The sequence below is a fragment of the Bidens hawaiensis genome, unplaced genomic scaffold, assembly GCF_021521415.1.
Source record: "Bidens hawaiensis isolate Kalapana, Puna unplaced genomic scaffold, B.hawaiensis_p1.1 tig00035120_1, whole genome shotgun sequence".
Classification (NCBI taxonomy): domain Eukaryota; kingdom Viridiplantae; phylum Streptophyta; class Magnoliopsida; order Asterales; family Asteraceae; genus Bidens; species Bidens hawaiensis.
In genome coordinates, this window is record NW_027496117.1 from 1 (window position 1) to 72,089 (window position 72,089).

Consider the following 72,089-nt stretch of genomic DNA (forward strand, 5'->3'; position numbering starts at 1 on the left):
GAGTACTTCTTCTAAGATGGTAACATACTGAGTTGGTTATTATTCAATATGGTTCGTTACAATATATAAACATTATAAAAAAAAACCTTAATTAGCCTAATAAGCTTGTGGGTCTTAATCTGACTATCTAATTATGCATTCCAAATTCCAATACTTCTTTTGTTGTATCGTAGAGACGATCAAAACATGTCCATTTTGCAAGATCTATTACCCGCATTTAGTGAGTGTTTATCTATATAAACGGAAATATATTGTTTTCTTTGTCTGCTTGGATTAATGACAGGTCACTTACCTACATCATCTCCATACCCTGAATACCAGTAACCACCGTTAGAAAAAAAAAAAAAAAAAAAAAAAAACCCACCACCACCACCATAGCCTATAAGTGAGAAAACTCCATATAGCCCAACCTAGAACTTCAATTTTGTCACAAGCGGGTTTTAAACCTAAGATTTTTCATTTAGATGAATTCTTTGGTATTTCACCTCAACCGCCTAAGTTGAAAATCATTGACACAGAATTATACTTATTTTGCTTGTGATACCAATAATTACAATTATATTGGAACTAGCATTCGCGTCGGGACAGATCGAAAAAACCCGGGTGGTGATAAACCCGAGCGTTATCGGGCCTAAACATTAAGGCGTTAAGTTAATGCGAATTCGGCCGTTTCAGTTACGTGTGATGATACCGGAACTAAAACCAGAAATTAAACTAAAAACATATAAAATGAAGTGGACTAATGAGGTGGCGTCAGTCAGGGGCGTTGGGAAGCCTAAACGTTGTCGATCCCTCGCGTTGAGACGGCGAGTCTAGGCAAATTCAGCCGGTATCCGTCACGTTCTTTACGGTACCGGAACTAATATATATATATATATATATATATATATATATATTATATATATATATATATATTTATATATAGGGGATGGATCTTGTGAGAAGTGATATTACAGCGAGAAGTGAATGTGTAACTCCATTAATCCCTAATTTTTCACTCCCTTGCTTATGATGTTACCTACATGTATGTAGGTTGGTTGTATTTATGTCTTAATACACATTCAAACCTACCTATACACATGCAAATGTACCGAGCCACATTGAAACCTACGTACCTACACACATACAAACATACATACACATATATAAACATACGTACCTACACAACACACCTACACATAAGAAATTGAGTGAAACTAGGAATTAATGGAGTTACACATTCACTTCTCGCTGTAAAAAAAAATTCTGAAATGATCCAATACATATATATATATATATATATATATATATATAAACAACATTGACATTCGGTCGGTTTTTGTTACATTTGTTACGTTACCGGAATTAAAACAAAATTCGATGAGTATACATAAATTCGGTTGAATTCCATCACGTTCGGTCAAAAACCATAACTAAAACTAAAGAAAAAAACCATAATAGGCATTAGGTCGGCTTAAACCATAATTGGCATTAGGTCGGCTTTCAGAAAATAAAGCAAAAGGAAATACCAAAATGTCGTGGACAAATATGGTGTCTCCAAGGGCACCAGCTGGTCTTAGCGCCACCAAAAGTCCTTATTTTTTATATATAATAATAATTTATCTGGTATAAAAGCATTCACAACCTATTCCCTACAATATCCATATAATTACATTAAAAATTACTACAATTTCTTCCTGATTTTTAATTAAATAATATTTTTTATGCATTTATTATTATCTTTTCTCTCATATCCATTCACAACAAGTTTCAGAAAATATTAAAATTTTATAGGGATTGAACAATAGAACCTCAAATTTAACTTTCTTACGTAATATTTTCCATCTTTTTTACTCACAACCACTTATAGTCATAGCATGTAATTTACAAAAGAACAAATATCATAAAAAACCAACATACTCTATGTTTTATCTCATTAAAGTCCCTCAACAATTTTTTGAGTGACGTTAAAGTCCTTCTACATGTTAACTTTTAACAAAAATGTACATCAATTATTTAAAAAAACTGATTTTTTTAATCCTGTATATATTTTTTCATTTACTTATTGTATAAAATACTCAATTTATATTTTTACTTTTCCTAAAATGTTATATATGTAGAGATTCTTAGCAATTGTAATGTCAATATTCATAATGTTAAGCTGACAAAATATGATGAGTGTATTTGTTTGAGTCTTCTTATCTTTGTTTTGAAAATGAGGCATTCAAGTATACGAAAAACAAAATGGTTGAATCCGAGCACACGAAACTGGATATTGATATGAGCCAACCTATCTGAGGATCTAAAAGACACTGGTGTCATCCATAAAATGCTTTATACGATACTTAAATACAAATAAATGTGTGTCAAGATTTTATTTTTAAACGTTTTTAAAACTTTTCATGTTGAACTCACAAATATGTATTGCTAAACATGTCATATTGAGGTTACATAAGTTTGTCTGTTTAATTGTTTGGTGTACTTTTTATTTTTTGTTGTGAATATAATTTTAGATTATTAAATTATAAATGCATGTGTTTGTATATATATAAAGGAAAAAACAAACACATAAGTAAAAAATTGTTGATGGATTTTAACGTGTAAATTTAGCATGTTAAAAGACTTTAACATGTAAAAATTTATTGAAGTACTTCAATTAGACAAAACATAAAATATTTCTGAGAATGTTAGATTGATAACTTTCTTTTAGAAATTTTATATTTTTTTTCTTCATTTATATCATGTTTTTATATGTTATGTATAAATACATTTTTAAAACAACTCTTTTACTTTAATTATGGTTTTGGGGAAGGTGGAGCCACAATCTTTGCATTGTATCTCAATCATACCTATATAGATTTGTGAAAGTAAGTTTGGTCCACATAATTTTGAGACCCTTAACCGCCTTACATCCTTTATAGCAATATCCATATTTTAAAATACACAAAAGGCTTTTGTTTTGAATTTCATCCAAAATATTTTCAGTCTTTTATTTATCATATTTATCATTCATCTATTCATCTCAATTTCAAACTAATTACACTTTTATAATTTACCAACCTTTTCATTAATCTCAAAATCATAGCAATCTAAAGGTAAGCTATTAACAAGTGTTTTTTTTTACGAAAGGGCGCGATTAAAATATAAGTTCTTTTATCATGGATTATATTTTGCTGTAAACTGTAATCTAAAGGTAAGTTATCAACGACAATTTATTATGTAAAGTCTTTTGCCCCTATGATATATAAAAACCAGGACCCTTGATTTATTTTAATCACTGAAACTAGCATTTTATTTGAATGCGGATGAAAAGGTTCTTGATTTAAAATTATTTATTCGTTAGTTGGGGTGGTAAAAAGGTTGTATTTGCGGGTTGTGGATTGAACACGATACGAACTTGGAAATTTGACATAAAGTGACATCACAAGTTTTCATATATTGACATGAACACAACCGTTAAAATTAAATGTTATTTATTTTTCTTGCATAACAACACTATGAAACTGCAAATTTATAAAGTAAGTGCGATTAAACTATCACTACGAGAAAACTTAGTATCACTTACATAACATCACAAACGGGCGCAATTTGTTAGCATGTTCCAACAAATTAGCTACATAGCCCACAAAGAAAAAATTATATTATATATTCTTAATAAAGCAAAAGCTACAATAAGATTTCAGATAAGATTTATGTCCTTAGTTTACAGTCATTTGTTGGTGGAAAAAGTAGTTCGATGGCACGCATTTCATATTTCTTTATTGTTCTTAGAAACCAAGATTTTCTTTGTTTAATATCTGAAAATGTGATAATAGTACAAAATACTTGTAACTTACAAATGTAAATAAAATTTGCAATTGGATCAACCAATTAAAAACACGAAGTCGTGTGAAGTCCATAGAAAAAAAATGGAATTAAATTAAAACAGAAAAAGGGAAACCACAAAAAAGAATTATATTTGAAGTAACCATTCTTAGTTTCTTACAACCACAACACACACACACACAGAGACAATTAGCTAGCAAGCAAGCAAGCAGAATAAAAATGGCTATGGAGAGTTGCTTCCAAATGTATAGGGGTGTCGTTCATCGTCCTTCTGTCACCTGCATATTCAACACTCCCACCAAACCTTCCTTTCTTAAGTCTTCCATTACTTTGTCTTTCAACACAAGATCTCGCATCATCTGCAAAGCTTCTACAAATGAAGGTATCTTATCTATATATAATTCTTCCATTATTACTTACTATAAACTTGTAGAAACGTGAAATGAATCTGACCTGATCCATGACGATGTTTCCACGGATTTCGAGATGAACGAACCACATCTGCTTGCTTCTGCTCCGACCGCTGCTGTGACCTGCAATGGCCTTTTTGGGGGTGTGGAGGTGACCGCTAAGAGCATCTTGAAGATCTCTTGTTCACAGACACCAAAATATGGTGGTGGCTCTTACTGAGAATGACCAACCATTGATAAGGAGGTGGAGACCTCCTTATATAGGGAGCCTCATGGCCACCATCATGGTACCCTAATGGGCCTAGCCCAGTTAGGGTTACCTCCACAAAACCCCCTCAGCCCAAAAACAAATGTATTAGCCCATGTAATAAAATAAGCCCAAAACACAATAAATTAGGGTTCTTGGTACCATACCCCGACAAGCCCCCCAAGTCCAGTGTTGCTCCTAGGCGTGCAAGCGTTTAGGTGGAGCACTGGACTTTATAAGGTGTGCTAGATCGTGAGGCGGTTTCTTCCCTTTTCTTCGGCCTTGTCTTTGAGTTTTGGGAGGTTTTCTCCATGATGGTCACATGTTGTGATCCTTATGATGATGATGGTGCACTAGTATGAATAAGATATAGCACGCATCATAATAATAGTGGCGCGGGGCCTGATAATAAAGCTTGCGCGCGAGGCGACTTATGAGCTATAATAATAACAAAAGCCTGCGCGCGAAGCGACTTACGAGCTGAGAATAATAAAAGCCTGCGCGCGAGGCGACTTACGAGCTGAGAGTAATAAAGCTGGCGCGTGCGGCGACTTACGAGCTAAGAATAATAAAGCTGGCGCGCAAGGCGGCTTACGAGCTGTAGAATAATAAAGCTGGCGCGTGAGGCGGCTTACGAACTTGTAGAATAATGAGAGCCTGCGCGCATGGCGACTTACGAGCTGTAAAGTAATAAAGCTGGCGCGTGAGGCGGCTTACGAGCTTGTAGAATAATGAGAGCCTGCGCGCATGGCGACTTACGAGCTGTAATAATAAAGAAGCTGGCGCGCGAGGCGACTTACGAGCTTGTAGAATAATGAAGCTGGCGCGCAAGGCGACTTACGAGCTTGTAGAATAATGAAGCTGGCGCGCAAGGCGGCTTACGAGCTGTAAAATAATAAAGCTGGCGCGTGAGGCGACCTACGAGCTGTAAAATAATAAAGCTGGCGCGTGAGGCGACTTACGAGCTTGTAGAATAATGAAGCTGGCGCACAAGGCGACTTACGAGCTTGTAGAATAATGAAGCTGGCGCGCAAGGCGGCTTACGAGCTGTAAAATAATAAAGCTGGCGCGTGAGGCGACTTACGAGCTTGCAGAATAATGAGAGCCTGCGCGCATTGCGACTTACGAGCTGTAATAATAAAGAAGCTGGCGCGCGAGGCGACTTACGAGCTTGTAGAATAATGAGAGCCTGCCCCCTTGTAGAATAACCCAAGGGGGGCTTGTGGGTTTATGAGTATTCCACCCTTGGCGCGAGGCCTGTGGGTCTGAGTATTCCACCCTTGGCGCGAGGCCTGTGGGTCTATGTATTCCACCCTTGGCGCGAGGCCTGTGGGTTTATGAGTATTCCACCCTTGGCGCGAGGCCTGTGGGTCTGATTATTCCACCCTTGGCGCGAGGCTTGTGGGTTTATGTGTATTCCACCCTTGGCGCGAGTCCTGTGGGTCTGAGTATTCCACCCTTGGCGCGAGGCCTGTGGGTTTAAGAGGATTCCCAACTTTTAAGTTTGAGCTAAGGCTCATATTTTTGGGCTAAGGCCCTGACGTTTTAGAGTTAAGACTCGTCAACGCGTTTGAGCTTGAAGCTCGCGCATGTATGTTTTACTTCGTTTTATTTTTAGTTTGATGTCAATATAATGTTGTCATATTGCTCAAATTAATAAAAGGAAGTGTGAAACATGTATGCAAAAACATGTATGCGGTGGCGCGAATGCAAACCGCTGTGGCGAAGAGTGATCGCCGGGAGCTCGCATGCGGAATCCGAAGTTGATCCGCGGTGGCGCGCATGATCTAGAGATTTTGAATGCGTGAGCATCTGTGATGTGTGAGCATGCGTGATGCGTGAGCATGCTTGATGTTTGAGCATGCTTGATGCTCGAGCATGCTTGATGTTTGAGCATGCTTGATGCGTGAGCATGCTTGATGCTTGAGCATCGATGCGTGAGCATGCAAATGTTTGAGCATGCTTGATGCTTGAGCATGCTTGAGCATGTGCTATGCGCCATGAGCATAGGTTTTGGCTGTCTTCATGACATCTTGATTTTAAGCCTCGGTCTGTATCTTGTGGGTTGACCTTTCGCGCGCTCGGTGCCTGCGCGCATGTTTAAGCATGCTTGATGTTTGAGCATGCTTGATGCGTGAGCATACTTGATGCTTGAGCACGCTTGATGCTTGAGCACGCTTGATGCTTGAGCACGCTTGATGCTTGAGCATCGGTGCGTGAGCATACTTGATGTTTGAGCATGCTTGATGCGTGAGCATCGATGCGTGAGCATACTTGAGGCTTGAGCATGCTTGATGCTTGAGCATCGATGCGTGAGCATACTTGATGTTTGAGCATGCTTGATGCGTGAGCATACTTGATGCTTGAGCACGCTTGATGCTTGAGCACGCTTGATGCTTGAGCATGCTTGATGCTTGAGCATCGATGCGTGAGCATACTTGATGTTTGAGCATGCTTGATGCGTGAGCATCGATGCGTGAGCATACTTGAGGCTTGAGCATGCTTGATGCTTGAGCATCGATGCGTGAGCATACTTGATGTTTGAGCATGCTTGATGCTTGAGCACGCTTGATGCTTGAGCACGCTTGATGCTTGAGCATGCTTGATGCTTGAGCATGCTTGATGCGTGAGCATCGATGCGTGAGCGAACCCAGATCTGATTCAGCACAGATATGAGGGTTTTCCCCAAAATATCGGGTATTTCTTCCTGTGTATTTCCAGATCATTGTTCAGATCCGATAGTATTTCTTCCTGTGTATTTCTTCCAACAGATCTGATAGTATTTCCAGATCTGGAAATATTTTTTAGATCTACGGAAGAACATATCTGAGAGAAGAAATCGTAGATCTGAGATATCGATGAACAGATCTGGAATATTGATAAACAGATCTGAGATATTGATGAACAGATCTGGAATATTGATCCATATATCTGAGATCTTGATGAACAGATCCGTAGATCTTGATGAACAGATCCGTAGATCTGATGAACAGATCCGTAGATCTGAGATGCTGATGGACAGATCGGAGGGCCGAAACGAGAAGCGAAGTGTGGTCCATTGCCGTCCCACGGATGGCGCCAAATGTAGAAACGTGAAATGAATCTGACCTGATCCATGACGATGTTTCCACGGATTTCGAGATGAACGAACCACATCTGCTTGCTTCTGCTCCGACCGCTGCTGTGACCTGCAATGGCCTTTTTGGGGGTGTGGAGGTGACCGCTAAGATGATCTTGAAGATCTCTTGTTCACAGACACCAAAATATGGTGGTGGCTCTTACTAAGAATGACCAACCATTGATAAGGAGGTGGAGACCTCCTTATATAGGGAGCCTCATGGCCACCATCATGGTACCCTAATGGGCCTAGCCCAGTTAGGGTTACCTCCACAAAACCCCCTCAGCCCAAAAACAAATGTATTAGCCCATGTAATAAAATAAGCCCAAAACACAATAAATTAGGGTTCTTGGTACCATACCCCGACAAAACTCTTGCCCAATTTTAGTGGTTTCGTATATTTACTTTAATTAACTATTTAAATACAAGTTAACGATAATATTAAACTACATAAGTTTTAAGTAAGAATTAAGTCTTAGCTACCAATACATCAAGAATTTAGTTCATATATACTATATGAGCCAATGACGCGTTACTCGAGCTAAATCATTATAAGTTTGTATACGAGTAAACTATCTTGAGGTCAAACTTGACTCACATACTTAGTGACATTTATACCAGTCAAAACAGCTCAGATTTTTAATGAAATAACTTATATGAGTCGAAGAGCGAACCATGAGACAAGAGCTGCTTAAATAATGGTTACCATTAAATAGTATAATGTAGCAAGAAATTAGAAACTACAAAGCACATGAAAAATAAAAACAAAACGCATAAACCTTTATCACAGCTCACAGGTTTAAGCAATCCAATCTTGACTGGGTGGTAAATTCACCGGCCTTTTAAGCAGAAGACCGGTGTTTAAATCGTGGTATGGGTGTACTTTATTTTCTTGAAGTAGTTTAAGAGGGAATGTACAAGATGAGTGTATAAGTTACCGTTAAAAAAAAACATGAGAAGCGAGTATATTAATTTGTCCCTTTTCTTAAAGTATCAGTGAAGGGGTCTTATTTTACGGTTATATTACATTAATAAGTTATAACTAGACTTTTAAAGATATTGTGGGGTTGGATATCCGAGTTATATTACTATTTTAACTAACTCTTATTAACGCGTGAATGAATGGTGATTGAGACAGCCAATTCCAAGAGATTTTGCATCTTCCGTTTGCAAGTAGAATATATAAAAAAAAGTTGGTGGTTTATAAGCAACTAATTCATCTTTGTATACTATAGTCACGTGTCATATACTGTTTACATGTGTAGCTTAATTTTGTAATAACAAGTACATACCTTTCTGCTTTTACATTTTCAATTCTAAAATGTTTTATGTATAACTTTATATAACTCCTTAAACTAATAAGATTATTTATTTAAATATTTATAGGTTACTTATATCTATATGATGATAACTAAAATGATATAGAATTGGTGAAATAGTAAATTACCAATTTTTAGACTAAAAGATTCATATTAAATTAATCTAATATTTTTATTTTTATTTCTTGTAGCTACTTATTTACTTATTTGTAACGTTATTACTAACTAAATGGAGTTGTGTTTTTTGGATTTCGTAGTTAAAGTAGTAACAGATGGTACATGGAATGAACTGGTAAAAGTAGCAGAGCTTCCAGTGTTGGTGGAGTTTTGGGCACCATGGTGTGGACCATGCCGGATGATAGCCCCGGTGGTCGATGAACTTGCAAAAGAGTACGCCGGCAAAGCAGTGTGCTATAAGATCAACACCGACGATTGCCCAAACATCGCGTCAAAATACGGTATTAGAAGCATCCCAACGGTGCTCTTTTTCAAGAATGGAGAAAAGAAAGAGAGTGTCATTGGGGCTGTCCCAAAGTCCACTCTTTGTGCCACTTTAGACAAGTATGTTAATTAATAGTGGCTGGCTTATGCATCAAAGCTTCTTTGCTTTATAAATTCGAAACATGTGATTAAATTTTTATGTTGCATTACAAAATATTGTAAAAATGTTTTTCATGTTAATAATTACCAACAATTCATGAGTTACATAAACTATGAGACTAGTTTACGGTACCTAATAGATAGAAGGTGACCCGGAGCTTTCGTGAGCTTGGGTCCTAGTTGCAACATGCATGTAAAGAATACGTTAGAAGGTGACTTAGAACATGTTTGTGACTAAGTTTGAAAAATGCTTATTGGGACTTAGAGCACGTTAGAAGGATTGAGTTGTTCCTCTTGGACGAGAGAAAAAATTGTCCATACTTTTCAGAAATCTTTGTAGTAACAATGTAGCATATGAAATGGAAATCATAAATATAGTGTTTGGCCTAGCTTTTTTATTTTGGCTTATGTTTATATTTTAAAGTAGCTTATAGCTTATTTTCTATTATTTGATAAGCTATTATTAAGTGTTTGGATTAGCTTATATTCTACAAGTTAATTATGTGTCTTAATAAGTTGTTAAATCCACCATTCTTTAATTTGTTAGAGTAATTAGTTGCTTCAATAATTACTAATCCATCACCAGTTGAGGAAAAATGAGTAACATACAACTTTAAACAAATAAGTTTCTTCAAATAAACTAAAAAACCATCTTTACATAAGCTTCTCTAAATGAGCTTATATAAGCTCATAAACATAAGCTTAAAAAGCTAAACCAAACACTAAACTAAGCTTATTTTGTAAAAAAAAAAAAAAAAAAAAAAGATATAAACTCTGTTAAAAAGCTAGGCCGAACACCCCCTGAAATGTTTTAACAGTTTTTATTAAGTTTTGGAAATCATTGTGATCATCTTCAACGGATTAATAAACAAAATTCATTAATCAAAATTGTAACTTGGGCCAGGCTATTCATCTTGGAATATTGGATTTTAATAATCCCTATTGAATGGTATTGGCCGATAATAATCCTTATTCATTTTATCGCCACTGGCGGTCCCAAATTCAAAAAAGTTGGCCCCCAATGGCCCCCCGTTGAAAAGGACTTAACGACGTTATACTTTTTTCCGAATTTCAAACTAACTTTTTAGGGCTATTAATCGTAAGGAAGATACGAGCCGAATGATATAAAACTTAGCTCCAAACAATGATCTAAACGACTTGATTTTGGTTAATTGTAAGTTCAAACACCCGAATTGAAGCATTGCTTCGTCATTTTGAAGCACTGTTTCAAACTAAGTTTTACACTAATCGACTCATATCCTCCTAACGATCAAAAGCCCTAAAACATTGGTTTGAAATTCAGAAAAAACTAAAACGCCGTTAAGTCATATTTAACAAGGGACCATTGAGGGCCAACTTTTTTTAATTTGGGACCGTCACTGGCGATAAAATGAATAGGGATTATTATCGGCCAATACCATTCAATAGCGATTATTAAAATCCAATATTCCATTCATCTTTGAGTGAATCAATGATTAGGCTCATTCAGCCATTAAACATGACGACGAGGATGAAGACTGTTGACGCAGACGAAGACCAGTTCAACTAGAACATAACAGACCCATTTCATGACGTTTTGTGCAGCCGATACAAAGAAGGGAAATCAACATGTTCATTAAAAGGTGACGAGTGATCTAGATGGAAAAACGATCACTAGTTCCAACGAATATATTTTACTTCCTTTTGAAGCAAGAGTTTGAAACTTCATTCCATAACCATTGATACAAATTATATTTTTTTTAATGACACCTAAACCACACCCATTCAAATCAACCTAATACCTCGTTGTGAAGATCAAACCCTCGATAGTGGCGAGGTGGCATGAGCTTTAGACACTCGTTTGAATTCTTTTAACAATTTGAATGCCGGAAAAATGCATTTGTTGCTTTCAAATTTTCAAATCCAAGTTTAGCCATCCCATTCCCAACCCATCTCAAAACACTATGAACCAAGGAGGGGAAAAAAAACTAACTAAATTCTACATTAAACATATTCCATAGATATATACACTCACTTCTGGTGTAGAGATTAATATACCAGTTCCTGAGCAATAGCATCCCCACCTGCCATCTTCCAATCATAACCAACAAAATCAAGCACAACATACCAAAGATCAATTTCATAAAAATAAAAATCAAAAATTAAAAACTGGCATGCTATATCTTTCCTTTCATCTAATACAATCCAAAGCAAGGGGTCACCAACACGAAACGGATTTGTTTAGTTTTTTCCCATATCATACACCTCTCTTTCTTTCTTCTTTCGCTCTGTTCATCTTCTTTGCGACACTTTTGGATATAACTTTACACCACCTTCTAAGGAGACGGTTTCCAGTCAAATGGCATATTATTAAAGCCATTATTAACCGCTCCAAGACCATTAAGTAATTGGCTCCCTAAATCCTGCTGCATCATATTCATCTGCATTGCAACCCTTCCATTCATACTCAAAGAATTATTACTACTATTATGTTGACCCATTGCACCTCGCATACCCATATGACCATTTCCCACAACACCCGAAGAACCATTATTCCCCACCTGAACTAAATCATTAGAACTTTTCATGTCAGTCCCCATTGACCCAACACCACCACCACCGTTGCCGCCATGGGATGACATCATTTCCTGAATAATCTTCTGCACGGAGCTTTGAGAGTCAATGGCATCAGCATCAGTCATGGGAATATTTGGTGATGTGACGGGTAAAGGAGATGGGCTATTTGTATTACTGAGTGGGTTTTGATGTCTAGAATTCATGGAATTCTGGTGAAGTAGACTGGCGATGGTGGTGTTGGAAGAAGTCGGAAGTGAGGAGTTAATGTTATTTACACATGGCAGCGCGCCATTGGTGGATGTGATTTGCATAGCAGAGGTTGGTTGCGGGTGCTTTTGTTGTTCTTCAGGTTGTTGGGATTGATTATGAAAGCTAGATGTTGAAGATGTCCTTCGCGGAAATTTGGCCAAACTCTCTGTCAACGCAATAAGTGAACATAAATAAACAAATAAATTTTTTTTAACAAAAGCAATTAACATAATGGAGAAGCTGCTGAAGTAATAGATTTCTAATTTTACTTGAACCAATTAATATTTGATCCGGTTATAACTGATGTAAAATATGTTTTTTATCATAGAAGTTAATATATCAGGTTGTGCAAATATATTACTATAAATATACAACAAAAAAGAAATCATTTCCGATTTTAGAAGTACGTTATTAAATTCTAATTTCCGCAAAAAATCGAGTATTAACTATCATTAAATCCACCAGAAGTGATTAATATCAATCATGGCATTAAGGAATTCAGAGATAACTAGTTTCTGCTTATTTTAAAAAACTTAAAAGATCATATTGGTCCATTTAATACAAAGCATATGCATCCGTTATCAGCACATTATCTGAAATCTAGTTTTTGTTCTTAGGTTATTAGTCAAGATTTATCAGTAGTCAGTAGATAAACTTGCATAGCATTAATTTGTGGGGCAACGAATACATAAACAGAAACACAAAATTATATTGCTATTTGATTTTTTATAATAGCAAAAGTTAAATGTAATGATATTAGTTATGCAGCTGAGAGAACATATATTTTGTTAACGGAGGACATATAAAAAAATTATAATTTGTTGGTATGTCAGTTGTAACTTGTAACTGAAGGCTTGAAGCATGACATTTAATAAAGAAATTTTTTATAACTTGATGACTTATAAGTATATATACTTAGATATTAATCATGTAATAGCAATTTGGCTACACGTATTAGCTTCTATACTGCATAGAATCTTAATTCCTTTAATTTCTTTCCACCCATTTCAGAAGGCAGAGAAGATACCAAAAACAATGGTTTCTAGATACGGCATACACACTAATAAAAGGTAGGTTTAATTGATATTATTCTATAAATTTACTATAAATCTATCATATATAAAAACTAGGATATATACATGCTATTTAAAGTTTGAACAAAAAAGTTTCAGTTATTAACTAGCATTTTTGTGGAGGTAATCATCACGGTCGGACGACAAGGTACAAATTAACTCTAATTATAATTAAGAGATAAAAATACATCATGCCGGCAATTCTTGATTATTTTTTATCATATATTAATGTGGTTTTTAATAATAAAAAACTATTTTTCTGTTTTAAAAATGCAAAAGAAATATGCAATACGTTACATCATAGTTATTAAAAGCCCTCGCTTCTTGCACCTAGGCGTATTTTCTAGACAAGTCTCAATAAATTAAATGCGCATCTACCTAGGGGAGCCCTTCGTTATTGTCTAGTTTGTTAGGCAGAAAAGGAAAAAAGGATCGATCTTCAAAATTGATTATGAGTCCTATATTAGAAAATTTAACAATTGGGCTTGAAGAATTAAACTGATTTCAACAAACACCGGAGCCTGGAATTAGGGCTGCAGCATCAAGGCCGTGTGATTGTAGAAGAGATTTGCAAAAGGGTGTCATCTGATTCTTCTATATGAGCAAATTAGTAAAGCCAAATATTGGGGTTGTGTGGAACCAAGAAGGCGACAAGAACATGAGAAGATAAAATCCAAGCAAAAGAAACACAAGGAGTGTGACTGAAACTTAGATCTAGGAGAGGTCAAAGTTATTGCATTGCACATTTTGTTATTCAAGTTTTGAAATTAGATTTTAATCTTGACTATTTTAGAACTTTTGTTGCTAGTTAGATGATATCAGATGTTATATAATAGCTTTGTTTATTTTATTTGAAAAATAGTATTCTTTTTCCTATACATAGTATAATATTATTAACTATTTATTTAAGTATCTTTTTAATTACTCAGGCCCTCACTTTTTTCTGAGACTTGCACTACTTGCCTTGAGTACGCTTAGTGCATTTGATAACTATGCTTTATGTATACCTAAAATCATGTTTTGTTTAGTCTTATAATGTTCTAAATACAAAAGTTTGCTTCCATTGCATTTTATATAACTTTTTAATAAAGTGAATTTCACATACAATACAAATCCACATTTTGTTTATTAAAGTTTAAATATCAATATAGTAATTTACATTATATTAGTTATTTGTTAAAACTATATGTATTTTTATAATATATGCACAATTGTTGTACGTTATTAACTTATTAAAGTTTATATCTATATTATAAAATAGACCATTGTAAAATAGACCTTTTAACTTAGTTACTAATGTTTTAGTGTCTAATATTATAATACATTATTTTTATTTTTTTTGTTTCTTATTTTGTAATATAAAGGTATAAACTATGAATTTAACTTGTGGTGAATCAAGAAGAGAATAAGTAACCTAAAGCAAATATAAATATTTCATTGGACTTTATAAAGGCTTACATGCGCAAAGAACATACATATATACAAGCACACGGCAAATATTTAACATATTACCATCTTTAAAGTTTAAACTACAACTTTATGTCCTGTATTATGAGATTGTGTGTGTAAATATGGTGCATTAGTGCATATGCGTGGTTGATTTATCCTATGAAAAATGAAATATTAATAAAATAAAAAAATAGAAACATATTTCTAAATATCCTGATCAAGATAGATTTCTATACCTAAACGAACAAAATATGATGCCTACAAAATATTCATAATCGTGTGAATCAAATCTAGATCATAATATTCATAATCGCGTGAATCAAATCTAGATCATAATTTATTCTTTAACAAAACTGTTTTCAGTTTGTATTTTCCTTCTTTTGTACCTAAGACCTATCCGTTAATATCTCACACAATGATTGTTCAAAGAATGTAACATAGATTACTAGTGCCATATACATGCTTCATAGTGCCAACATATAGACTTCTAGAATAAACCAAGTGAATACTAGCACTCTGTAACATGGTATTTAAAAGAAAACAAAGTTCAAAACACTTACCCATGGGCCCCGTCCTAGTTTCTCGGCTGAAATCAATCAAATCCTTCATGCTATTGACCACTTCTGATATCTAGTTCCAAGCAAATAGGAAACTTAAAACATGTGTGAGCAAAATAGAATTAAGCGTGTAAACTGATAAGTAATTACTAAAGAAGATTACCTGAAGACACCGGACATATCTCTTTGTGTATCCTAAATCATTAACTAACGGCACTTCCAATGCTTTTGTCAACTGACGAGCTGAAGCAACAAACCTGAAACATTAATTAAGATTTGTATAAGCATGTGCTAAAAGCATAACAGATCGCCCCCTGACACAATGATTAATTAGAATATATTATACTGTCCCCATTAATTCATAGGAATCATAGTTATTAGACTCAACTAACAAACTAAGCAACTCGGTGGAGATTATGATGATATATTAACACCAATTCTGCACCCACTTATAAGGTCTTAAATGACTATGCTTTTGCTTTCTGCCTTTAAAATTACATTTCAAGCCTAAACAGAAATATTTGGCAACTTAATGGGAAAACAATATTGGTTTATAAAACTAAATTTTGTATATGAAGCTATAAAATACAAGCTATTTGATGCTTTCATTGTTTAAAACATTGATTTAGAAAGAGAGGAAAACATATGTTGACTGTTTGCCTTTAACGAGGTTTAGCTTCATAGCAAAAGAAGAAAAAACACAATGTCTCATTTTGATTCTTATGTATTCCGTGTTATGTGTCTTAAGACAAAGTTTTCCAAATACGTTACAATTATTCTGCATTTAGAGACAACTGAAATAGCATTAGTAAACGTGTTGCATTAAAACCTACATGTTACAATTGTTCTGCAATTCTGGTTGGGATACACTTGATGAAGCATTTTGAGTTGAAGCCTGGTATTTCTGAGCTGCATTAGCTAGTTGACTAACCTGTAAAAGAAAACCAGCATCCTGGTTACACTAAAAGTCTAAGACCATCAAAACACCTTTTGCTTTTCCTATATTGAACTTTATACATATAAAGCATTTGAATATTATTACAAAATTATATCTTTACAATAACACTATTAACTTATTTTGATACAAAAAAGATAATAAAACAGTTATTATTGACAATAACCTGGGGTATGAGCAATCTCCTAGGAATAAGCTCTTCATGACGCCGAGCACAGAATTCCCACGAGCATATCTGTGAAAAAGGATTTGGTAAATACATGCATACAAAAACTAATATTTCAACCTTTTAGGACCACATGAAATGGAAACAGACCTTCAAATCTGCAGAGAAGACTATTCGCAGTTGACCATCACGAACAACCCTAAGTTGTTCAAAAACACTTTCTTGTATGGCTTTTGCATAGTCAAGCACTATTTGACCAGATGAATTCTGATACTCTCTCGGCATATCAACATATAAAAGCTCCTCCAAAGTACCACTTTCGTACTTTATTTTGAATAGCCTTGGTAGAACTTCTGCAGTCGCCTCTGATGTCACATTTACATACATATATTATGTCAGAACACAAACAAACGCCTCAAAAAAAAAACTTGAAAAAAGACTAAGTCATTTTTTGAATGAAATTATTGGTCTGCAAAAAAGAAAAGACATACCAAAGCCACGGCCTGGCTTCTTATTGCATATCTCACAGTGCCATACATCCTGCACAAACATAGCAGTAAGCCAGTAATACATAACCTCCATTAACAAGCAACAATGAAACCACTGTTTCTCCAAAACAAAAGATTGTTAAAGTAGGGGTGTGCATGAAACCCAAATCCAACCCGTAACAAAAGAAAGAACCCAAACAAAAACCAACGATTTGGTTTCATGTTTTCATAAAAACCAAATTTTTGGTTCAGTTTCGATTTTGCATGTAATTAAAACCAAAAGAATTGAACCAAACCAAGTTTATAAATTTTCATTTTAGATTTTGAATTAAGTCATTTATAACAATTTAATAAATGGTGTAACCCAAATGTATAATGATCAGTAAACATTAATTAACAAAAAGATTTATCCCCTAATTCATAATGTTGCGCCATTTTTCCAGCCAAAATTCAATCTCAATTGTTAAAACAAAACCGAATCCAAGCCAAAATAGAACAGTTCAACTCAAAATCGACCCATGCACACCTCTAGTAAAAAGTTAGCAAGTCTGCCTTAGTTGCATAATATCTCACCTGAGGAAAAACTCCAGTAGTATGGCGTCCATTACCGTACAAAGAAACACACCATTTTTTCCTGGCATTAGGAGCAAAGTACTCGGCCACAAATTTTCTCCAAAACTCAATGTTGTTGTCCTGCAAAACATATAAAATCATATAATGTGTTGTTGCTGATAAATATAATGTGTCAATAGACAGAGACTTTGTGCAAATCTTACTTCAGGCCTATGTTGTTGCTGATACATATAATGTGTAAGCCGTCTTGCACACATCCCCGGTTCATGCACAGGCTTTGCAGGAGATCTCGTTGCTTGTTGGAACTGTGGCTGAAGTGAAGAACGTTGCTGAGGAATATTTTTCAACAGTTGCTGTTGCTGCTGCTGCTGCTGTTGTTGCTGATGTTGTAACTGTAAGAATCTCTGTTGATGCAGAAGATTAATTTGTGCAGCAGAAGATTGAGGAGATTGTCTGGACATTTGAAGCAACTGTTGTTGCTGCTGCTGTTGTTGCAGAAATAATGATTGATCAGAATGTTGTGGCTCCATTTTTACAGTTGGAAAGTTTCTAATGGTCTGCTGAACCGCTTGTGGTTCCATTTTCACCTGACCAAGGTTTCTCAAAGCTTGCATCTGTTGAGAATTTGACTCGTTTGTCACTGCCTGTTGCTCCATTTTCACTTGGCTAGTTTGATACTGCTGCTGCTGCTGAATGTTATTATTAGTGACAGAATACTGCTGACTCTGCTGCAAGTTTGGTGATGAGTTTGAAAAATGTTGACCCGGGGCATTTGAGTTAACCATATTTGACGGACCAAGAGAAGACGAAGGAGCGTTAAACCCCATCCCATTTCCTATGCTGGATAACGGATCAGAATCAGGCCCGTTATCAATCATACCCCTTATAGAACTCCCAGAATTCGTCCCGCCATTACCATAAGACTGATGAAGAAGTGAAGACACATTTCCAAGCACGTTCATGTTATTAAACTGAGTTCGTGGTGACACGAGAGACGGAAAGCCAGATTGATTCCCCCCTTGATCACCCAATAAACCCGAGTTTGACCTTAACATGGAAGACGGAACAGACTGTGCACCGTTAAGTGAAGTCGGTGGCCCCGGTGGCACCATCTTCCCAAAAATGTAACCAGAATAATATTAACTTCTCTAAATTACAAGTACAACCTAGAACGACATAAACTAACAAAAAAAAACGTCCCAAAAGATCTACAACACTAAAACTGTGTGACACAGGAGTAGTCCAGTATCACTTAAACCAGCTGGAAAGTACCGATATCCATCCACTTCATTCATTAATCAATATCTGCATAGTTTATCATCACTCTTATAAATTAGTTAACCTAAATACATTTTTTTTTCAAAAACATAATAAGCATTAAATAATAATAATAATATCTCACCTTCAACAACACAAACTAGAAGCTAACTCCTCCAATGCCGATGTTCGAATCCTGAAAGCAGAAAATGAAAACCTAGGTTATAAAACAAACGATTTAAAGGTAGAATTCAGTTATGACAAATCAAATGCAGCTAAAGTAATGAATCACGGTGTTGATAGAGCTAGGGTTACAAAGAATAAACAGCACGATAAATAGTGAATCAGAACAAGACGTCAACTGAATAACTAACGAATCAACAGTGAACGCACCAGAGGAATAAACTGAATTGAATGGTGATGCAAATCGCTGTGCAGAAGAAGACAGTTGTGGAGTTGTTATTGCACATACATGTATAATAATATGTAAGAAGAATCGAGTGTATGTATGTGAAGTATTGTATTAGGGTTCAATCTGACTGTAAGTTTAGAGAGAGAAAGAGGAGACCTTGCGGACGTCAAAGTAGAATTGTATCGGATTGAATTTTCTTCATTCTCTTTCTCTCTCTTCAATGGAAGCAAGTCAAATCCACTTCTTCATATCATATCATATATGATATATGTATGTATGTATGTATGTTATGTGTGTATGAATGTATCTATGGGAATGTGAATTTTTAATATCTATCATCATAATTGCATCATCCACCTTTTTAGATTTTTTTTCTAAACACAAACGGGTGTCTTTAAACTCAACTAATACAAGCGTCAAATGTTTTTTTGCCATCGATCGAAATATTTTTTAAGACGGCCATGCTTCAGTGAAAATTTACAACATCTTAATGTAGTTATGCTAATGACTTTTAGATGTTGACTACTTTCTCATAACAAATTCCCTGTGTGACTAAATTATATTTTAGACCATGAGGTATATAACAATAAATATCATTTTTTATACTTAAACTAAAAAGTAACAAAAATATTTTTTATATACAAAATAACCAACGTTTATAATACTAGCATAAATTCTAAAGAGTTTCTCAACATAAATGAGTAATGAGTATGAGAGTTTAAAGTATTGGACAGATACAAATGTTACTTTTATCTATCTCTATGAGCTCATCTTCTCTTTTTAAGAAGAAAACCCAAAAAAAAACTTTCATGTACCAGTAAAACGAACGCCAAGACAAGAACTATGTTATGTTATTATAAGTCATGTGTATTACTTGGTTTCAAGTGTATGTGTGTTTATTATTTATTGAGCCTTGGGTGGTGGTGCCCTTTAAGCGTATGTTTGGACCCTTTTTTTACATGAGGGGATTAATGTGGTTTTCTAGCCGTTTTTGTGTTTAGATAACTTGTAATGGCATGAGTGTTTAAAGCTGATTATAAATATGTGTTTTAAAATAGTAGCTTAGAACTGACAGCGTAACTCTACTTATTTAAGCGTGTCTCGTCTAGCAAGGGTAAGGGACATGACCAATGACATGAGTTCGGTTATGGCATCGGATGAAAACTTTGCTTACGATTACATCGAGCTATATGAATTATGTTTTGTTTATAAATTGGTTTGATTTGGAATCTTTGTTATGTATAAGATTTTTATGCCTTTTAAGAATTATGTTGTGCATGCGTTAATGAGCTAAGGGTTTTTTTTTTCGTTTTTTCCTTTTTCTAATTCCAATAAGTACCAGACTTCTAATTCGAATAATACCAGACCTAAAATTTGAGGGTGACGTTTTCTATTTGTTTTTTTATGACTTAATATTTATACACTATGTGGTTGAACCCCTAACCTCCTATTGAACATCCTAACCACCTTAATTTAGAAATATTAACATATATTGTCGTAAATGAATAGGGAAGGCGCTACATATTACTAGCACTCGTTTTCTTTTCAATCTTAAAATTAAGCGAATATGTCTGGTAAAAACTCCACTAGTTATTGATACTTGGTATGGTACGAGTGTCAAACCGGAGGCAAACCATAATATCATGAGTAGTATCCCCAAGTGGATAATTTAGTAACTGTGGATACATGTATGTCATCTCAAAATTCACCAACAAAAATAATGACAAAAAAGGAAAAAAAACGCTAGCAACCTACAGTTGTGTAGGTTGAAACCTCTGTACGAGTTGTGTCCAACAGCAAAATCATCTGTGCTTTTTTTTCCTGTCTAATTTTTACGATTGAATTAAATCAGGTTGAAAATGTGACATGTATTAGAATCTAAAACACGTTATTAAATAGTATAAATGTGTATAACAAAATACTACAAAGGGAATAGTGTTCCCGTCTTCATACGTATACTTTAATAGGAGGGTGAACTTGTTTTACAAAGGGACGAACAAAGACATAGACATGCTGCTAGATTAGACGTGAAAAAAATATACATGCAACAAAAGTTTTGAGTTTTGGGATCGGTACGATACCGGTATTTCCTGAATTTTTACCTTCAATACCGTTGTTGTCCCGGTACCGTACCGAACAGAATATTTCGGTACCGATATCGGTACCAAGAATTTATGATTTTCGGGATCAGTATTTTCGATACGCTACCAAACTCATTCCTATGCAACATAAGTTTGAGACATGTATTATAATGATTAATGATATTCTTTTCAGCACCGAAAAGTGTGAACCTTTGAGTTTATGAGTTACCGTTACATCAAGATATGAGTTAACATATTGTAATCTAATTGATGCAAAAAAAGATAGAAGAGGCGACTCGATGGAAGTTCTTTCCTTGGCAAACAACAAAAACAAGACTACCACCAAATTGAAAGGGTGATGCTAAAAAGACACCGTACACCGGTGTGTGTGTCTATCAGATCATACATGTCTTATGATTATCACATCATGCGTGTCATATGATAATATATGAAAGGCATCATGTCAGCTCAAAATGCACATCATCAGGTTGTATCATAACACAAAATAGTGATAAAACTTGACTTTTTAATAGTCACATAAATTATTTCTATGGTAGCCAGTAGCCACACATCATGTATGATTTGACCAACACCATCTCTTGCTGCCATGTTTGCATGCCATACAAGTCGTATGACTGCAAAAAGTATCAGTAAAAGTGTGAGTAGTTGTAAATGTCAATTTATATAAATGATATTAGCCAGAATAATGCTTTATATGTCATGTATATTGGGTAACCTTGCTTCTATTATATGTACCTCTAATCAGCGTTAAAAACTCGATCTCACTAATCATCGCTACCAATCTTCTTACTTAAGAAATAAAACATTTTAACGCTTTTTTATTTTGTTAATACAAACCAAGTAAAGCTAAAACATGGGTTCAGAAAAGTCTCCAAAATCACTTGTTTCCTCTAAAAGATGATGCATCTATCTTCTATAACAAAATCACAAATCCATAAAAAGCAATTAATTTACAAACACAGAGTCGACCACTTATGACAAATGCGATGCTAGCTTGGCTAAAATCACCATATCCAGAATCTTAACATCAAGAGTATCATCCACCTTAACGATCCCATCAGTTCCATCAACACCAATCAGTTTTCCGGTTGCGCCACGCTGCCCACCACCCATTATCTTAATTTTGTCCGACTTCCTCGGCACCACCACCTCTATCTCACTCGGGCTGGCTGTGATAATCTCACCATTCCCACTTGCACCAAGACCTATTCGGCACGCCCCGTCCTAAAACCACAACAAAATTTATTTTCTTTCTTATTTGTTAACTTTTTATAAAATAAAAACAAGCATTTAATAATTGTAGAAGACAAAAAGTACATACCAGAAGCACTTCGCGGATGACACCAAGGACAGGTTCTTCACCTGATCTACACACGTTTACCAATATGTCCGGAAGGAACCACGGTCCATCACTATCACCACCTACTACAGGTGACATCATATCCAGCCCACCGGCACCAGGAGTCATAGGTTGGCCACCAGGGGTACCAGGTAAAAACGCCGAGCTTGGCGTCATAGGAGGCTGCCCGCCAGGTGTCGAAGGCAAGTACGGGCTCGGAGCGTTACCTAACAGAAGTATTGTTATAACACTTTATTCGAAAAACAATAAAGGAAAAGTATTATTAGTTTACCATAAGTAGGGGTGGTATCGCGTGGTGTGCCAGCATCACTGTAACTCCCACCAGGAGTGTTGGCCCATCCTGAACCAGGAGTCGGAGCTTCATATGCTCGTGAACGAGGACTCTTCGGCTGCATTATACAATTTACGTTAATTAACTATATAAGTATTTGCTAATCATGTAGCAACTTTGATGCATCCTAACCTGATACTGAGGACTGCTTCCCCAAGAACCAGGGTTTCCATCTTCCCATGAATCCCTAACATCAAAATATTATTACATCAATAAAAGGATAACAAATTGTAAGTATTAATCAATCTTAGCAGAAAATGGCAAACCTTGGAGGACTCATGGGTGCATATGGGTTCCAAGCTCTGTCACGCATAGGCGTCCTCATGCCATCATGTATAGGTGTTGCTGAAGAAGAAACATTCAGACACATTATATAAAAAAGAACTAAAAAAAATTAAGTTGTAACGGTTTCATATATAGAACATTAAGATATGACGAAACTAACCACCAGCATCTCTCATAGGCGTCTGGTATGGATGAAGTGGGGTCCGTGAAGGATGCATAGGTGTCTCACTACCAGAGCCATACCTACTATTTGTGTCACTGGTAAAACATAAAACAATTAGATAAGATATTAGATATTTTCCTTATGTAATTAACCAAAAAGAAAGTAGCTGAAAATAATACCGATACGGAGTCGTAACATTCACACTATCAGCGATATGAGTGCGGTCAACTGAAATAGAGTGCAAGTAAAGAGTTAAAAGTACATAACAGTAGTGTGTGTTGATTTAATTCGATTAAATCGGTCTTGTGCATGTAATTAACCGAGTGAACTGCAGAACATGACAGAAGCAGGGAAACTTGCCTGTAACAACTTTCATTTGAGACTCCAATTCAACACGAATTGATGTTCCATGAACATCAACAACACGCCCCTTGTATCCTTTGAAGGGACCCACACGAATCTTTATGCATTTTCCAACTAAAGCATCTTTCCCTCCTCTTCCACCTCTACCGTGTCTCCCTCCAGCTACATTAAAATAACAAATGCTGATTGAAAGGTCAAAACGTTGTCAAAAGAAAATATGAAATTTGCAATAATAACATACGCAGTGGTGGCCCCCCTCTACCAGGAGAATTAGGAATACGAGTGGGGGTCCTAAACTGATTAATTCTTGATGCCAATGGATTGCCCTATGCAAAATGACAAAAAAAATTGTCATTTTGTATAATCAGAAAACAGATTTATATAATCAGAAAAGACATACATTTCTATCACCATTTGCACGAGAACCACCAACCAACACACATGATTGAGATTTAGCACAGATGAACCCTGCATGCTCCAGGTGGTGACGATCATATATGAACAGAACTCCTCTATTAATATGTTCAACAGGACCTTGCCGCCCCTGTGCAGTAATTAAAAGAATTTCTTGATCAATAATATGTGTGTGTGTGTATATAGAGAGAGAAACTCACTTTGCATGGGCCATCAAGAACTTTAACCACGTCTTTCACTGATATGGTGTTCTTATAACGATCCTGAGCAGATATTTTCCTATCAATTTTGTATTTAATGTCTCTTAACCTAACAAGTGCAACCTCTGCTTTATCTGCAACACCCTTTAGAACCTGTTGAGAAATAGTGAGATAAATAATCACAGTTTTAGGCTTTTAAAACAGGTTGGGTAACGGGTCAACACATTTGACCAGTTTTCTTTAAAACTAATATTTTATTCAAAACTTAATAGATTGAGAACCTGAAAAGCTTCACTGTCTACGCGTATGATTACACCAAAGTTGGAATTACTGCAAAAATATATAAAAAAACATACAGAATACTGAGATTAGCATAGCATAGCAAATAAATGAAAATAATTGGATGAGTAATGCTTACTCCAGTTGGACAAGATCATGGAGCTCAAAATCCCCAATTTTGGTAATGCCAGATGTCACTTCAGAACTCTCAACAACATTGTCAGAGAAAACACGTAGCTGATATAGCATGCAGTGTCTCAGTAGCCAACAAACAAACATTAACTAAAGAAATTGGAAAGTGTGATATCACTTACAACTTCCTTAGTGGCATCCGACACTAGGTTAACCAGATGTCCTTCAACTGTCAAAACCATTCCAGTCACACCTTCTTGTGCACCAGATACAACTTTTACATGATTTCCAGGCTCAAAGTACTTGCACAGCTCTTTTTCACTCACAGCAAGAGTCGTCTGCGAACCACAAACAATAATAACAATAATATAATGTAATTAAAAGATTAATTTTATATATATCCCTACAAACTTGAAAATCTCCATTAAAACATGTATTACATATATGGAGATCCATTGTAAACGATTTCACTTACTAGAAGTCCTTCTGCATTAGGTTTAATATGAACAGTCCCTTCTTCAACTTTCTCGACCCATCCCTTCAAGTTTTTAAGGTCACCCTTAATAACAATAACTCTATCACCCTTCATAAAATGCCCTTTCTTTCTGTTAGCAAAGAGGGTCGACAAACTAGCAACATCACCTTCCCCATTCTCGTTAGGTTGGCGAAACTTTTCAAGTTCATCAAAACTTGGCTGTATGTTTATAGTGCTTATTGACTTCATGGATACAGATTTATATAAAAACCCGTCCTTAAACTTCATGCCATTTATATTTTCATAGTAAACACCTGACATTGGATCTCGCCTACGCTCAACAGGGATATGCATTTCTCTGTAAACAGAAATAAAAGACATTAATACAGCAACGAGAGATGAAAGATGTTGTGAAAGCAAAAGTGATATTTAAACGCACCTCGCTTCATCAATATTCATAAAGCGTGGAGGCGGTGTGAATGCTTTCTTCTTCTGAACCTCCCTACCTTCCTGAAATAAGATGCAGCTAAAAAGATTAATAATATTATTAAAGCTCAAATAATAAAGCTAAATATGGTTTTAGTCCTGTGGTTTGACCCAAATGACCTCTTTAGTCCATTAGCTTAAATTTGACTTTTTTAGTAACAGTTCCATTTTCGTATTAATGTAAATCCAGCCCACTAACCTCATCCAAATTTCTGTTAAAATTTTATTAAAAGATCACAATACACTTTGATTATTTGCATTACTTAGTCAAAGTAACAAAATCTCTAAGACCCACTTTATGATACATTTTGACTGACATTTATTCATTAAAATATTTATTTATTTATTCATTCTATTTGGAGGTTAACTTTCTGGATATTTGGAAGGAGAAAAAGAAGCTAAAAGAATAAACAAAGACTTCCTTTGCTAATGACACCAGGTTGGTCTTTTTGAATTACTAATCGTTAGTTCTTTTTTCAGATGTTTATGAGAAAATCAAGTCGGTACGATTGATTACAGACAAACCGGTATTAGCTTTTGAAAAATGAAGGACAATTAAGTTAAAAAAACATTTATTTATAAAATTGCTTGAATATGTTATAATTTTATTTTGCTTTGTTTGGCTATGGAATGTTGTTTTTTCTTCCTGCAGAATCTTTACAAAAAAAATCATCATTTTGGTCTTATTCCGATAACTCGGTACTGAGTTAATAGAAAATTAGATGGGATTAGGGGACAGGACATTAATTGATACAACAATGAAACAGTTGGACTATAAAACCAATTAACGCAAATAGACTAAAAGGGTTATTTGGGTATGACCATGGGGACTAAAATCACTTTTTTTTAACTCTAATTATATTACCTGTGACAATCGTATTCGACATCTACAAAAAAAAATCACAACTTAGAATAAAAACTAGTTAGACATACCAATTTGTTTGCTAATGCTTGTAAGTCGATCCTTGGGATCAATTTAACTGTCACTCTTTGCTTCACATTATCCACATCCACAACCTACAAGAAAAGAAACTTTGACTTAAATATGCTGACTTTGTAATTGTGAAAGTATTATGGTTTTTTACCTTTGCTAGGTCCCCTTTGTATGTTCCAATTTTCATTCTGACCCACGCGCCCCTGGCTATATCAATTGCTTTGCTCTCAACCGATAAAACATCAGTCATTTCCTTTATCGGAACCAGCAAAATACTGCTGCTAGTATATATATTGCGCATACCCTTGCAAGCCTGTAAACTCCCAAATATACAAAACAATCACATTAAATTCCTTCTTAATACAGCTAGGCGATAGATATTTAACTATTTATATCTATAATGAGTGTTCACAGTAGGTTAAAACTGAGTACTTCATGTGGTTACCAGTGAACCCATTTACCATTTTCAAATTATTCAATGCAATTTCAAGAAACTCCAAAACAAATAACAGAACTACAAACTAGGATTTGATAAAATTAAAAAGAAGGTATTTTGGAACTCCCATCTTTTTCTGTTAAAATTCACAATAGCCCGTAACCAAACCAAAACCATAGTCACATGGATCGCGGTACGGTCCGGTACGCGGTACGGAAACTGGTACGCGGTTCGTGCATTCCAAAATTTCGGTACGAGTAGGGGTAGGTTCATTCGGAACGCCAATTCGGTACGTGGTACGGTGTACCACATAATTAGGTGCATCGTAACATATACAAAACAACTTATATAGATTTTTTGTAATATTTTTTTTTAAGTATAAGTTAACTAAAGTTTAACTTCTATAAACTTTTAACATAAAAATAACATCTATCTATAAAGTTAGCCATAAAGATAAAGGCAAATTTTGATGAAAACTCTACTGTAAGAGTAAAAAATGTAAATTTTAATTATAAAGAAGACTAAACGTGAATAACCCTAATTTCAAAATCCACCATCGTTTTCCTTCTCCTCTTCAGCAGCCTCCGGTCTCCTTCTAAGCCTTCTCAATCAATAAAATACGGCAGTTTAAACGAGAATAATATGAAAATAGTAGGATTCTTTCAACAATCGGGAACGGTCAATTTCACCGTTCCAGATCGCGTTTCAGGTGGCGATCGGTACGACTTTGTACCCGTTTCCGGTACAGGCGATCCGGAACGAAGATCGTGGGGGGTATCACGTTTCCTGTGACTATGACCAAAACTTCTTTTAACTTGATCAGTCTAACTGACATACCTCTTTCACATGGGCTTCTTTATCTGCTTCAATGTAAATATAGTTCTTCAAATGGTCAAGAGCAATGGCCGATCTAATCTGCAACTCACTACCTCTATCAATGCACTTCTGCATTAAGCAAACAGCTACCTCTCGCTCATGCCCAATCTAGCACACAACAAAAAAAGAGTTAATATTAGTGAACAAGTTCGAGAAAATAAAAGTACAAGCGGGCATGATGAGCAGGTTGTGTAACAAGATTGAGTTAAAACAAGTCAGTTATAGTAACAGTTGATTATTTTTAGCTTCGTTAAAAAACAACATTTAACGGGGGTGGAAAAGGTATAATTCATACCGCACATTTGACCATCCACAACTTTGGATCACGAACAGATGGCAAAAGAGCTTGTTGTTCCACCTCAGTGGCATCATCATCATCATACTCTGCACGATTCCTAGCAAATCTCTCCTGGATTCTTCTCTCAAGAGCTTCAACATCTTCTTCCTGATCATCACGTGAGAGCAAAGGGCGACGATGCATCCTTCTTGCATCCTCTTCATCTTGTGGCTCCACTCTATCATGAACTATAAAGTCTGTACATTCATCAACAACATGAATAGAAAAAATTGTCAAATGAGTGATGAACTGCAACAAATAAACAAAAAACAGTGTAATATATGAAACTTTCAAGGTCTTCAGCATATAAAACCATTGGCAGGATTCAAACAAACACTTGCGTTACTTAAACATGGAAGTGTAAAATATGCTATTAACAACCACAGAAAAACAGAAATTTAAAAACAATATTTCCCATTTTAAGCTAGGTATGAAATAGATGTTTAACCAAAGGACGTATAGTCGATCTATAGAAAGTTTTTAAACTGACAGATATCATTTCAACGAAAGCATGCATTCAGGATAAATGTATATGGTAACTTAAAAGGCGAATAAAGGCAAGACGATAGATGTAAATCTTAAAAATATAATCTAACACGCATCTAATCTGAAAAGATTTAATATTTTTACTGCCTCATACATAAATGACTTAAAACCTCTTATTTCCCTCAACATATACAAACAGATCGAACCAATATATGCTTCAACCTCAATTATTTACTTCCATATCAGTACATATATCACATTATCACCCGCATTTAGGCTTTGTTTACAAACCCAATAGGCATAAACTAATTATTTACTCCCAATTCACCAACATTTATGCCTGTACACAATTCTTAACACACACAGCAATGAATCTATACACTTCAAGCTTCAAACACAAAACTATTTATTTCAAAAGTCCCAAATACTCTCTAAATCAACAAATCTATCCTTGCAACTCCAATTCATCCAACATAAAAACATTCATTTTGTATAACCTAACCTTAATTAACATAATAAGCGTCATTACTAAACTTCAAATCTTATCAATTAAACAAACAAATAATCAAATAAAACAGATTATTTACTTCCATATCAGCATATCACAAACCCTAACTAACTACATCCAGCATCTATACACTTCTACCTCAACCCTTTACCCCTAATTCACCATCATTAATCCCTGTATACACAATCCTTAAAACATAAAACTTCGAAACGATAAATCTACACCTTTAAAGCTTCAAGCAAATCTATCCCTGCTAAGCATCATTTTATATACACCTAATCTCAATTAACATAATAAGCATCATTATTAACCAAATAAAACAAAACAAAACAAAACCCTAACCGTCTTCGGCATCGTCTTCCTCCTCTTCCTCAGCATCCGAGTCCACGTCGGCCTCCAGCTCAAAAAAGCTCGCACCGGACGGCCTCCTGAACGCCTTAGCACCTCTCCTCCGTCCACCACCGCCACCGTAATCTTCATCATCCTCATCATACTCCTCTTCTTCCTCATCCTCATCTTCCTCAGCAGCATCATCAATATAATCAGATCTACTTCTCTTCCGATCAGCGCCTCTTCCACCACCACCGCCGCCGTATTCCTCGTCATCGCCGTCGTCATCAATGGCGTCATCGTTATCCTCGTCTTCTGTATCTTCTTCGTACTCGTCTCGCCGCCGCGACATGGCTGTAATTGAGCTTAGGGTTTGTGGTTTGGAGTGAATGAATTGAGATGGAATTTATAGGATTTGGAGTTTGAGAGTGTGAAACCCTAAATACAGAGTTTTGGGAGTTTGGATTGATGAGTGTGTGTCTGTGTGTTGAAAGAGAACCGACGTTTTATGGTGTTCGGTTTTTATCATTTATGGTAATATTGATACAAACTATCCTTTGTTTTTTTTCCTCATTTCATTTTTCGTCCCTGGAATAAATGTAATCTCTAGAATGACTAATCTTATTTTTAGAAAAGTATTTATTTTTGTTAACGTAACGTAAATCTACATGATATATTTTATTATATCTTTCAATCCATATTTATTTTATTTATATGATTAATCTAAGAGTTTGATCAAATGAAAAACTCCTCTTAGCCAGCCAGAGAACTACTAAAAAAATTCATGAAAACTTAACTTAAAAAAGTATTTTCAACTTATTTTTCTTTTATCCTTTTTATATTTGCTTTTTACCAAACTTTAAAAAAATAAATAAATGTCTGTCACGAAACTACATTTATTACATGTATATATATAACTAGAATTTTGGACCCGCGCATATGATGATATTTTGGTTGTTTGTTATTTGGATTTTGCTTACCGAACATATTTTGGTTGTTAGTTATTTGGGTTTGGATTAGACAATATATTAGTCACCTAATATAAAGTTATATATAGAAATTACATGAGTTGACAGTCATAGGAGTTAAGAGGTGGTTAATATATACAACAGTAGTTGCTAGTATTTAGCCATGTAGACTTCCTGATTCATACAAAAAAACTTGCATTTTTGACTGCCTATTGTAGTCAATCATCCGTCTTTTAGAAGATACAAAAAACCTTGCGTATTAGACGTGCGGATGTTCGTTGATGTTAGATGCTAATATATGTAGTTTACATAGTGTACCTGCATCAAGTAATTGGTGTCAATTAGGTTTTTAATAAACAGAACACTAACATAGATGCATGCTAGAACTAAATAAGACATGACTATAAAGATATCTAGTAGTCGTTCAGATGATGGTTGCAAATATACTCCTTTCATACGAAAAAATTATAGATAACTAAGACAACCTAGAAGCAAGTAGTTAACTCGTTTACCAAAACGCTAATCTAAGAATTTTAAAGGCTGATAAAAATGAATTAGGTATGTGATTACCAAAAAAAACGTTGACCGTTGCCTTTGTTTTACTTCTTGACCTTTTTGATAGAGTAATCTGAAATGTAAAAATTTTGATGGTTAGTATGTTGTACATGTTTATATGTCATGAGTTTATAGTTACCTGTTGATGCCTCTATTGGTCGCTTGGTTGCCAACGATTTTGGGTTTGGAGTAACCGGGGTTATGGTGGATGCTACCATTGTTTCACCTGAAGAGATCGCGTCGATTATGTCGTTTATCTGGGGTGCTACTGATGGGGTGTTTTTTGTTGCAGATTTTGGGATGTCTTGGTTAATGTTGGTTGCTTTTGTCACAACGATAGAGCCATTGGGTTTTATGGTAAGGTTGAATATCATGGGAACTCCTATCTTTGAAAGCATCTCTGGTGGAAGAATTTTCTTATCTGTGTTTCCACGTAAGGTGACCATATCTTTGCAGCTTGTACCCATCATATCGGTCATGGCGTCGTTGAAGAAAACCACGTCTGTGGTGGCTGTTGAGTCAATAAGCGAGGCATTTAAACAATACCTTTTTTTTTTGCCAAATTTAGACATATTAGTAATGAATTTTTTTTAAAGTGATATAGGTATGCATAGTGTGATTCTTACATGAACCTCGGTTTCGTGTCTTCATGATCTTTACAGACATAGTATGTTGACTTTCCTCGTTCTATCTCCAATTTGTTGTTACACATTGAGCACCGGACGTAGTACCAATTACGATAGGCAAATATTTCCTTGATCCGTGCGGTGCATATGAACTGTGACTGAATTGTTCAACATGATAAGGAAAACATAAGTTAATTAATTAATAAATTTAAGTTGGAATTGTAAAAGTTCTAAGGAAAAAATAGTTGATGCCTAATAGTTGTTACTTTTAAGGTAAATATTAAATATTAATTACCGTCCCACTTGTGGTGGAGCTACTGAGAAGTTCGTGTATAGTGACGTTATTTGACACTGTTGATATGGCGACAGTAGGTAGTTCCTTCAACCTATATTATGTTTTCGGATTAAGATTACAATGCAACCTTTTTTTTAACGTTAAGAATAAGTGACATGATACCTGCGGACGTGTTGTTGGACGTCTGGAAATGTAGGGTTGACAAAGATCTCTGTTGGGTAAGTCGATTCCAACTGTTTCATACCTGTTACTGTTTTAAACATTAAGGAGTTTATATATAGCTTGTAATAACATATATTATTAATATAAATGATATTTTGAAAGTAGCAGTTTCCTAGAAGTCTTAAAAGTGTTGGCAGTCAACTCACAGTCAAATTTAGTAACCAAAGCTGATGTGATTGATATTATGTCTCCTTGAATGGTATCGTCTCCTATCAAGTGTGCTTTAGCAGGCCATAATGTTATCTGAACACGATTCTCCCTGTTTTACACATGATAAATATATCAGTTTAGTTGTGCATACGTATTTCCTAACAATGTTATTTTGTGTTACCTGACATCCCTTATGTCGACCTTCCTTAGTATGTTTCCTGTGTTGGTTTATTTGGATAATTCCTATCAACGATCCCGATAAAATCTGTCAATAATTGTATAAGCATTAGTTAATATGTAGGCTAATTATTATGGAATAGACTAATAATAATGAGGGGAGTTATTGTTATTTGATGGACGATAATAGGCACATATAATTTTCCACCTATATATGATCATACCTATTAGCTGCCAGGGGTTTGACATACGTTTATCAAGGTCTTCATAAGATGCGAGTCGGAAGAAATGATACGGAATTTCGTTATTCAAAAGAGGTTCGAAACGTGTTTTCTTTCCGATCAATAGCGACGCCTCGTGTTCAAGGATAGGTCTAAACTTCCTATTTTCAACAACAACGTAATTCATGACCGTGTAGCATGATTTCACGTCAATGATACACTGAAAGTAAGCTTCCTGATTTAAATCAGCTTTTGCCTCAATACCGTCACCCTGCGTTTGGAAAGAAAATATATTAATCCGTGTTAGTATGTTGGATATGAATTAGAATATGTACTTGTGAAATGTACTTACATGTTTGTCTACAAACAGAGAACAAAGTTCATTTTTGCTCGGTAACGGCCATTTCTTTATCACCCTTATTTGTATTGGGACTGGCTGTTGTTTTTTTATGGCAGAAAGTCGTGTTGTCTGCATTCTTGTGATCTTTTTGATGACTGGTTTATGTACAATGAAAATGTATATTTAGCACAATAGATATGATATAGATATATGTACAATAAGAATAAAAATTATGTAAGGCATGTATGATAAGTCTCTTTTATGTACAATTAAAGCATGTATAAGTTTGATAAGCATGATGCGTTTTCTATCTATTTTCTATACTGGCGATGAAATCGGAGTAGACAACATTTTTTGTGACGTTCGGTTTGTCGTCTTCGTTTGGAATGATAAGAACTTTTAATGCTTCTGGAGTAGTTGCTCTTGAGAATGCTACATATAGCTGTCCATGACTAAATACAGGTTTTGGCAGGTATACTCCAATCTTGTCAAGTGATTGTCCTTGGCTTTTGTTGATCTTCATGGCATAACATAGTCTTATTGGGAATTGCCTTCTTTTGAGTTCAAATGGGAGTTCTTTATTCTTATAGATTAAAGTAATTTTTGGGATATAAACGCGATGACCTATGAACTTGCCAGTCATAATGTGTGCTTCAACAATATGCGGCAACAGTTGCGTAATTAGCAGTCTTGTGCCATTACAAAGGCCGTCTTTTGGGTTAAGGTTTCTGAGTAATAGTAAGGGTGTATTTACCTTCAGTTCCAAGGAGTGTGGCGGTAGTCCATTGAAGTTCAGGAGGTTAAGATATTCAGGTGGATAAAGAACTTCAGTATCGCCTTGATCACCGGCAAGAGGAATCATTGTGTCATTGCTGACGTATGTTGTAGTTGTTCCTGGGACCATCTTGAGTATGATTGAGTTGATGTCATCTACGTTTTCATTCTTAGGACATACAATTGCTTTTCCACATAACGTTGCGGGCGTGGGGTTTTGTAATGTGTTATAGTCGTATATGAAACGTATAAGTGACATCAATGCGCCTTCTTTGAAAGGTATTAGGTATTTATCTGGTATCTCTATATTTTTCGTGTTGATTGGTTCATCTTTGTCTGGTGTACCAACTATGCCGTCACCTACAGCAACCAACCATGTTGAGAAATCATTGATCGTGTTTTTCTCTTGGACACTAAGATTTGGTCTTTGAAGACGCATGTTTTCAGTCAATTTGTACAGGGTGAAATATTCCCACAAATAAGACTTTGGTAGTGTTGATGCAAGGATTGCTGTCTTTGTGGATTTGGACACTATCGGAAGCGTTTGCCTGAAATCACCGCCAAGCAACACTGACATACCTCCAAAAGGTTTATTGTCGTTGTCGAATAAGTCCTTTAGGGATCTGTCTAAGAATTCGAAACACTTACGATCATTCATTGGTGCCTCGTCCCAGATAATGAGTGATGTTTCAGATAAAAGTTGAGCAAGGTGAGTGTTTTTCTTTATGTTACAAAGTGACTCGTTTGTGACGTCTAATGGAATCTTAAATCTTGAATGAGCTGTTCGACTAGATGGTAAAAGCAATGACGCTATGCCAGAAGAGGCTACAGCGAGGACAACATTTCCTTTAGAACGCAGTGCTGAAATGATCGTTGTCCATAAGAAAGTTTTACCCCCATGACCATATACAAAAAGTAGTACCTGTTTCTTGGACTCTATGGATTGTATAACATGTTCATAGATTGTTTGTTGTAAAGAATTAAGTCGGGCTCGTGATGCCTCGTGTTCAGCCAAAAGTGCTCGTCTATCATAGTTCTTTTCCTCCATTAGTAATGTATTATTTAGCCTTTGGAGCATATCGGGTTTTGGCAACGGTATCCCATAATCTTTTAAAGACGATGGCGACGTTCCCGAACGAAGTAACAACTCAAGTTCATATAACACATATTCTTTTAGGTCTTCATCATTTGTAATTCCATGGTTTCGTACACCTTCATCTGACATTTTTCGCTAGTTTTCGTTCCAAAAGTCAAGAGGCTTTGATATTTCACAAAATAGCAACATATGAACAAAAAGTGAACGTAATCTGAAGATGTTGCCCAATTGGATGCCTCAGCGAACGTATTTGACCATTCTATGTCATTACCTAGCAATCCTAACCTATCGCACGCATCCCTGTATGTATCATACACGTGACCGTCAACTGTTCGTATGCATGTGAATGATTGGCAGCCTCTTTGATGGGTTAACAACATTCTTAAATAAAATACCTCGCCTCTGGTCGGGTGTATGTATATGAGTCTGCCAATTGCAGGATTTGTGTTTGACGTTCGACGTACCCAACATTTTCCTGATACATCCCATCGATACTCTGACAGATAATCGATGTAACGGAGGTGTCGACCTCTCTCGTCAAAAGAATTGTGACGAAGCCATTCCGTCAAAGTAGTGCTTGTGGTAAATGTGTTTGATGCAACTTTGTGCAGTTGATCGCTATCTCTAAATGTGATGTTCTGCATATTTTCTAAATGGACAGCTAACACTTGTACAGGAGGATTTCTGTTATGGATTTGGAAATTGAATATTCTCCAAGACGCTTCGTGTGCACATATGAATCTTGCATCAAGAAAGTTTTGGATTTCGTTTGTGTGTGATGAATTGTTAGTCTGCATGTTATCTACAGTATTAGGGGATTTGCTGGTCGTGTAACGTATACGGTCTGCACCCTTTGATATGTATTTGAAGAGATACTTGATTAGCATACTCCACCCATAATATTCGACATTGATGTGAGCCATATAATGCAAAGATAATGCACGATTGTACGGTACTACATATCCATTATCTATCTTTAGCTGATTCTTAACAACTGAGAACCCAGAGGATCTTCTCTTGTTATGGACGTGCCCATCCTTGTCAAACAAAGTCGAATGCTCGTAAGGTTTTGGAAAGCTTTTAGAACACGAACCTAAAGACATGCATGGTGCGTTTGGGTTTGCTAAACCGCATGGTCCATGGATCATGAGCTCCGTGACGATCTTATACAACTGAGGATCATTTACAGGATCTGGTATCTCAGCAGATATGTAATTCGCTGGAAAATTCTTCGCTTAAGTGTTAACTTCGCTGGAAAATTCTTAAATTCGCGTGACTTGGCGAAGTTGAGAATAACTTCGCTTAAGATAAGCGAACTTAGGAGGTAAGCGAAGTTGAGGATAACTTCGCTTAGGCGAACTTATGAGGTAGGCGAAGTTGTGGATAACTTCGCTCAACCTTATATCTTCGCTGAAACCCTACTTCCAGTGTCGGCAACTTCGCCTGAAGAACAACAACTTCGCCCGAAGAACACTGAAAATATTCAGATCTGTTTTCGACGATTTAGCAGTTTCCGGTCGGTGTGACGGCTTGAATATGACAGTATAAGGTGAGTATAACACAAAATCAACGAAAACGCGTCCCGTGAATAGGTCAAACGAGACGTTTTCTACACCCGCGTGAAATCCCGAACCACACAATCGAGCCAAAGCTCTGATACCAATTGTAGGTTCCCGGACGGATCTTACACGGGATATCGCTATCTACGTAGGTGCGGAATCCCTGCTTAGGTAGTTACGAGCGTAGAATACGTAAAACAATCACACGCGATACAAACGAACACGTAATGTATTATAAATTGAAACACGTCTATTACAGACTCTATCTCTCGTCTATCGACTTGCTGAATCACACGTGATTAACCAAAACACTAACTATTAAACCGTAAACCCGTAGGTTACTTAAATACACGACAACTTCGCCTCAGGCGAAGTTGTCTATAACTTCGCTCGTTGAACAAGTTCGCCTAGGCGAACTTGTCGACAACTTCGCTTGTTCAACAAGTTCGCCTAAGCGAACTTGTTGACAACTTCGCTTACTTACATAAACATAAACTTAAACATAATTACATTACAGACTCGATTACAAACGCTAGACTATGAACTACTGACATTTATGTACCAACAATATTGTCTTTCATTACAAACAAAATAGTTTGAAATTGACTTGTTTTCTTGTAGAAAAATTTCCAACTGAAGCAATCAAGATGGTTAAGACTGATTCAGAAAAAGAAGTCGCTGATATCATTACTAAATGCTTGTTTCATGTTTAACATAATCGTTTATGTGGTCATTTAGGTATGTTTATGATGTGTTTAAATAATAGTTGGTTGTATTTTATGTTGTACGAGGTGATTGGACTAGGGTTGGGCTTTTGGCTAGCTAAATAGTTCGTCGGCTGAAGAGTTCACAATCTAAAGAAGGGTTGGATCTATGATGGCTTGTCTATGATATCTGTTTACAAGTGCACAACCCGTTTTATCTTTAAAAGATACATAAAATACATAAATCCTTTATGGGTCGGGTGACATTCGTTTAGTGTATGGGTTCTATATAAATGTTGAGATGCAACATGGTGTTCATTCTGTCATATTTTTCCTTTGTTTCATATGTGAGTCGCTCTTGTTGGTGATTATCTTTCATTTTTAGGGTTTCAAGATACAATCATTCTACAATAGTGATTAGCTTGACTTTTGAGTTTTTTTGTTGTTGTATCAGTTCTTGATGTTGATGATTTGAGTTGTATATCTTGTATAGAGATTTGTTTTTGGTTGTATTCTTTAATATGATCAAAATTGAAGACTGCATGAATAATTGGAGTTTCAAAGTATTATTGTAAAGATTTATGTTTAATGACATTATTGTTAGATAGGGTGGTCTTAGCAACTATCATCATTAGAGAATTTCTACATGTTACATTGTAATCATTTTCAATGCAAATGTTCTTTTTAACTCAACTATCGCAACTTGATTTTTATTTTCACATAACCATTGTAGAAATAATTAATTGTCTTATTTAATGTCACTTAGGGACTAACACACTATCTTCACATCATTACCATATTAATCATTACTAATACGACACCATATTCACTAGACACATGAAGTATTTCATTACTAGGTAGAAAATTCTTTGAATATATGTGTAGATATAAAATCAATTTGACTCCTTATGTAATATACTGCATGATATGACATGTTTGTCATACATAACAATGTAACTTTGAAAAACATTAGGGGTGCTAAAGAGTAACCGTATGTGTCGTCTTAAGTTTTTCGCATATGCGCGTACATGTAAAACAACATAGCATCTATTGATCATGTACACTAAGCAGGTGTTCAAGTTGTAAGTTAACAAAACACTCACCGAATCTAAAGTTCCATAAGGTAAAAGAGTAGGTTGTTCCAAGTTATGAGTTAAGAGAACATCTTTATTGACCTTATAAAGTCTTTTTAAACACTTCGATCAACATGAGTATGAATCTGGAAAATTTCTCATCACAACTTGTGAACACATTAATGACATGTAATATTACAAATTTTACACCATTACTTTAAGGATTCGATCGGATAATATAATAAACTGGTTGAGTAACTCTCATTCATGTTTATCTCATCTCACAGAGTTGTCTTATAATAAAGCGATTGAATATTTAAGACACTTTTGATTGTAGCTAAATAACAAAACCCAACGTGTTGCGGTGGTTCATCAACACGAATTCGGTCGGTATCGATTAAATTCGTAACGCTAATGACAATAAACCCGAAAGAGGAATATTATTGTACAATTTAGAGAAAATTACTGTTTGCCTCCCTGGAATATATCGTCGCGAGATGGATTAACCACTGAAAAAGAATTTGCGCATGTTGTACCATTGGATTTCTCGGGTGGGTTTTTTTGACTCCTTCCATTAGTTGACTTTCCTTTGACATCTTAAAAATTGTTGAAATGACCCATTTACCCCTATATCTTCATCTTCATCATTTAACCCAGAAATTGATGAACTCCTTTCATCTTCATCATTTAACCCAGAAATTGATGAACTCCTTCATCATCTTCATTAAAAAAAACAAAATAAATTCCATTTTTTATTCACAAATCAAATTAAAATTATTAATTAAACAAATAACCAACAACCCAAAAACACAATTCTAGATCTTAGATAATAAGGAAAGAACCTTCCTCTGTCTAAACCCTAAAAAGTTACAGGTTTTTCAATATCATGAATTACAACCATTAATCATCAAACAACCATCATGAAGTCTTTCTTAATCACCTTCATACTCACCATATCCGTCACACCCACCACCCATTTTTTCCGGCAAACTCAACCACACCGCCACCGCCGACTTCTGACAACCCATTTTTCATGAAACCCCAAGTCAATAAACCCTAGATCAACCATCGCCACTGCCGCCGGAAATTCCGGTGACCCACTTAGTTGCTCCGGAGCCGACGAACAAGTCCGGGAAGAAAGGGGACGGTCACCGCCATGGCTGCAACACTGGTTGCATCATACCAGATGCCATCCGGGTTGCCCCGCCAAGATACGGGCCGAATTTTAACCCTATGACCGATTGTGATGTTCGGAAATCAGTCAATCAATCCATACAGATTTTTATATCATCATCGTCATCTCCAATCATCTTTTTCATCATCATCATAACATTTGCATTCATAAACAAACACACAGTCACACACATACAAATATATGTATGTATAGAGAGAGAGATTGAGTATGTGTGTGTGTATATATATATATATATGTGTGTGTGTGTACAGAGAGAGAAAGAGATTATTATAATTCAAAACCTAATAATAATAATAATTGAAGATCAAATTGATCGCAATAATCACAACAGAGCGTATGTATGTGTGTATATGTGTGTGTGTGTGTATCGATTGCAGTGTGTGTGATTGCTTGATTGATTGGCCAGAGATTCGGATTATTGAGAGAGAGAGATTGAGGAAAAGAATAATATTATTATTGTTTTGTAGCTTTTTGATGGTGGTGGATTGAAGAAATGATATGATATGCGTTCTGTATACACTTTTAACCAATTCAGATTATTATTATTATTATTATTATTAGGAGACGATTACCAAAATGCCTTTGCCATCCAACAGTCAACTGACGATCAACTAACGGAAGGAGTCAAAAAAACCCACCTGAGAAATCCAATGGTACAACATGCGCAAATTCTTTTTCAGTGGTTAATCCATCTCGCGACGATATATTCTAGGGAGGCAAACGGTAATTTTCTCTACAATTTATGATGAGAAAACATATATAAAGTGTCGTGTTGTCGAATGGTAAAACACATGCGGTACCGGCACGACACTAAAAATTAAATTTGTCAACGTACAAATACAAAAATTAACATATTTAAAAAAGAATATTGTGCGTTGTGACAACGAACAAACACAAATCCTTCATTATCGGGTTACGACACCGTAAGTAAACAAAAAAAAGTCATTAAAGCCCATAAACAACGAATTAACATATTTAAAAGAAAAAATAAACCGCATGTTGCGGCAACGAGTTGACATGAATTCGACCAATATATACGGTACTGTCCCTAAATCGTAAACATAAACTAATAAACCCTAAAAAATAAAAGAAAAGAAAAAGAAAATAAAACATGCATATTTTAATTGACGCAAATTTAATTGAAAGTTAAAACAACTTAAAACAAGCATGTTGCGGCTACGAGTTAATGCAATTTAATCGATATCGGTCATAAATCATAAACATAATTAATAAATTAGTAAGAAAAAAAATAACATAAAATTAATTTAAAAAATTTAGAAGATATATATTTTTTTTAAAAAGCCATAAATAAAAGGTTAGAATAACACAACCAAGTGGTGCCACTTTGACCAATAAAACAATTGTAGCATTAACCCATGATTAAGTTTAGTAAGATCAAGCATAATACTATGTAATGTATATATAATGTATATATGTGTGAACCACTAATTTTGTGTGAACCCTGCTTGCGGTGCGCACATATAATGTATATATGTGTGAACCCTTGGGTGGGAAAAAGTAAAATTGCACTAATTTTGACGTTATTTTACTAATCACGTGAAAATAACGTTAAAAGTGGCGGAAGGTTAATCAGGCATCATGTGGTGGCGTTGATAGCCGAAAGACAAGGGCACATGCACCAATCAGCCGGTGTCCCGATGATTGAGTGTTATGTGTCTTATGTCCAAGGCTTGATTCAAAACTACTATCGAGCCGGGGGTCTCACCGGAAGCAGCCTCTCTATCCCTATGGGATAGAGGTAAGGTTGTCTACATCTTACCCTCCTCAGACCCTACCATAGCATTGCTATTGGTGGGATATACTGAGTACGATGATGATGATGATGATGATGAAGCATAATACTATGTAAACAAATTTTGATACTCACGGAAAGAGAACACAACACGTCTCATGTATCTTTTTTAAGCTATCATGTTTCTTATGTTTCAAGCCTGTTAATATTTCATTTCTTTCCTTTTATAGTTTAATGTATGAAATTAAATTTGATAGATAAACGCTCCTCTTGTAATATTTAACCAATACTAATTATGAAAATATATAACCAAGATTATTTATATAACATGAGTTGTCTCACAATTCATTTCTTTTCTTTTTTTAATTTAATGCATGAAGTTAAACTTTTATAACTCTTTCATGACAATTATGAAAAAAAATAATGATAAAAAGAAAGAAAAATGCTTTTTAAAAGCCTAATACCTTAGCAAAAACTAAATTTACCACCAAACCAATACACAACTTTATGCTTTTACTTTGCCCATTATAATGTATGTCTATGTATAATATTTTTTTCTTGGATTTAAAGGCTTTAATTAAGTATGAGCCTAAAGTTCTTGCTTTATTTCATAGGCCCACGGACCGTCCCTGGTTATACACTATTTATACACTACGGATTTAAGATGTATCTTTTCTTTTCTAATTATTATTATATGAAAAAAAAACTTTAGGCGGGGTCACCGACAACATAAAAGGACACGGTTCGAAAAAAAAGAAAACATAAAAGGATAATTAGAAGACTAGGGGTCTATCTATTTTATGAGGATGCACATAAAACAACTAATACAAGGTCCATTATTATTTAATTTTACTGTTTCTTCTAAAAGTTTTGCTTCGTTAAATTTTAAAAATTCTAAAAAATATATTATGTTTTTTACTTCTTTTCTCAATATCCTATTTAAATTTTATTGAAAACAAAGTTATATTCAAAACAACACATATATTGCTATCTTAAACTATGTACTATCATTTTTTTATCGAGTACCAGTACCGACCAAATAACATTTTGGTACCGGTATCCGGCTTTATGGTTTTCTCAATTTTAATACGAGTCACTTTTAATATTTTTCAATAACATTGCATACTTTCCACACAAATGTCCGTTTGTCTTTTGGTTACATATAAATGTTTTTCCACGTGCGTATTGGCCCTGTCACAACTGCGGGTCGTAAGTCGACTTAGTTATTATTTTCGGTGTTTTATGTTTCCGTCTAATTTTTGCAATTTAAAATACCACACCCCGTGTGCATGGTTCAACATTTTTACAATCTATTTTGTTTTCATTTACCGGTCCCGCCGCAAAACGCAAGCCATAAAAACTAGTTATTCTTAATTGTTATTGATACACATTGTATTTTTCTACCCAATTAATACCTTGATAACGAGATTAGGTGAATAGTAGTTTGTTCTACAGAAACAGCCTTTGAGAAGCTACAATATGAATCAATAGAAGCAAAGATCGAGAGAAATCAAGTGCTTGTCATTGCGCCATCCCTTGAAGGCTAGTACGTGTATTATGAACTCTTGGTAAATTACATGCACCCATAATAACTAAAATCAATATCATCAAAATCAAACTGAAACTGTAAAATTCTCTATTTGTTCTTGAGTACACGCATATTACCATAACATTCTTCATAAGCATTACCATACTCTTGACCAACAACATCAGTATGTTAAGAAAAGGCTTCATACTAATGGTTATATTTTTATAACATTTTAGGGGCCTATATATTCACAAAACTTAAGTTAAAAAGTAACGAATTTTGTAGTTTTAAGTTCAAGTGTATGTATACTAGTACCCGGATATGAATACTTACACATGACAACAGTATGTCCTGTAACAAATATTGTGCGCTGGCCACTATAGAGATCCAAAAGCACCGCCGAGCAAGGTTCTCAGTTAAAATACTATACAACCATCATCTCCAAAAAAAGATTGAGTCATCCTCCATAACTGTATACCTGCAACATGTCATCAAACATAACAGATGATTGATGTTTCATCATCTCTATTGCACATTTTTATTTTATAATTTGTTAAACATTATACATTTACTAAAAACAGAATAATGATGTTTCATAGTTCATACCTTGATTGTTCTATCCGCATGCCCAACGAAAAGCCTCCCCTGCCAATAATGCAAAGCAGTTACAACCGAATCACCACCAATAGTTCCGATTTTTGTCACATCTACTTGAGACTCATCACCACATGACAATTTCTGCAACAAACCCATAGTTAGTACGGATATAAGAAACGCAAATGTTTTATGTTCATATTTCATAATGTTACATGCTGATACCTGCACAACAACCGTCTTGTCCCAACCACCGCTAAACAACCATTCCCCTTCCATATAAATTGAGAAAATGGAGCTCGAGTGTGCAGATATGGGAGACTTCAAGGGAACATCTTTGTTCCATATCTGACAATGCAAATTTACATATATATGAAAGCGGCAAACTTTGATTGTGAGTGAAAAACACTATTCACTCCCTACAAGTCAATTGGTACAAGTGTTTTAAGCATAGGTTTTTCCAAGTTACAAAAGGCCCCCTCTAAACATACCATTTAGACCATAAGTTTGACTTTCGTTTTCTTTAACCAATCACCTTATGCCACGTGACAAGTGACAACTAACACTTTTTATTTATTTTTGTTTGTTTTTCTCTTTTAAAAATTTTTAAGATACGATGTTTTATAAAGTTCCAAGCATGTTGTTGGGGCATGCTTATTTTCATCTATGTATCGATATAAATTTTGTTCAAAGCCGAGTTGCTGCCGGTGATTTACAAGTGATCAAAACACAAGCGTGCACGTCATCAAAATTGCGTCACAGTTTACTTTTTTTTTTGGTACAATGACGTCGTTTACCCTTTCTGCGATTCTAATTAGCAACTTTTCAACATGAATATTATGTTGTATACATATTTAGCGTATATGGCTCGCGAAATATGCAAACACGCGGGCACAAATACTAGTTAATAATTATGAAAACTAGCATATAAATTTAATAGTATTATGTTGGTTTGTACCTTTATGCGTCCGTTTTCATGAGCTGCAACAAGAGTGTGTGCATGAGCAGCAAGAGATAAAACTGAGCCACAGGTGGAAGTGTCTTCACCTAACACCGCTAACGAACTGTGATCACTAAGACACCATAAACGGACGCTTCCGTCCCAGCTTCCACTATAAAGAACCCCGTTACAAACTGCTAAAGTGCACACCACTGATTTATGACCATTCATAGTACATGACACGCTATAATCCTGAAACAAACACAAAACATTTATAACAATTAGAGTTAATTACATAAACGGTTCCCGTGGTTGGCAAACTAACAGGTTTGGGGTCTAACTTTGAAAAAAGTAACATGTATCTAGGGTTTCCAATTTGTAACATACTTGGGGTCGAACACAAACTTTTGTTAAGAATTATGTTAAATTTTTAAAATGATGATTTACCCATTTAGTTAATTACATAAATAGTCTCAAGTACATTACAAACTGAAAACCATAGCTACTAAACACGTTACTTTTTTAAGTTAGGCCCCAAACATGTTACTTTTGCCAAGCCAGAGGGACCACTTATGTAGTTAACTCTTTTAACAATTATCATTATATCATAAGTCATTACCTTAAGAAAGGGTTATGTTTACTTACATGCATTGACCAAGCTTTGACTAACTTATCTCCACTGCCTGTGTAAAAGAAGTCAGATCCAGAAACAGCTGCTACAGCATGAATACCGCTGTAACGCCAGTCCTTTTCCTCGCTCAATCTTTTGATTGGTTTTAGTTTCTCGTCCCCAATGGCCCAGATGAATATGTCGCCTCCGTTATCACCACTTATGCATAATGGCACTTCCCTCTCTACAAATACTAAAGCCATCACCTTATGCTCATGACCCTTCAATGTATGTACATGGTTTAAGCCCTGTATCATCCATCATGAATATTAAACAAGCGTCTTTTCTACCTTTAATATTTTTGTTCCTGTTTTGTCATTATAAGTATGTTATTCACACGGTCATACCTTTATACGTTGAAAACTGATGTAATTACCGTTAACTATGTATCAAGCATAAACCTTTAATTAAAGTTATATAAAAAAAATATAACACAAAAGGAAAACACATAACAAAAAGATATACTGTGATACTTCTGTAAAAGAAAACAAAACATAACTTAAAATAATAAAAATAAAGACTTGAAGCAGAGAAGAAGACAACATAAGTCAAATAAAAATAAACTTGATATAGTATTTTATAAAATAAATACAATAACACATTTGATATTAAACTCATTAACAAAAATCAACAGGATCACAGTATGCAACGTTTTTCATATTGATGCCACATAATACAAATCAACATGTGCCATGTGGTTTTACAGTGTGGTATCAACTTTCAGAAGTACACATTTAACATACAACTAGGTATAAGAATGTTACAATCCTGGATATCCGTTTAGTAGTAAGGACGCATCATTTTTACCTATATAAAGCATGTTAGGTATCTATGGCACTAATCGAAACCTAAATGAGCAAAATGTTTTATGGGAGTCTAGTACTGTTCATCATTTGTTATTTAAAATCTTAAGTTGCTGAATCTGGTAGCATTGAGTAAACCAACAAGATAGTAATTAATGGGCAAACTTAAATTGCTTATGGGTTCATTTGGGTATACTAATAACTATAACAGAGGTCAGGTTGGGTCCACTCATGGACTAAGCTAACAGACGTAACCCTGATGACAACTAACCCTAATGTATATATTCTAACAATTATCAATACAATGTTTGAAGTTATTCTCTCAATTTGTATATGTATGGTAATCACTAGGAATGTTGTATTAAGATGCCTACCTCGAGTGACCATACGTTGATTGTTTTATCAAATGAAGAGCTGAAAAGGAAACCCCCTACAAAATTTAAACAAATGTTCTGCCTCTTAGTTTCACAACATCTACAAAGAATACATCTCATTTAATAAATTAGGAATATATTCAAAATCACTAGTGAAAAACCGAAAAGAAACAAACTAAATAGCTACTTCATGTAGAAACAGATGATGGTGTGTGTTTTGATCACAATTATATGAAGATTTGCAAGTGCAATGCTAAAGTAGCATAATTCAAAACAATCATGATTTGCACAATAAATTTCTAAACAAATGTTGTTGGGCATCTATTTGCTCAAACCTAAAATTAAAGTGATTAAATTCAATCAATGGTCAGCAAAAAAACTATAATAAATAGTAAAGAAAAAGAAACAAGATACCAATACTACTTAGGGTGTGCTTGGGATTCCTTATTTAAGTGAAAAAGGCTTTTTGTTAAAATACCTTATTAACTTATGAATATTTTAAAAGAAATTTAAAAAAAAATGTTTAAATTAGCTTATGTGTTGGAGAAAATCAAAATGACTAAAAAGGGCATTCTTTTTTAAAAGAAGTGTAATGGGTTTAGAGGATTAGAAGGGTGTAATAGGTAAATCAAACACATTAAGTTAATAAGTTAGAGATTCCTAACTTTTCAAAACCCCTTTATTTTGCCTTGCCCATAAGTTAAAACCCATAAGGTCTTATGGTTTGCCAAACACCTTAAACACCTTATTAACTTTTCAAAAAGTTTATAAGTTATAAGTTGATGAAAATAAGAAATCCCAAACACCCCCTTAGAAGTTAAAAAAAGAAGCATTTTTTGTTGGGATATTATTATTAATAATTCTATAAGAGTATTATTTCGATAGATAATTAAAGAGAAAATGTAAAAGATTAAAGTCATACCTCCAATAGCTAACCCAGAGATGCAGTCAAGATGACCTTTCAAATCCGTACACGTTAGAGAATTCTTACAAACACCTTCAATGACATCACCTTTAACCACCAAAACTTCATCTTTCAAATCATTCGACATCCCCTTCTTAGGTGCTGTTTGTTTTTGCAGACATAAACTGTCTGCAAGCTGATTTCATCTGTTTTCATGTCTGCAACTGAAGATGTGGTCTGAAGATCTGCAAGCTGAAAATATAAGACTGTTTGTTTTTATAAGCTGATACTGTCTGCAAGCTAAATAACTATTATTATTATATGTATCCAGAAAGAAAAAAACATTTGCGGTGATGATTATCGAAAACCACATCTCTTAAAAGTTAAAACTGACCTCACGAATTCGAGTATCGCTGCTCCTCTATATAACTAGACCGATATAGAGGAGCAGCGATACTCAAACTCGTAACTTTCACGAGAAACCCACGAAACAAGTAGTTGGAAAAATAGGTGGTCTAGCTCAAGAATCACTTTTCAAGCAACGAAGAATTAATCGGTTTCCAGTGAGTTGCGAGCCCCTTGATTCATTCTAGTAAATCAGTCTTAACAATAAAGAGAGAATGTGTTTGTAATGGATCTTGTCACTGGTTATATTTTTGTCTTTTTTGGTGAAGAAGTAGGACTAGCGTCTAGCGATCATGCCAAAAGAAGTCATGGGGCTGGTCAGTGGTCAACAAAGGTTGGTTAAAAGCAAGTATCGGACTAAACTAAGCCTGTCTTTAGACGGTTCAGATCAGACCTTAGACAGACTGAGGTGTTCGCCTCATACGCTTCTCGTGACTTAAGCCACGAGCACATATTTAACTGGAGACTGCTGATCAAACTAGAATTATAATATATATCAAGCATTAAAGTTACTATTCAAAACATTATTCACACAACTTCAAATGTGTATTAGATTTTGTAGACAGGGGTAATGCCCAAAAGATGAAAGCATTTCCTCATCACCACTGCAGTTGCCTCACACAATAATAATCGGCTCGTCTCCTCAGCAGACCCGACAACCTGCCCGATATCCAAAAGTAACGACAACTCCCTTATATAATAAATAAACAAGATTCTATAAAATAAACAATTTCTCGGAAAGTATACCTTGCACTCTGAGTAGAAACTTGTAAACTTCTCGGATAAATCATATAGATATTCACACAAGACGTTTGGTAACAAATTTGTGCAAGCATCTTCGACCGCCTTTAAAACAAATTAAAATAAGATGTTTGACCGGTACTTCAAATTATAGACAAAAATGCTTGATTTTGGTTCATTTCTTACCTCAGCAAACCGGAGCAAATGTAATCCCAGCTTGCGTTCATCGTCTGTATGTAATAATATTTGCCCCTCCTGTCACAAACATGTCGATATTTTATTTCAACTCAAAATTAAATAAATAAATAACTCTTCCCTTTTCAACTCCTCTATGTCTTTACCGGATTTTCTGATAATCGAACATATTCGAGCGTGTGCATACAGCAGATATACTGCAGTATTACCCTATGTATCAAAAAAATATGTGCAGGTAAGAAACAATAACGGTGTCACGGTTTCAAATTAATAAAAGCACCTTGTCATTAAGCATCTGATCAAAATTGAACGTGTAACTGGTCGATCTGTTATTCTTCAGGTCTGCATACCTGTTAAGAACACAAATAGTCAAAACAATATAACTTGTTGCAGTAATAAATGTGTTGGTGCTAATAGCATGAGCACAATAACCATGGTAAAAATAATAATAAAAGCATGATAAACTTACTTAACAGCACCGTATCCAACCGCTTCAGCAGTCTGCTCAAGCTCCTCAGCAGTCCGTTCGGCCGCCTTACCTAATAAACTCATAATTATTGATTGACTTCACTTGAATGATAATAATAATAATAATAATAATAATAATAATAATAATAATAATAATAATAATTAATAAAGTAATAAGAGGTTATACCTCGTTCCACAAGAGCTGCTTTACAACGAGTTTTAGCTTCATCCAACCAGCTTAACGACTTCAGTATGGGAGGGGCTGGTCGGAGGAGAAGAGGGAGGTCACCAGATTTTAGGGTTCTTATATCCTGAAACACTATTAATTACTTGAAACGATGGTGTATAGAAGGGTTAATTGAGTGAACTGCAGCTGGCATAAAACGTAATAACGATCTTTCGAGATCAATTCTAATATTATACCTAAACCCGACCCCCCCTAGTTTAGGGTTTTGTTTTTCAATCAACACCATGGGAGGGGCTGGTCGGAGGAGAAGAGGGAGGTACCTGGTCGGAGGAGAAGAGGGAGGTACCTGGTCACCGGAAAAATGATCGGAGGAGGAGCGCCTGATGTTGTGTGCGTACCTGGTCGGAGGAGAAGAGTGAGTAGGGTTTTGTGAAGATGTTATAAGAAAGAGATCTGTGTCTTATTTTTTAAGAGGAAATAAGATGTGTTCAGATCTGTTTAAAAAAAAAAAACAAACAGTCTTCAAGGGTGACGTCTGCGCGCCTGCAGACATAAGCTCCCTTGAAGATGTTTGAAGAAAAAACAAACACCCCCTTATCCTCAACCTTATTAGTTTTACTTGATGACCACAACAAGTCTCCTAGAAGCAAACAATGACATGCGCTTCCACTTATAGTTTCTCTTTCTATACTTCCAGTTACATCACAGTTTGGACTAATTATCAACTCCCTCATACATTTCCACATGTCATTCACAATCGGTCTAGTCCCCGGATCAAGACTCAAACATTTGCACAACAACTCCTTCATTGATACATATTTTGAATCCAACCTTTTATCTAACAAGCTAGAAACTTTCTCCAACCAAGCCACATGTAACCCTTCACAATCACAAGCCCTTACATTAACCAATTTAAGTAAATAACTACACAAAAAGTCATGTGTCTCCTCAACAAAAGGCTTTCCCACTAGAAAGCAAAGTAAAACGCAAGCTAACGACCATAAATCTGAACTGTAACCAACTGAAAACGTAGACCTTTGAAACTCCAAGTCAACAACACCCTCTTTTTGTACAAACTGTATTAACAACTCGGGGCTAGGAAACACATGGATCTCTGAAATAACATTGCTCGCTATTGTTTTACCATCACTATTATTTTGTGCAAATGATACAGACTCTCTGATCATCTCTCGAACTCTTTCTCCAATCATCAATACCTCATTTACGTCCAAAAACACGTGCCCAAAATGATCAACACCAAAGCACGACAACGAAACACATCCAGTAACCAACTCCACATCATGCAACCGACTAACCGTTTCACACAACTCCATCCCCATCATAGCAAAACTAGACAGATCCACTTCCGTATACAAACCAACCACATTCAACAAACTAGTCCGTTTCCTTTCACACACAAGATACAAACTACCATCCTCTTCATTATACCACAGCCCACAAACACCACAAACCCGACGATCCATCAAACCCGACCTTAACACCAATTCAAGTTCCGCTAACGCCCCATCACCCAATTTAAACAAAACCCACATAGCTTTCGCCAGGTAACTATACCTAAACCCATTCTCATCATTACCTGTAAAGGATCCCACTTTCAAAAGACTCACATTCATACGGCATTTCATCGAACACCTGGCGGGCACCTTCAAATTCACACCTTTTCCATAAACCAAAGACGACCCAATAACAGGTGTACTCTCGTCAGTTGAAATTGTGTCATGGGGAGTAATCCAATCCTTCCAATTATTAAAAAACTCATGAGACCAAAGATTGGGTATGAAGTCTAACAATGGTAAAGTGGGTGAAATGGAACTGGGTTTGGGTTTAGGGTTTAAGGAAGATGAGATGCGAAGAAGATCAATGTTTTTGGGGAGAGCTGAAGGGTGTTCTGGGTAAGTGACGAGTTGGGTACAGGCTGGACAGCGTATGGTACGGGTGAAGGGTGGTTTAGGGAGGTGGGTGAGGCAGGAGTCGCAGGCGGAGTGGCCGCAGGCGAGGACGCGTGGGATGGTGACTTCGCCGTCGAAGGGCTGGAGACATACCGGGCACTCCGGTGGTTCCATGGCTGCAGGCCCGAGAGTTTGATTCTTCAACAAGGTGACGTCTTTGATCCTTAATTTACTTTTTAGTTACCTCCTCGTCTATATAATTACACTATAAAGTATAAAGTAGGGGTGTGTTCGATACGATTCGGTTATTAGCATTAACCCAACCTAACCGATCGGTTATCGGTTCGATTAATTTCGGTTAATAACCAGTATCAAACTTGGGCTAAAACTTTGCTTAAAAATACATGAAATGAATGTTTAAATATATAAAATGAATGCATAATTACACATGAAGGGTCAGGCTAAACGTACCCCTCTCCCTTGCTAACCACACCCCCCCCTGAACTTTCATTTACCCTTAACATTTATAATTGACATTCTAGTCCCTCTTATTTTATTTTTTAATTCTCTCAAAATATCAAATAAAAAACTGTTAAGTTTTTATTTTTGTTTTACAAAGTTTTTTATATTTTTGTTATTGATTTTATTATTTTATTTCATTAAGATCTTAATAAAAGTTTATTTAGGCTGTGTTTGTTTTTGTTTCAAACATCTGCAAGAGGCTTATGTCTGCGGGCGCGCAGACATAAGCCTCCGAAGACAGTTTTTTTAAAAAAATAAAAAGATCTGAAAACTACTTATATGGTATTAAAAAATAAGCTAATATCCACCATCTTCACACTTCTTCAAAGTTCTTCACGCTTCTTAACATCATACCAACACCCAATGTCCAACACCACCACCCACCGTCCCCCGCCGCCACCACCACCCACCACCACCCCCGTCGGCCACAACCACCGTCCACTCCCACCACCCACCACCACTGTCTGCCCCCACCACCACCGTCCATCACCGCCACCACCACCGTCCACTACCCACCACAACCGTTCATCACCACCACCACCCACTATCGGCCACCATCACCGTCCACCACCCACAAAACCCGTCCATCGCCACCACCCACTTTCATAGTTCGTACACCACCACCAATTATTTTAGCAGTTTACAGACGTTAAATGACTTCTATCTATTGTGATATGTACGATAGGTAACTAATTTTCAGCTTATGCAGACGATATCTAGTTTATAAAACAAACAGTATTATATTTTCAGATTGCAGACCTTGAAACCATATCTTCAGTTGCAGACATGAAATCAGATTGCAGATAGTTTTTGTCTTAAAAAACAAACAACACCTTATTTTTTTTACATGTATTAAAAAGTTTTGTATGTTTTCTCTAGCTAATTTTTTATTTTTTTATAAAATTCAAAACAATTTGATTTTTTTTGTTAGATTTAGATACATGAGTTAATGTTACTTGAGAAAAGAGAATTTGTTTATTAAGTTGTATGTTATTTAACTTTTTTATTTATAAAAACTAATATGATTTTTTATTAAAGAATGTAAACTCTCTTAATTTAAAAAGAACGCTCTTCAAAAAGATTAAAACAAGTATAGAAAAAAAAAACATTTTTTTAAACAAGAAAAACAATGTTTATTAGATAAGGAAAAAAAACGTTTTTCTAAGTAAGAAAAAATATGTTTTTATTAAAGGCTTTTAAATATATGTAAAAAGATAAATAGAAAAAAAAGTTGTTAAATAAAAATAGAATAAAAATGCTTTTATAGAAATAATAATGATTATAAAAGATAGCAAAATGACAAAAAAAAAAAACAACAAGAAGGTCTAAATCGTATTAATGTAAAACCTAAGGGAGGTGGTATGTTTAATAAAAATGGATGGGGGTGGGGTACGTTTAGCAGCACCCTTACATGAAATGAAGGTATAAATATATGAAATTGAGATAGTAGTATATGAAATGAAGATGAAATACATGAAAATGATAGTATTAAACTATTAATACATATAATACATGAAATAGATGGAAAAATGCTTGAAAATATTAAAAAAAATTAAGAGTTCGGTTCGGTTCGTTTAAGTTAATTTTGGTTAATTCGGTTTTCGGTTATAACGGTTCGGTTTGGTTTCGGTTAACGATTCGGTTATTGCTCACCCCTACTATAAAATACTACATTTCTCTTTCCTGTTTAATTAAAGGTATAATTTTCTTTATAATTTAGTTAAAAAACACAATTCCATAAATTTATCTATTATTTTTTTAAAAATCTTTCACATTCTATTCCCTATTTATATCGATTTTTTTTAAATTATTTTTTTCTCTTTTGCCTTATTATATCGTATATGATGATTGGAAGATAGTTGATATAATATGGATTAAAAGTAAGATCTTATATTTAGGTTTTTAGTTTAGTTGCCATAAAACTCATCCATATGATAGAGAACGGATTGGAGATGTGATTTTGATGGTTTTCTCAGAATTTACCCTAAATTTTATGGGTTTAACAACTTTAGAGAATGAGTTATGAATGCTCTTACGTACAGTGATTAAACAAAGTGTTTTATCTACCTATATAATAAAAGAGTGGATTTTGCACAAATTTTTCTCTTTAGTTATCACCTAATGTCTTCAAAGTGGCACATGACATTTCCTAATTATTTTTTAATCTCTTTTCCACCAAATTCTCTTTTTATATTTCATCAAACTAGCTTTTGAACCCGTGTATTACACGAGATTTGTTAAATAATAAAAATAAAAAGATCCATTATCTGAAAGAATGGACAAAATTATAGGTAAAAAGAAGATAAAATATATAGTACAAATAATAAGAAGTAATAAAAAGTCTAGAATCTCAAATTTACAAATTCGATTTTTTTTATATACAACATTTGCAAAAATTGTTTTGACCAATTACCCGTGAATAACTATGATAATGAGATGAGAGATTAAAAAAATTGAAGAGAAATTTTAACCCATTTCTCAAAATTGTTTTTCCCATGACCCATGGATAGGTAGATGAGAAATTAGAGAATTAGAAATGAAATTATAACCCATTTACCAAAATTATTTTGATCCATGACCAATAGATAGTTAGGATGAATGAGATGTAAGATTAGAGAATTAGAAAGGAAATTATAACTCATTTGTCAATATGGTTTTGCTTCGTAACCCATGGATAAGTAGGATGAATGAGAAGAGAGATTAGGCCAAGAATGAATGTGGGATTGCCACATCATCCTCATTATTTTCTTTTATTAGTATAGTTAGAAGTTAGATTAGATTTCTTTAAAGTGTCACATTGCATTTTCTAATTATTTTTTAATTATTTTAATTCAATTTCAAAATCAAAATTTAGCGCCTCGTTTCACCTTACAAATTCAGTCAGATTCTCAGCATTCTATTTGTCCAACTAGCATTTTCTAGGTTTTCCTTTCATTTTTCATTTTCAATTTCAGACATATGTGGCTCCTCTTTACAATCGGTGTTCAATCCTAATAATGAACTCAATCTCCTTATGGAAATATAATCTTTAACAGCCTAACTACTTATTCTGTTTATCTGTGTTAAGCCTCTGTTAAGTTTGACTTCAACAAACTAACACATATAATTTTCTTCATGAATTTTACAATGTTTCATAGATTTTTGTAACACCCCGGTTAAAGCGGAAACGTCTGAGTGTGACGTACAAATTGCTCAAAACACATGTGACACTATTAAGTGACAATATTATCATTAATTCATTCAAAGGCATCAAGTACACAAGTTTATCAAATGAACAAACACAAGGGAAAAGGAACAAAACAAACATCTTCTTGTTTATTATTTAGATAACCTAACTTCTAGTGCCTTCACTCGTTTCATCCCCTAATAATTGTACATGTAACATATATATAAAATAATGTCAACTAACTTAATAGTTGGTGAGTTTACACAGTTTAAATAATATATAAAAACCATACAATTTCATGAAAACTTGTGAAAAGCACATAAGGGTTCTTTACACTAGAATAAAAGGTCCTGAGTATAAAGAATAAATGAAGGTCTTTTTCAGTTGGGATTGTGCACCAACGTACTCAGATAAGAGTCCCTTTTCCACTAAAAACAATGGTCCTGAGTGCAAAGGGGGGCGTATGATCATACTTATTGAAGAAATTCATGCACGTAATAATTGAGTAAGTAACAAGTAAACACACAAGTCCATGATGCGAATTGTAGTTTGTAAATAATAAATAAACGGAATTGAATTTTGATACGATATATATGCTACCCACAAAATAGTTAAAAAAAGGTAAAAAGGGGGTGTGAGAAACTCATCTTGAAGTTGAAGACAAACTTGAAATAAATCCGAAAGTGCGTAAATGAAACCGAAGCAATTGAACGTCACGAACTAGAATTGAAAGCACAAAATTAATATTCACTAACGACTTATAGAAGTAGATAAATCGGGTTATCAGGATTGTTATATATTTTTCATCATTTTATGAAGGTTGATATTATAATACTATAATATTATTTCAACGATTTATTAAATCTAATATTTTTAAATTACGAGGTAAATGCTAAGTTTGAATATTATAACGTTTACGGAGTTTGGATTTTAATGGTATATTTTATTTTGAACAAAGACATGTTAATGAATTTTAAAGTTTAACGAAGGAAAATATGTATATATATATATAAAAGTTAAACTAGTTTTAAACGAATTTGACGGGTTTAAGATCTATAACGTTTATGCATTATGGATCTTCATGACATTTAGCTTTGAAAAATAATTATATTAGCGTGATATAAAGTTTAGCGAAATAATATTTATTAATTTAATATTAATCGGAATTTTAACGAAAACTTAACGGAAACGAAAGTCGGGTTTATAGGTGAAAAGAGATTATAACTAATTTAACTTAATATAATTTTATTGATTCAATATAGTTTTTATAAATTTTATTTGGTTAATATTAAAAGAAAGGTTTTAAAAATAAAAACAACAAAACAACAAAACTGCCATGACCCAGGTTTGAACTCGGGTCCCTGATTGACACATACAAGACCTAACCAGTTGGACCAACATGTTAATTTATTGAAAGAATAGAAACTGATATATATATATACACACACACACAAACATTCCAGTTCATCTTCTATACTACCAAACCCTAGAATCCTAATATGTTAATTGGCTCCATGTTTGCACAAATTAGGTTGGGGGTTTTGTTAGACGACTTGAAACGATTAGTTTACATATAATACTTACTTGATTATGTTCTTGTTTGACGGTGGTCGGAGCTTGTTCGGAAACAAACTTTGAAGAATGATTGCGGAATTATAAAGAGTATATTAGAGAGATTTGATGATTAGTACAAGTTTAGATGATGGTTTAGACTCTATTCGTAATAACAATTGGATCGATTAGTGTTTATTTCGCGTTAATAGGATTTGATTATAATTCGATGGTCTACATAATTAATGCAAGTTTATTAGTGTGTAAATGATGAAATTAATCAAGTAATAATTTTTACAATTAGTGGAGACGACGTTTGGGGTGATTAACAGATTAAAACGAGGTGTAAACCGTTGTTTTAAAGGTTGCCGGAACCGTTTTCCGGTGCCGGAGATGGCGCCGGAAAAGCGCCGGAAAAACTTGAAAGAATTGGGGCAGGGTGAGGCTGAGCTTATTTTATTAATATTATATTATTATTATTTGAATAATTTACAATTTCACCCCTTGTACTTTCATAATTCTTTTAAATCTTAATTAAATTATAATTACAAATTTAAACTTGAACTTTTGAATGTTATAAAAACGACGTAAAATTTTATAAACTTAGCTATTTTTCGTATTATGCCAGGATAGTTAGGGTCTCGTTTAAGGACTACATTAAATTCCGGAGTTTTGTTATTTAAACGAAACGAATAGAAAACACTTGAACTATAACTTAAATTATCGAGAATATTGTATAGATACTAAACAAAAGATACAAATACACCGAGACATCAAAACATGTCAATTAACGAACATAACAGAAACACATAAGATGAAACTTGAAATATATATTTATATTAATACATATATTTATAAACAAAAACCGAAAATTTAAAACGAGTCGAATTTTCGGGTTTGAAGAGTAACGCATTTTACAATTTTCGTATAATTTCCCATAATTTATAAACTACAAATTATATTTTGTGGTTTGATTTCAAGTAACTTCACACAAAATTACAGTTTAGATATATAAGTTGATATTAATCGGATTTTATTTCTAGGTTGGAAAAGCTCATTTTGGTTGGCTTCCCCTTATAGCTTAGAAGGAATGCATATAGTTCATCAAGGTAATTATATAACTAAATTTGTAATGGTTTGTAGGTATCAGCATTAGAAAATCAATAGTATGCACATATTGTTTTAAATTGAATGAACCAATAATAGTTATGAGTTGACGTGGGCAAACAAGTTTTGGCCAACTACCGGTTTAAAGATGCCAAAAAAAACCTATATAATTGATACCTTAGTCAGATGTAACATCGTGAAAGTTTCGGATAAAAAATGCCAAGTTTCAAAAGTTAAAAGACTAAAAATGTCAAATTCTAAACTTCAAGGTTTAAAATGAAAAATCTGTCTTTCTGTCCCATAGCGATACATGACGGGACAAAGGAAAATCTCATCGCGTATCGCGAAGGGCTTGGTTACAAACCCAAGAAAATGTGTACATGGCGATACGCGATCACCAAAAAGCCAACGTCATCGCGATGACGTGGTCTGACAGGCCAAGACACGTGTCACCACGTGGCGCCACATGGCAAACCTAGGGGTGACGGTGCATGGTTACGTAGCGATAAGCGACAGGCTGATCAAGGGACCATCGCGTATCGCGATGGGACCCCTGATCAGCCTATAAATAGGGAGCTTGGGCTCTCTCACTCCTCAACCCATTTCACAGCAGCTTTCTCTCTCTAAAATATACTCCCTCTCTCTACCTCGAAGTTCGTGCAAACCTTCCTCGTAAAACGTGCACAAAATCCAACGTTCCTCAAAGTACGTGCCAACTACCGACGACATTATAATCAAATACCAAGCCATCTAAGACGTCTCAACTACCTGCCTCGTAAAGCGTGCTGACGTGTGGAGAAGTATTGGTGTGTCTCGATTCGCGTGCGAAGGAATAGGTGTTGAGAAAAAAAGGGTTGATCAAGAAGTTCAAAGAAACGAAGCAGCGTCGAAGTGCTGCTTGATTGTGTAGGGTTTTTATAAGCTAACAAAGGTAGGCATAATGCCCAAGTAAAATAATAATAAAATATTAAATAGGCTTAAAACCCTAAGTTGAGAATATACTCGATACCTCGATAAATAAAAGAAAACATAACAAAGAAAAGAAAAGAAAGAAATGTGAATATGATAGAAAGTGATTCTTTGTTATAATTATTATTATTTAAGTTTATGATTATACTTAGATAAGTAAAAAAGAAAAGCATACGTTTCTTAAAGAAGAAGAAACGTATGGTTTAAAGAAAAATAAAATAAGTTAAACTAAAGGTTTATCTTATAAAAGAAAAGAAAAGTAAATAAGTTAAATAAAAGAGTTTTAACTTATAAAAGAGAAAGAAAGAAAGAATACTTTTTAACTAAAGGTTTTAAAGTAAAGAAAAGAAAATATAATCGAGGTAACGATTATAAAAGAGACTAGAGGTCTTAAGCCGGATTGTATATCCGACTAACAAAAAGTTATACTCGTACTATAGGTGCGAGATAGCAAAGAAAAGGAAAGACCCTCGGATGGTGTATTGAAGCTGATCCAAAAGAAAAGGTGAATCACGCCCCCTTTACAAACTTGTTTAAATCGAGTCAATTAAATGAAAAAGAATTACATGGGACTATGTGTCTCTAAAACGTTATAAACAAAAGTAATCGCTAGCCCTCAGGCTATCGTGTAAGTTTGTTTGGATCCTTACACATATGGTAAAAATTCGGTGGGCACACCGCACCACACTTGGGTCATGACCTCCGTCACGATGGGCCGGCCTAAGTTACGCTCGAGTGAGATTGACCATTGTATACGTATGGTACCTAAGTAATGTCGAACGTTGCGTTGTTTGCTGGGGTGTCTTGTGTGAGACTTAGTTTATAATTGTGTTTGTTTTCAAAGCTTGATTATTCCTATGCCACGATGGGCCGGACCTAAGTTATGTCTCGAGGGGTAATCAAGTAAAAGAAATATTTTGTGAGTCAGCTTATTCACCAGTATGTGTTGCTGACGTATTTTTAAACATTTTGTAGGTAATAAAGAATATGAGCTTGGAAGATCGAAATGCTTAAAGATATCCAATGTCTCGGATTATTTTGTTAAACTTTAATTATAAATGGTGGTTTAATATAATCAACTGATCTTTTGTATAAACAAGTAATACATTAAACGAGTATTTTATAATCTCGTCTTTTGTAATGTAAATATTACATTTTAAAACCACATAAATATAAGACTTCCGCTTTTAAACCTCTAACTCTAATTTATTTATAAATGTGGTACCAACATATGAGTCGCACTTCTAGGTCGTGGTCTGGGGTTTGACAAGTGTTGGTATCAGAGCTACCAATTTTAGCGAATTAGGTATTAAGAAATAATACCTAAGCTTCGATCCAAGTGATAGGAAAGATATTTTTATTACTTGTTATTTTAAATAGGGATATGATAGGCTGGTAAACCTTTTCTATCCCTCCTCAATCTAAACCACCCAACCTATAGATGTTATTCAAGAAGATAATGGATGGATTCATGAGAGATGCGAGAAGAACTGGAATTCCCGAACCTCTACCAAAGGATAATATGAGTGAGGATTACTACGAGTCCTTCTTCAATCAATATCAACCGATTGACTGAACTAAACCAATATACTTCCCTGGAACCGAGAAATGTCCGATCAACTTACCCGATAGTCCACCAATGCAAAATGAAGCCGCTGAAGCTTTCTTCAATTATCCGTTTGACGTGACATCATCACCATACCCCAAGAACCACTATGATATCGTTATGATGGGGTACCGCAATCCACCACCTTGATATGGATACCCAAACGAGATCCCACAGTCCCAAGAGCATCACCTTGATAGGGCCTTGCACGAGACTGATGATTAGAGGAAGAAGGTAGCTGTGGATGGAGTCAAGAAGAAGAAGATAGGAGATAAGCTTCTTCGAAAACGCAACAAGATGACCAAGCTTGTGAAGAAATATATGAAGGATTAAAAAACTTGAAGTGAATCGAATAGTGTTGATGTTGGTGGAATATATGTTTTGTGTTGTAATATTGTACGTAATAAAGAACGTTGAAACGTTCTAAGAATAAGGATAGGATAGGAATATATATATATATCGAGTGACGATACATATATGTATGTGTTGTAATAATATATATATATATATATATATATATATATGTCATTTATGATATATATATGTGTGTGTGCGAAATAAATAAAATATGTGTTTAAGAAAAGAATGTCATTTAAATTTCAGAAAAATGTCACAACAAGGTAATGCTGAAGCTTCCCGAAAGGAAGTAGATAATCGGGCAAATAAAGAAAAATAAAAAGAACAAGAAGAGCGTATACCCGATAAATACATGAATCAAATACAACAAATGATAAAAGAAGCCGTTAGGGCTGAATCTCAAGCTAGAACTCAATCTAGGCAATCTCAATTTGTTGAACCCTCTTGTAAATCTGTCAAATCTCGTCCTAAACCGTCTCATATCGAAGAGAGTGTTCACGAGTCTAATGCTGATGCTGATGTTAACCAAAAGTTTAAAAAGTTAAAAATTGATAGTTGCTCGTTTAAACACTTTAAGTATTTTTGACCCAAGGAGTTTTATGGCGACAAGGGCGCTATTGTGATTGTTAGATGGCTAGAAGAGATGGAGTCGATTGTGATTATAAGTAAATGTTCCGAGCAAGAGGAGATACAATATTCGGCTCAAATGTTCAAAGGCGAGGCATTGGAGTGGTGGAATACACTTATCATGAGCTAAGAAAGGCAAGTGTTGTACAACTTGAGGTGAGAATAGTTCAAAGAAATGATGATGGCAAAATTCTGATGCATGAAACCGACCAAATCCATACGAAATTCCTTAATCATAGAGTTGTAGGAACAAATCTCCGCGAATATAATACCAAGTTCCATGAGTACTGCCGACTCGTGCCTCAGCTGGTAACCCCCGAGTCCATCAAAGTCACCTGTTACATTTGGTGACTCCCGCGGGAAATCCGCGATATGGTAAGGTTACACCTTCAACAAACCGCCGACTCCGCAATGGAATTGGCTGGTTACCTGCCGCAACAAGGAAGAAGATAAAAAGGTCGTACCGACTCACGACCCCATGAAGGGAGGAAATGCCCGCTTCAAGGGCAAAAGTGTTGACTAACGCAAGTCTGGATTTAATTCCAACATCCCACAATGTAAGACTTGTAAAAAGTACCACAAGGGTCGCTTCCATTTCGCTCCGTCCTCTACCGCAACTGTCTGCGGCTCATGTCACCGACCCGACCACACAACGGCCGATTGCTGGAAGAAGACAATGATCTGTTACAACTGTAAAGAAATGGGTCATCTGAGTTTTGAATGCCCTAAAAAGTTAATTTGCGTCAAAGAGGAGTAAAAAAAATTAGTGTGCACTAGGATATAGCACGTGTAATATACGGGTGGTTAAAAATGCAACAAAAAAAAATTTAATTTAATATTATACATAATAACATACTTTATGAATTCATAAGATAAATAATGATAAATAAAATTTTATAATTCATAAATATCTAAAACATCATTTAATACAACATCTAAGTTATATTTGTAACTTTGTTAGTAATTATATAAATGATAATAGTATTAGTTGACATCATAGTTGGCTACTCTAGTTGAATGGCATATGAAAGAATGATTTTGTTATTATAGAGTATAGGTATATTGCGTTCGTTCGATTCTAAGTTTTAAAATCACCATCTAGACTCCCTAAAGAACTCTTGGTAATTATATTCGAAACCCTAGGGGTATGACTGGAGATGAGATAGTGAATAAATGAAGGAGTAATATTAAGTTATGGTTATATAATGTTTAGCTCTTTACTGAATTATACTTTAGGAATTTCATTTTTGAAGTTAAACCTTGTGACTAAGGAATAAAGGCTTTGAAATCCATAATTTGTTTTGTTTGATATACAAACTGATTTGGCCTGATTCATGAGGTTCATATGTATTGCATTATTTTCTTGATGAGATTTCAATTCAGAACATAGATTAGAGCAATACTAATACAAGATATGAAACGTAAAACTTGTTATGCACATAAGTTGTTTAATGAAATGCTTCAACTAAAAGTTTTGTTGATATAAGCATTCACAATAGCTCTTCTATAATTATGTGAGATAAATCTCTAAATTTTTTAGAGTGTTGTAAGTGGTTGTGAGTAGAGGGGATAAACTATTTTAAAGAGATGAGCAAATTTAGAGGAACATTGTTCACTCTCTATTTATTTTTTAATATATTTAAAAGTGATTGTGAGTGAATGAGAGAGATAATATAATAAAAAATATGTAAAAAATATTATTTAGTTGTATATGAGAGAGGAAATGTAGTGATTTATAATGTAACTAGTTTTATCCCGCGTGTTACGTGGGTTGATTTTAGATTTTTTAAACATTTTTAGCTATAAATCTCAAATGACCACGTGTTCATGAATTTAAATAAAAATAATACCACACATTAACCAATAGGTAATACACAAAAATAATTAATGATACTGAACAGTGAAAGCATGAATTGATTAAACCTATCGGATGGAGAGAATAGATCTTGGAGACTTCCATGGACTATTCGTGTTACAAGGGTTATTTTACATTTGTCGTTTCTAATTTTGTGAATATTTTTTTTTGGATTTTAATTTAATTTATTGTAAGAAAGTTTGTAATATAATTTGACTTATTTGGATCCATTTATGTTTTGGTTATGCTCATTTTTTTGATGAAATATTAAATAAATAATCTACTTAACGTTTTATATTTATTCGTATGTGTTTATTTAAGTGTGTTTATTTATATTCGTTTATGTTTGTTTGTATTTGTTTACGTTAGTTCATATACGTTTATTTTTTCATATTGTAAGGCTCCGTAATCGGTGCCTCACTTTAACGTTGGATTTACTCATAAACACAGTTCTGAATATCAGAGTTAATTAAAACTTTTCGCGGAATATTATAAAACATCAACCATTCGTTACAAATATCCATAACTTGTCTTTTTAAAACATAACATAAAACATAACATAAATTATATCGTTCAAAACATCATGACAATCTTCGGATGCCAGCCTCTTCGATCCCGCCATGTGTCTTCCTCAAGCCAACTGCCTCAGTCGATTAGCCTGCGTGCATACTAAAAGTCAGCTACGCTGAGTGAGTTCCAGTTAATCATAAACATTCAATACATTCATAACTACGTACTTCCATACGTACTTTATACTTTCGTACTTCGTTCATAATATACATACTTACCTTCATACTTTATTCTATATTTTACTTTACATTATTCTATTCTGCCTCGGATATTATTAGGGTCCGGTCCCTTTTCTGCCTTGAGTATTGTTAGGGCTCAGTCCCTTTCTGCCTCGAGATTTATAAAGGGCTCGGTCCCTTTTCTGCCTCGGATATTACTAGGGTCCGGTCCCTGTCTATCTTGAGTATTATTAGGGCTCAGTTCCTTTCCTCTGTACCTGACTATCTCTTACATTCATTCATAACATGCATACATATCATTCGTACATTATACATAACATTATACCTTGACAGTACGTGCAATATCCGAAGATCGTTCACGTACCGACAAGAAATCATTCATACATAATCATATAAGGCATACACTTACCACTTAAGGTAAGTGTATTAACTAATCACATCGAGTATGCACATAGCCCCAAAAACATAACAAGGAGAGGGGCTAGAAACTCACCTGAAGTCGGTTACGTTCACCGTTAATAGTTATTCCTTTCTTCAGTTGGGCACGGCTAACTGTATAATAATTACATGCATTAATTAACTATCACTACTCATCTCGCGTTTCAGTCCAATTGTAACCGTCAACGAACGGGGGTCCGGGGACAGCACCCCTGGCAGCAGGGTCTAGGGGCGGCAGCCCCTAGCAGGGTCCAAGGGCAGAGCCCCTGGCTGGGGTCGAGCTGCCAGGTCAGCTTGGAAAAATTTTATTTCTATTAACTGTCTTAACACATTTTCCATTAGCATTTCGAATCATTAAATACTTTGCTACTTAAAAGTTCAAGGGCTTCTCTGTAATTAAATCATTCTTTTTCTAAGTTAAGGGACCATTCTGTCATTTATCAAACTTCTGATTCGTTACATGGTTCTTAACGAATTGGCTTATCCTAGCGAACTGGTTCTTGTAACGAATTGAAACCTTTAACGAACTGGTTATTTAAACGAATTGGTCTTATAACGAACTGGACTCTTAACTAATCAGTCCATATAGCGAACCGGTCCAAGTAGCGAGTTGGACCCTCTAATTCGTTATCTCCTTTAACGAATGACTATAATGAATTGGGGCTAATTCGTTATCTTTTCCTTAACGAATCTGGATACGAACTAAAGCTAGTTTGTTAATCTTTCCTTAGCGAATCAGCTGACGAATTGCCTCTAGTTCGTTAATCCTCCGTTAACGAACTAGGGTTAGGTCAGAGAATGTCAGAACATTCTCTGACATTCCCTTAACCTCGTATATTTTCAGGCGCCGTCGCCGGAAAAACGCGGTTTCGCCGGAAAAACGAGTTTTGACTCGTTTTTCACCGTTTTTCGCCCCGTTTGATCCAGATCTGAGCTAGGGTGACCCCTAAGCTCATCTTCGTGAATATATCTAACGGGTTTAAGCTCACACAACAAAATATTATCATACCTTGGGTCGGGATCGGTTTTCTATTCTATATTTCGGCTAGAGAGAGGATTAGAGAGAGAGAGAGAGAGAGCGCGCTTAAGTGTGTGTTTTTGTGGTGTATGGAGTATGTGTGAAATGAAATTAAATGGGTACTTTATGACTTATATAATTATGGATCTTGGGCTTAAGCCCATGGTCCTTTCCTCTTTCCTTCATAACCCAAGTCCATAACCCAATTCCATTTAACCCAACACTAGCCCGACTCATAATAACTCATACTTTCGTTTATTAACCGAAACCAGAAAACGGGATGTTACACATATAAGATGTTTCTTTTACAAACTGGTCTAAACATGTAAGGGTTACGGTTTTATTACGTGGATAAACTGAATAAACAACGAAATAAACAACACATTAAAGCCATGTTTAATCATGAAATCATTGAAATAAAACCCAAAACTTCATCCCTAACAAATCCGATCAAGAAATCAAAGAAATAATCCAATGATTAACATCGTTCAAACTTGCGATCAATCCTAAGAAACCTTTCAAGATATTCACAAACAGAAATTATCGAACAATCAAATCGAAGTTTATATTGAAGAATAAAATATATAGTAGTAGGAGTGTTCATCGGATCAGATAACGACTTATTCGGTTTATTTGGTTCGGATTGTTCGTATTTGAAATATTAAAAACCCTATCCAAAATCCGATCTGATCCAAATTAGGGACATTCCTATATGATCCAAATCCGATCCGAATTGAATTCGGATTGATTCGGAACGGATTCGGATAAACCGAAATAATCTGAATAACCCATATAACAAATATAAAAACTTAAGTTTTATTAAATAAACTGTAACATCCGGTTTTATGGATAAAACTAAAAATATATGAAGCGCATATTTAAATATCATTAAAGAGTAAGATGCAGGTGAAATGGAAATATGAATTCTCTAAACGCAATATTAATACTACGAAATACTTCTAATAATTTAGTTATAAAGTCTTATATATACTATATATAAAGCAAACAGCAAGGACCTCTTAAAATTTAAGAGGTACAAAACTATTTACCTTATGTACAATTTACATTGTATGTAATTTTGAGAAATTAAGGGTAAAATGATATTTACATCATCATCAATATCAATTCTACTTAAACTTTAATTTACAAAAATAAATACCACCTTGGTTCCTCAAGTTTACACACTTTTTGTAAATATAAAGAAAAGTTACACATTTAACCCCTATTTTAAACTAACTACCCCCACGATCTATTAACAGACATAACTTTTTAACAACCCAATATTTTTATATAAAAATTACATCATAAAAACGAGCATTTTATTCTCTTTAATTTGAGTATGGTATTGATATACTTAAAAAAAAATTAAATCAACATGTTACGTGATTATTAGTTAAGACGACAATGAGTTGAACGGCTCCGGTCATGGGTCAAAACGTATTAGTGTCGGAACAAGTCGATACATAAAAAGGGTTAATTTGATTCGGGTAGGGTAAGTACGAGTTCAAGTCGAATGGGGTCTTGTCAGAACATGTTTGGGTTTAGAATGGTGTTGGGTCGTAATGGGATTCAGGTTAAAACCGATTGGTTTAAAAACGACTTATTTATATTGAAACTTTCAGTTCTTGATTTTCGCCAAAGGGTTACATGTGTTAAGGAATCAATTACGTGGATGACATTGTTCACACGTACCGGGGGTCAGTAAACGTGTGCCCTCGTATGTACAGAAGCGCTGTGTGACACACTGGCACTGGTTACGGGTCCGATGTTGCATTCGATGCTTCGTTAACGCGCGTGAACCGAAAGCCAAAACGAAACCAACCATAACAAAACAAAAAAACTGAACCCGAAATAAAGAACACTGACTAAATCAACACAAAACAAAACCGAAACCTAATAAAAATAAACAAAATCGAAACAAAAAAATAGAAATTGAAAAAACCGACAAAAACAAAAAAAAAATAATACTGGAAAAAAAACCGTAATGAAACCAACCGAAACGAAAGAAGAAAATGAACCGAACATATACGAAACAAAAAAATATTGAAACGAAACTGAGAAAAAAAACCAAAACAAAATCAAAAACAAAAAAACCGACCAAACGAAACAAAAAAAGCGAGACGATTTTTTTCAAGTTTTTTCGTTTTGGTTTAGTTACACGTTACGTGCGTACCAACGCTCGACTAAACATTTTTCTACTTATTTTCACCATTTCTTTTTTTTTTTTATCTTGGACACATGCTAACTAATTTCAAATTTTTTATTCTTTAAGTTTTTACTAATTCTAAACCATTAAACATTTTATTTTAACGCATAATACTTTAATGGGTTATATTTGGCAGGCTTATTTTAAATTGAACAAATAATTTTTTTAATGATTTTATTGTAAGGCCCCGTTACCCGTGCCTCATTTTTGACGTTGGATTTACTCATAAACGCAGTGCTAAATATCAGAGTTAATAAAAACATTCGCGGAATATTAAAAACATTCAAACAATTTCATTACATAACCATATTTCTTGTTTTAACGAGCATTCCAAATCTTTTAACATAAAACATTGTCTTTAAATAACATAACATTTCCTTGAGATGCCAGCTTCTTCAAGTCCATGCCATGTGCCTCCCCTCAAGCGATCTTCCTCATTCTACTCACCTGCGTGCATACTAAAAGTCAACTACGCTGAGTGAGTTCTAGTTAATTAGTTAATTATACAACATACAATCTTTTCTCAAACTTGCACACAAGCCCGAAGGTGTGTACGTTATTCATGCATTGCTTTACATACATAACAATCCATACTACTTAAAGAGCCTTCCGCACTATAACCTCACAGATATTATAAGGGTCTGGTCCCCAACATCACAGATATTATTAGGGCTGGTCCCTACCATCACAAATATTATAAGGGTCTGGTCCCTATCCACACAGATATTATTAGGGTCCGGTCCCTATCCTCACATATATTATTAGGGTCTGGTCCCTATTCTTAAGGATATTATTGGGGTCTGGTCCATATCCTCACAGATATTATTGGGGTCTGGTCCCTTTAATTCATGCTACTGAAACATACATGTCCTTTACATATTTTCCTTGACAATACGTGCAATCTTCGAAGAGCGTTCACGTACCGTCAACATGTCATACATACTTTGTACTTATTCATTCATACATAATTTATGCATCACATATATTCATACATACATCATTCATACATCATATATATCATTCATAACTTTGACTACCACCTGGCGGTACATGCAATATCCGAAGAGCGTTCACACACCGCCAAGCATTCATCATTCATACATCATACTAAGCATACACTTACCACTTAAGGTAAGTGTATTAACTATCACATAGAGTATGCACACAGCCCCGAAAACATAACATGGAAGTGGGGCTAGACACTCACCTGAACTCGATTACGTTCACCGCTAATTGTTATTCCTTTCCTTAGTTGTTCTCGACTAACTGTATAACAATTACACGTATCAATTAACTATCACTACTCACATTGCGTTTCTAGTTTAGTTATAACCCTCAACAAACGGGGGTTCGGGGGCAGCGTCCGTGGCAGTGGGGTCTAGGGGCGGCAGCCCCTAGCAGGGTCCAAGGGGCAGAGCCCCTGGCTGGGGTCGAACTACCAGGTCAGCTTGGAAAAATTTTATTTTCTATTAACTGCCTTAGCACATTTTCCATTAGAGTTTTGAATAATTAATAAATTGATAACTTAAAAGTTCAAGGGCTTCTTAGTAATTAAATCATTCTTTTTCTAAGTTCAGGGACCATTCTGTCATTTTGGTAAACTTCTAGTTCGTTACCTATTCTTAACGAATTGGGTTATCATAACGAATTAGCTCTCATAGCGAAATGACCCCTTTAACGAACTGGACTTCTTAACGAATCAGTCCATAGCGAACCAGTCCATTTAACGAATTAGTCTATCTAATTCGTTATCTATTCTAACGAACTGGCTATAACGAATCAAGGGTGATTCGTTATCTTTTCCCCTTAACGAATTGAAAACGAATTAAGTCTAGTTCGTTAGATTTTCCTTTCATGAATCGCTTGACGAATGAGACTTAGTTCGTTACTCCTCACTTAACGAATTAACACACGAATTACCTGCTAATTCGTTACGCCCGCTAACGAACTAGGGTTAGGTCAGATGTCAGGGAACATTCCCTGACATCCTTACCTCATACACCTTTTCCGGCGCCGTCGCCAGAAAAACGCGGTTTCGCCGAAAAAACGAGTTTTGACTCTTTTTTCACCGTTTTTCTCCTCGTTCGATCCAGATCTGAGCTAGGGTGATCCCTAAGCTCATCTTAGGTTCGGTTTATACCCGAATCCACCCGGATATCGTGACTTAAATGGTTTAACGGTGTCGGTTCATCGTTTCGTGACTATATCTAACGGTTTAAGCTCATACAATATCATAGTATCATTACCTTAGGTCGGAATCGGTTCTTCTTCTACCTTTCGGCTAGAGAGAGAGAGAGAGAGAGCTCAAGTTTGTGTTTTGGGAGGTGTATGGAATGTGTGTAAAATGAATTAAATGGGTGATTAATGGCTTATATAATTATGGGATCTGGGCTTAAGCCCATGGTCTTTCCTTCTTTCTTTCATAACCCAAGTCCATAACCCATATCCATTTAACCCAACACTAGCCCCACTCATATTCTATTTATCTAAACCGATAACTACCCACTATAAAATAGACGAAATTTATTTTATTATTATAACCAAAAGTAGGATGTTACAAGTCTTCCCTGCTTAAAGAGGTTTCGTCCCTGAAACCTAACTGTTACATAAACAAATTTGGGTAATGCTTGCGCATCTCATCCTCAGCTTCCCAAGTGGCGTTCGATCCTTTGCGATGCTTCCATATCACTTTTACTAAAGGTATAACCTTGTGTCGGAGTTGCTTCTCCTTGCGATCAACTATCTCGATTGGTTGCTCAATGTAATTCAGCCGTTCATCAATCTCAATGTCCATTAATGGCACGTGCGACGTGTCATCAGCCAGACATTTTCTCAGATGAGAAACATGGAAGGTTGAGTTAATTCCTTCTAACTCTTCTGGAAAATCTAACTTGTAAGCCACTTCACCTACTCGATCTAAAATCTTGAACGGCCCAATGTACCTCGGACTCAACTTCCCTCTCTTTCTAAAACAGATGATTCCTTCCCAATGCGAGACCTTGAGCATCACATTGTCACCGACGTTAAACTCAATCAGTCGTCGCCGCTTATCAGCATACGAATTATGTCTGTCTTGCGCAGCTTTCATTCTCGCTTTGATATGATCGAACTTTGAGGATGTTTCTTGCATAACTTCTAGGCTTCCCATCTCCTCCTGACCAATCTCTCCCCAGCATACTGGAGTTCTACAGCGTCTTCCATACAACATCTCGAACGGTGGCATACCAATATTTGAATGGTAGCTGTTGTTATAAGAGAACTCTGCCAGATGCAGATGATCGTCCCAACTTCCTCCAAAGTCTAAAACACAAGCACGTAGCATATCCTCAAGGGTTTGGATCGTCCTTTCAGAGGGTCCATCTGTTTGAGGATGATACGCCGTACTAATGTTCAATCTCGTTCCCATAGCTTCATGGAACTTCTTCCAAAACCTCGAAGTAAAACGAGTATCTCTATCTGACACAATCGATAACAGTACTCCATGCTTAGATACAACCTCTTTAATGAACAAGCTGGCTAACGTTTCTGACAAGATAGCCTCTCATATAGGCATAAAGTGAGCACTCCTGGTCAAAGGGTCCACAATCACCCAGATGGTATCATGATGCTTAGCTGTACGAGGGAGCTTAGTTATGAAATCCATGGTGATGTGTTCCCATTTCCATTCTGGTACCTCCAAAGGTTGTATCTTTCCATAAGGCTTCTGATGCTCTGCGTTGACTTGTAAACAAGTTAAGCACTTACTGACATACTCTACCACATCATTCTTCATTCCCGGCCACCACTAGTCTCTTTTCAAATCTTGGTACATCTTCCTAGTTCATGGATGAATCGAATACCTTGGCTTATGAGCTTCGTCTAAGATTCGACCTCTGAGATCTCCATGGCGTGGAATCCACATATGGTGAAACCTAGTCTTAACACCATGCGTGTTTTCCATCAACTCGTCTTGCTGACCGAAAATCCTTTCTTTCTTTACTAGCCCTTCTGACTGCACCTTGATGATTTCTTCAAACAAGCTTGAGTTCATAATTAGCTAATATAACTTTACAGTTGCAATAACTTCCTCATTCTTACGGCTTAGCGCGTTGGCGACCACATTAGCTTTACCAGGATAATACTTAATGTCGCAGTCGTAATCCTTTATCAATTCTAACCACATTCTTTGCCTCATGTTCAATTCTTTCTGCTCGAAGAATTACTTTAAACTTTTATGATCCGTATAAATAGTACACTTAGTACCATAAGGTAATGGCTCCATATCTTGAGAGCATGCACTACTGCTGCTAGCTAAAATCATGCGTCGGATAAGTACTCTCATGGACTTTCAACTGTCTAGACGCGTAAGCTGTCACTTTCCCTCGTTGCATCAACACGCAACCTAACCCACGATGCGAAGCATTAGTACAAACAACCAAATCCTCATTACCATCGGGTAAAGCAAGGATTGGAGCTTGCGTGAGTTTCTTCTTTAACTCCTAAAAAGCCTCTTTTTGAAACTTACCCCAACTAAATACTATCGACTTTCGGGTCATACCGGTCAAAGGTGCGGCTATCTTGGAGAAATCTTCAATGAATCTCCTATAGTAGTCAGTTAACCCTAGGAAGCTTCGTATATCAGTCGGATTTTGTGGAGTCTTCCAATTTGTTATCGCTTCAATCTTAGCGGGGTCCACCATAATCCCTTCAGGATTAATCACGTGTCCTAGAAATTGCACTTCTCGCAACCAGAACACGCATTTCGAAAACTTAGCATACAAC

At 35.2% G+C, this 72,089-nt stretch overlaps 5 protein-coding genes and 1 pseudogene across 13 annotated transcripts; 1 reads left to right on the plus strand and 5 right to left on the minus strand.

Moving 5' to 3' along the window:
• Window positions 1-9,127: 9,127 nt before the first annotated feature.
• LOC143587073 (thioredoxin M-type, chloroplastic pseudogene) lies at window positions 9,128-9,472 on the plus strand (annotated as a pseudogene).
• A 2,161-nt stretch (window positions 9,473-11,633) lies between these two features.
• Window positions 11,634-19,097, minus strand: LOC143587074 (transcriptional corepressor SEUSS-like). Its single transcript, XM_077068462.1, has 10 exons — window positions 18,967-19,097; window positions 17,768-18,869; window positions 17,565-17,684; window positions 16,995-17,043; window positions 16,654-16,868; window positions 16,504-16,572; window positions 16,216-16,313; window positions 15,546-15,639; window positions 15,386-15,455; window positions 11,634-12,469 (listed from the first exon to the last, which is right to left on the minus strand). Exons 2-10 carry the CDS (start codon window positions 18,674-18,676, stop codon window positions 11,814-11,816), a joined length of 2,280 nt encoding a protein of 759 aa, XP_076924577.1. The 5' UTR covers window positions 18,677-18,869; window positions 18,967-19,097; the 3' UTR covers window positions 11,634-11,813.
• Window positions 19,098-22,116: 3,019 nt separating this feature from the next.
• Window positions 22,117-30,181, minus strand: LOC143587075 (putative transcription elongation factor SPT5 homolog 1). Its single transcript, XM_077068464.1, has 21 exons — window positions 29,743-30,181; window positions 28,365-28,603; window positions 28,031-28,177; window positions 26,909-27,070; window positions 26,757-26,840; window positions 25,777-25,847; window positions 25,338-25,695; window positions 25,045-25,200; window positions 24,870-24,967; window positions 24,733-24,781; window positions 24,452-24,604; window positions 24,238-24,381; window positions 24,079-24,163; window positions 23,835-23,999; window positions 23,654-23,702; window positions 23,472-23,569; window positions 23,293-23,371; window positions 23,159-23,213; window positions 22,967-23,084; window positions 22,657-22,901; window positions 22,117-22,559 (listed from the first exon to the last, which is right to left on the minus strand). Exons 1-21 carry the CDS (start codon window positions 30,080-30,082, stop codon window positions 22,308-22,310), a joined length of 3,147 nt encoding a protein of 1,048 aa, XP_076924579.1. The 5' UTR covers window positions 30,083-30,181; the 3' UTR covers window positions 22,117-22,307.
• Window positions 30,182-30,668: 487 nt separating this feature from the next.
• LOC143587076 (uncharacterized) lies at window positions 30,669-36,365 on the minus strand. Of its 8 annotated transcripts, XM_077068472.1 has the most exons (3): window positions 31,880-36,365; window positions 31,393-31,799; window positions 30,669-31,326 (listed from the first exon to the last, which is right to left on the minus strand). In XM_077068472.1, exons 1-3 carry the CDS (start codon window positions 31,963-31,965, stop codon window positions 31,298-31,300), a joined length of 522 nt encoding a protein of 173 aa, XP_076924587.1. In that variant the 5' UTR covers window positions 31,966-36,365; the 3' UTR covers window positions 30,669-31,297. The 8 variants fall into 8 exon arrangements, with proteins under 8 accessions (XP_076924587.1, XP_076924583.1, XP_076924582.1 ...); XM_077068468.1 differs by having other exon boundaries at window positions 30,669-32,811; window positions 32,948-36,365; XM_077068467.1 differs by having other exon boundaries at window positions 30,669-32,655; window positions 32,728-36,365.
• Window positions 36,366-43,238: 6,873 nt separating this feature from the next.
• On the minus strand, window positions 43,239-51,361 carry LOC143587077 (uncharacterized). 2 transcript variants are annotated; one of them, XM_077068473.1, is made up of 8 exons: window positions 49,838-51,361; window positions 47,270-47,402; window positions 46,348-46,403; window positions 45,146-45,418; window positions 44,519-44,752; window positions 43,786-43,908; window positions 43,573-43,704; window positions 43,239-43,444 (listed from the first exon to the last, which is right to left on the minus strand). In XM_077068473.1, exons 1-8 carry the CDS (start codon window positions 51,329-51,331, stop codon window positions 43,424-43,426), a joined length of 2,466 nt encoding a protein of 821 aa, XP_076924588.1. In that variant the 5' UTR covers window positions 51,332-51,361; the 3' UTR covers window positions 43,239-43,423. The 2 variants fall into 2 exon arrangements, with proteins under 2 accessions (XP_076924588.1, XP_076924589.1); XM_077068474.1 differs by lacking the exons at window positions 43,239-43,444; window positions 43,573-43,704; window positions 43,786-43,908 and having other exon boundaries at window positions 44,586-44,752; window positions 45,120-45,418.
• Window positions 48,206-49,533, minus strand: LOC143587079 (arginine--tRNA ligase, chloroplastic/mitochondrial-like). Its single transcript, XM_077068475.1, is given in 7 exon segments — window positions 48,206-48,316; window positions 48,404-48,502; window positions 48,584-48,802; window positions 48,873-48,942; window positions 49,062-49,131; window positions 49,248-49,371; window positions 49,429-49,533. Coding segments are annotated over 7 exon segments (798 nt in total).
• Window positions 51,362-72,089: the final 20,728 nt, after the last annotated feature.

Bases quoted from the DNA above. Each gene is read 5' to 3' on its own strand.
- LOC143587074 (XM_077068462.1), bottom strand. From the start codon at position 18,676: ATGGTGCCACCGGGGCCACCGACTTCACTTAACGGTGCACAGTCTGTT. The intron at 15,456-15,545 runs GTAATCTTCTTT...GCTTGGAACTAG, and splicing joins GATATGTCCGGTGTCTTCAG to ATATCAGAAGTGGTCAATAG. The intron at 12,470-15,385 runs GTAAGTGTTTTG...TTGCGTTGACAG, and splicing joins AACTAGGACGGGGCCCATGG to AGAGTTTGGCCAAATTTCCG.
- LOC143587075 (XM_077068464.1), bottom strand. From the start codon at position 30,082: ATGTCGCGGCGGCGAGACGAGTACGAAGAAGATACAGAAGACGAGGAT. The intron at 23,570-23,653 runs GTATTATTTTCA...ATGTTTTACCAG, and splicing joins AATGTTACGACTCCGTATCG to TGACACAAATAGTAGGTATG. The intron at 22,560-22,656 runs GTATGTACTTTT...TTGTGGTTTTAG, and splicing joins TCATCCGCGAAGTGCTTCTG to GACGGGGCGTGCCGAATAGG.
- LOC143587076 (XM_077068468.1), bottom strand. From the start codon at position 35,283: ATGTCAGATGAAGGTGTACGAAACCATGGAATTACAAATGATGAAGAC.
- LOC143587077 (XM_077068473.1), bottom strand. From the start codon at position 51,331: ATGGAACCACCGGAGTGCCCGGTATGTCTCCAGCCCTTCGACGGCGAA. The intron at 45,419-46,347 runs GTAGGCATCTTA...TGGATGATACAG, and splicing joins TCAACGTATGGTCACTCGAG to GGCTTAAACCATGTACATAC. The intron at 43,445-43,572 runs GTATGAACTATG...GACATGTTGCAG, and splicing joins ATGCGGATAGAACAATCAAG to GTATACAGTTATGGAGGATG.